This window comes from Podarcis filfolensis (genome assembly GCF_964270895.1).
Source record: "Podarcis filfolensis genome assembly, chromosome: 9".
In the NCBI taxonomy this organism is placed as follows: domain Eukaryota; kingdom Metazoa; phylum Chordata; class Lepidosauria; order Squamata; family Lacertidae; genus Podarcis; species Podarcis filfolensis.
In genome coordinates, this window is record NC_139610.1 from 31,577,800 (window position 1) to 31,649,888 (window position 72,089).

The 72,089-nt window shown below is 41.2% G+C and overlaps 2 protein-coding genes across 3 annotated transcripts; one reads left to right on the forward strand and one right to left on the reverse strand.

Annotated features, from left to right (window-relative positions):
- Positions 1–16,605: 16,605 nt before the first annotated feature.
- On the reverse strand, positions 16,606–27,163 carry CEP44 (centrosomal protein 44). The gene is made up of 11 exons (XM_083572122.1): positions 27,097–27,163; positions 26,170–26,313; positions 25,334–25,481; positions 23,897–24,043; positions 23,148–23,300; positions 21,856–22,002; positions 20,884–21,096; positions 19,516–19,591; positions 17,803–17,927; positions 17,549–17,586; positions 16,606–16,808 (listed from the first exon to the last, which is right to left on the reverse strand). Exons 2-11 carry the CDS (start codon positions 26,256–26,258, stop codon positions 16,760–16,762), a joined length of 1,185 nt encoding a protein of 394 aa, XP_083428248.1. The 5' UTR covers positions 26,259–26,313; positions 27,097–27,163; the 3' UTR covers positions 16,606–16,759.
- Positions 27,164–27,460: 297 nt separating this feature from the next.
- On the forward strand, positions 27,461–44,012 carry FBXO8 (F-box protein 8). 2 transcript variants are annotated; one of them, XM_083572124.1, is made up of 6 exons: positions 27,461–27,731; positions 34,364–34,700; positions 36,469–36,595; positions 38,464–38,582; positions 40,840–41,036; positions 41,826–44,012. In XM_083572124.1, the coding sequence occupies exons 2-6, from the start codon at positions 34,372–34,374 to the stop codon at positions 42,011–42,013; spliced, it is 960 nt and encodes a 319-aa protein (XP_083428250.1). In that variant the 5' UTR covers positions 27,461–27,731; positions 34,364–34,371; the 3' UTR covers positions 42,014–44,012. The 2 variants fall into 2 exon arrangements, with proteins under 2 accessions (XP_083428250.1, XP_083428251.1); XM_083572125.1 differs by lacking the exon at positions 27,461–27,731 and adding an exon at positions 30,552–30,685.
- Positions 44,013–72,089: the final 28,077 nt, after the last annotated feature.

A 72,089-nucleotide genomic window follows, 5' to 3' on the forward strand; every position in this document is an offset into this window, starting at 1 on the left:
TTGTGCTGACTGGGGCTAATGGGAGTTGTAGTCCAAAACCTGGAGGTCAACTGTTTGTGAAAGCCCACCATACTTCTTCATGTGGGTTCCGTTCTCTCTCAGGCTGTGAAGCAAAGCTGATACTGCTCACCGTTCTCAGGGTGTCTTCTTCTGCCACTGGACAGTGTGGGCAACAGAGCTTCCCAGAAACAGAAGCACCTTCTGAAATTGAAAGCGGAAGGGAGAGAGAGAGAGAGAAGAAAGAGGAAAAATGGAATGCTGAAAATGGCAGTTCTCACATCACGAGGAGAAACATGCTCCTACAGTAGAAAAGGTCACACATCTCACCATAAGATATAATACAATTTTTAAAAAAATATATTACACAGCAATGCAAAGTTCTCCTGTCATGAATTTAAGTGAGTACCACATTCTCCTGTCATGAGAAGAACGCGTTCCTACAGTGGAAAAGGTCATGCATCTTGCCACAAGAGTTTGGGGGCGGGGGCAGGCTGTATGCCTGAGTTCCTTCCAATTCCTGGATCCAACAGGGAATCAATTGATGGAACAGCCAGGCAAGTTTCTTGGTAATGCCCTTCCCCCTAAGCTTGGGTCCTAAAGGTAACAAAAGAAGTGGCTTTGTGCCAGAAAGCAAAAGGATGGGGCCCCCTCCCTCACCTGGCTTTTAGAAAGACAAAGGCCAGAGTCAAGGTGTATGAGCTAGAAGCTGGAAGCAGGCTAGGAAGCTGAGAGACAGAACCATGCCTGATTTCTGCTGAGATCCAAGGCTGTGGCTACAGAAAAGGCAAGACCTTTGTCAGGTGTTAATGCTGTGAACCCCTCCATCATAGGCTCAGGTTGTATATATGTGTAAATAAACCATCTATCATAAAGACACCACAGTCTCCCTCATACCGAGGAAACAGAACCCCAGCTAAGCACCTGAAACACCTGGAATCTCACACTGCTCAGAGATTGGGGTGGTGTGCAACAATATTATGCCACTTTTGATATTGTACAGAAGTATGAAGAAGTAACTGTGATTTACACTACCTGTCCATTTGGGATTTGGGGTCTCAACTCTCCAATAGACATAAGAGAATGGAGGCATGTCAAGTGGCATCTTCATCCTGCTCATACAGAGGTGGTTAATATTTAATCTTTTTCTCTTTGTCCATCAGGACAGTAATCAATCGAGTCAAGGAAGGTTTTCAGGCAAGCACTTTAGTTAGATGACCCTCTGAAGTAGCCTTCCTCAACCTTGGGTCCCCAGATGTTGTTGGACTACAACTCCCATCATCCCTAGCTAGCAGGACCAGTGGTCCAGGATGATGGGAGCTGTAGTCCAACAACACCTGAGGATTCAGGGTTGAAAAAGGCTGCTCTGGAGAATTCATTGTTGTGGGTGTGAAGGAATCCTCCCTCAGGAGAGCAGGCAGGCTGATGCATAGCTGTCAACCTTCCCTTTTTTTGCGGGAAATTCCCTTATTCCAGTGCCGTTTCCCGCTGCTATCCTGGATTGTTAGATATCCTGTAGACTGTCCCCGGGACAGGTGAGGCTGCTGATCCCTTATTTTCAAATCTGAAAGTTGACAGCTATGGGCTGATGTTTCTATCATCTGCCTTGTGAATGAACTGTTAATGGTAAATGATAGAGTAGAAAACGATGAGGATGAACTTTGTAACCATAGGAAACTGCCTCACACCAGGTCAGACAAATTCATCCACCAAGCTCAGTAATGTCTGCAACATTTGACAGCAGCTCTTTAGGGTTTCAGATAGGAATCTCTTACAGCCCTACCTGAAGATGGGGGGAAATGGGACCTTCTGTGTGCAAGGAGAATGTTCTGTCACTGAGCGACATCCCTACCCCTTTAACTCTGTAAAATATTTCTATGTCCATTTGACTGGATATGCTTAAAATGGCTTTTTCAGCTGCTTTCACATTCACCTGGGTTTGCTCTAGCGTAAGTTTACCCTATCCGCCCATTAAAACAAATCAGTTTGGGTTTAAGTACACCCATCCTGTGAAATAGTCTTCAGGGAGCATAAGCAAAGCCTCTGGTGATGAAATGTATGGAGATTTTTATTGCGACATTATCACATTATTGCCCACAGCAGAAAAAGTACTCAACTCTCACAGACATTAGAATGCTGCGAGGGAGCCATTTTGGAATTGTTCCAATTTTGAAAGCATCTCGGTCAAATATGAGACCATAGAGATTATTGGGAGGGGGGGACTGGGGGAGAGATATTAACATTGAGGCAAAGCTTGATTTACTTGAGAGAGATGACAGTGATGGCTGTTTAGAGACGCTCTTGCCAAGGAGGTGATGACTAAAAGGGGAGAAAACATAAAATTGAACATTGTTTTCCCTGCTGCATGGCAAAGTCTGCTTATCATCAGTAGAGGAAACAGAACCCAGGTTGCACTGTTTTCCAGAGAATGATAAAGATGCGACTGAGGTCATAAAATAAAATTAAAATGGTATATTACAATACACACACATGTTAATAGCAGGAAAGCTTTATGGACTTTAGTAAGGTTGTGTGCATATATATGTATACACACACAAATGAATGTGAAAAGCAGACATTCTAAGATTGGTAAACATTGTCAAAAAGCTCCTAAGTATCCCCCACACACATAGTTTAACCCTACGCCATGAAGAAGCAGAACCACATCCCAAATGCTAAAACAGGTGTACTGATCAGAATCATACATGCAAAAACAAAGGTGATTTATAGAAGTGCTAGACCTGGATTAATAAGAGTTTATTTCGCTACATTTGTGGCTATCTGATTCAGAGAAAGAACCTGGTCTTTTAGAAAACAAGATATGTTTATTTTATAAAAATTTCAGCATTATTATTTTTTAAACACTGTTGTTATAAAGGTAAAGGGACCCCTGAACAGTAGGTCCAGTCATGGCCAACTCGGGTTGCGGTGCTCATCTCACTTTATTGGCCAAGGGAGCCAGCGTACAGCTTCGGGTCATGTGGCCAGCATGGCTAAGCCGCTTCTTGCGAACCAGAGCAGCACACGGAAACGCCGTTTACCTTCCTGCCGGAGCAGTCCCTATTTATCTACTTGCACTTTGACGTGCTTTGGAACTGCTAGGTTGGCAGGAGCAGGGACCGAGCAACGGGAGCTCAACCTGTTGCAGGGATTCGAATCGCCGACCTTTTGATCAGCAAGTCCTAGGCTCTGTGGTTTAACCCACAGTGCCACCCGTGTCTCTCGTCTGTTGTTATAAAGTGTAGTAATTAATAAAATAGTAGACTTTTTATAGCTGGCCATAGATTTATCTAGTAAAAGGCTCACAAATGATTTAACTGTGTCATGGTTTTTCATTCACTAGGGTCACAGTCACCCCATTCATTTAAAGCGCTATGATACCACTTAAAACAGTGGTGGCTTCTCCCAAAGAATTATGGGAGCTGCAGTTTGCTAAGGGTGCTAAGAGCGACAGGAGACCTCTATTCCCCTTTCAGAGCTACAGTTGGGAGAAGGTGTGAGCACGCTGTGGAAATAACAGAGAGAGCAAATTGGCAAATGTGCTCAGGCAAGAGTCACACACAACAGGAGGCTTTGAAGATGCAGCTCAAAAGAGCAAGCGACTCTGGAATACATTAAGAAAAGGTTAATCATTAATCCTGCACTATGTGTGTTGATGGCACCCTATAAATTATACATATCTTGAAGCTCCCACAAGATGGTCCTCAGGTAATGGATTATCTCCTAGAGCAAACATCAGATTCTAAACTTGGCCATTTCATCGAGAAGTTAAGTCTCCTTGTAGAATATTAAAATCCAAACTTGCTGCAGTTAGTAGTACCCAGACTTTTTATAAAGTGTTTCTTATCATTCAAGAACTCACATTTTGTGCTTCAGTTCTTAACGCAGATGTAAAATTCCTGGTACCATCTGATAAGCAGAGAGGCAAAGTAACGAGGGTCTGTGATCCTTTGGGGGAAATGAGGCGCAGTGTAGTCTACAGTGTCTTTGGAATGATTTAGTTACACCAGAAACTTTCAAAGGAGAGAGATTTCACAGCATTCACATCTCAGAAGCAGCCTGTCCTCCACAGCAGCCCAGCATTGGATTCCCATACATCTCTGTCCTCTCCCAGCCTGCCAGCTTCAGCCAGCCTGCCAGTATGGTCCTGGCCTTGCACAGCAGCTCATTGAGTTCTCTCCATTGTCCCCCAACCTCTAAATTTCAACAGGATACGTTTTTCCTGTGTGACATCACCCCTCCCGGAACCTTCTCCCCCAACTCAGCTATTTACCCAGAGCTCAGGCAGAGGGTCAATGACTGGCCATTGCCTGGTAAGTTCAGGTTACCAGATTTTTTTCAAAGAATTCAGGGACACTTAAAAAAAGGAGGGGGAATTATTTTTTAAAAAAATATTTTTAAAATATTAAGAATTAATATCTTTTCTTCTGTGGTCTCCTTGGTCACGTAGCCTTCCTCTGGGCCCTGGCCTGTTCTCCTGGAGCGTTAGCTACCATGGAGTAGGCTCAGGTCAGGCCTGGGCTCAGCCATGTGTCCTTGCCCTCCAGATGCTCTCCTTCGTCTCCTCCTTAGCGGCGGTGTCAGCAGCGGCACGGCAAGGTCGGGGCTACCCTATTTTTTTCTCCTTCCTCTTTCTCTCTCTTCCTTCTCCTTCTCCTTCTCCTCTCCTCCTTCTTCCTGCGTTAGCTCCAGGGTTTTTACTGGCCCCAGAGCGCCGCTGGGCAGTCGTCCAGGTGGCTGGGCGCTCTCACTCCTGGCTCGATTTGGGTCATGGGGGGGTCAGCGGTTCCCCCAGTTGATGCACCGGGCATCCCCGGTTCCCCCTCAGCAGTGGCAGCGGCAGTCTCAGGAGCCCAGAGCCAGCCTAGTAGCACAGTTGGCTCTGGCTGGCTTCAGGAGCTGCTCGCTGTCGTGGCGCCCGCCATTTTGCCTTGCTGGAAGTCCCAATATGATGTGTCTTGTGCCGTTGAACCAATCACGCAACATTCTTTTCCTACTAATAAATCTACAACACTTAAAATACAAATCTAGGGACATTAAATGAAATCCGGGGACATTAAATGAAATCTGGGGATATTCTGGGGACGGATTTTGTCTGGGGACAGATTTGTAAATCCAGGGACTGTCCCCAGGAAACAGAGACGTCTGGTAACCATATGTAAGTACACCTTGATAGCCCTTCTCCCCAGGGATTTCCTGGTTTAGCCTGCATTTTACATCTAAAAATCTTCGCTTTAATACTCCAAATATTGTCTAAATGCTACCATTTATTAATTTCTAATATCCTCTAACTCTACCAGCCCTTACACCCCCAAACATTGTTACCTGAGATCTGTAACAATATGATCTGCATGGAACAACGACAATAAAGATATTGTATATCGCAAAAGCTCCCCCACTGCCCAGAATAAGGATGTGATGATGGAGAAAGTTTCACCTGCTGTAATATTATAAATATTTTATATTAGTAGGGGCAACTACCCTCCTCACTTCTTCCACCAGCCCCACATACCCGCTGTTTGCCAACTCCCTGTCTCTTTACAACTGGCCAACCCCAACTTTACACCTAGCTCCCCAAAAAACTTCCCTCCTTTACAGTTTGCCCCCCAAAGCCACTCCACCCTCTTGGCCAACCCCCCTCCCCTTGGCTTTACACTTTGCTCCCCCTCCCTTTACACTTCACTGTGGCAGGAGGGGAACCCTCCAAGAACTGAAACACATTTTCAGTTAAAATGCAGACATTCTCCTTCCTATTTCCTATAGCAATTTGGGGGTGGGGTGGATGAAGGAGAGGAATAAGCCCCAGAGGAGGAGGCAGGACAGGGCTCAACCTCTTTCAATTGCAAATGCATTGTAGGTCTTTTATATATATATAATTTATCCTAATTTGTAAAGAGAAGCTGAGAAATCTTTCTGCAATACAGATTCATTAATAATTGTCATTCTGTCTGCACTGTATGTTCTTTGCCAGAGCTCAGATAATTTTTCACTTTATAAATGGAGAGCATCAGTGCTGTCACATTACCCGGAGCTGTGAGTCATTTGCATATAAACTATAAGCAGCTTTCAGTATTATATGCACAATTTTGGTTCCCCCTGGATTTAACTTCTGTAGCAGAACAAACAGGAGAAAACACTTAGTACTTCATAGACAAATCACACTGGATTGATTTAGATCAGTCAGAGTTTAAAGGAAGAGTTATTAATCTTCAAAGTTTTCAAAATATTTTACCCTTCCTGTCTAAATTGACTCTCGGCTTGTTCGCAACGTAAGAATAATGCAACATAATACTGGAGATTCAGCTGTGCATATTTAGACAGCATTTGGATGGGTGAGAACAGAAGCTGCTCACCCAAATTAATGGGCATTGCCATTCAAATGATGTGTGTGTGCCGCATCTTGTGATCAATTAAGCAGGGCGGGGCATACCTGCTCCCTCAATACTTTGTTGAAGTTGGCACCCCAGTTACAGGTCTTCTCTTTTCCTCTGGAGTTCCTTGTCCTGTGTCTAATAACCTTTGGATGGGTGGTACCTTAGACCCAAATTGGCCCTGCTATTTGATATGCTGCAAAGGCATAAAACTCTTATGTGCAAAGGACGCATAGACAGACACCTTGATCTGGGTCAGACTATTTGTCCAGCTTTGAAGACAAAAAACACACACTGATGCAACACTGCATTCTAGATTCCCAGACTTCTAGCTCTATTGCTGCCTTTCTCTCTTTCTCTCTCTCACACTTATCAGTCCACTTACTTTAGCTCTGTGGGGGGGGGGAGAAGGGCGTGTTACCATCCTCAAGTTCTGATAGGTATCTAATTCCTTACTATCTCCTAACCAAGAGCTCCCACGGCAGAAATGTAATCAACTAACCACTCTAGACTACTGTTAACCAGCAGTCTGCCTAATAGAAGAATGACAGGCCAAAATTCATAACACCAAGGTGTAAAGAAGACCTGTAACAGTAAGGAAAAATGTCTTTGCTGAACCATATCCTGCCCAACTTTAGTTTAGTATCATCTGGTCAAGGCAAATTGCATTGCCTCTTTGAGAGCCAGCCCCAAAGATTGCAATATACAGAATCTGGGTGGCATTAAATGCTAATCCTATCCAGAGTAAATCCATTGAAGTTGATGGGCATGACCAATTTAGGTTTGTTAATTTCAGTGTGTTTACTCTGAGTAGGGCTTGTTGAATACCACTGAAATGCCTTCCTGGACATGTATGCCCTCACCAAAATGTCACTCATAGTTGCATTTAATCTACCACATGACTTTGTCATGCAATGAATGTTTAGACCACCACTGTCATGGAAATATAGTCATATTTGTAATGCTTATTTAAGCATTTGCTGAAGCATTAATTTCAAAATTGACCCCAACACTGCAAACAGTTCAAATCGGCAGTTCATATCTCTGCGATGAGGTGAGCTCCAGTTGCTCTATCCCAGCTCCTGCCAACCTAACAGTTCGAAAGCACAGCAGTGCAAGTAGATAAATAGGTACCGCCGTAGCAGGAAGGTAAATGGCATTTCCTTGTACTCTGGTTTCCATCACGGTGTTCCATTGCACCAGAAGCAGTTTAGTCATACTGGCCACATGACCTGGAAAGCTGTCTGTGGACAAACGCCGGCTCCCTTGGCCTGAAAGTGAGATGAGTGTCGCAACCCCATAGCCACCTTTGACTGAACTTAACCACCCAGAAGTAATTTACCTTTTACCTTTACGTAAACATTTATTTCAGAATTGACCCCAACACTGCAAACAAATGGGAGGGATACCATGGAAATCAATCAATGAGCACTTATGTTACAAAGAAGAATGCGCATACTTGGACTGCTTGTACAATGCGCATACTTGGACTGCTTCAGTTTACAGGTTTTCTTGGTTGTCACAGGCCAAAAGTCACACATTAAGTCTGGTGCTACAACAGAAGAAATCAATAAATGTGTGCATAGTAGGATACCTGTTGATGGGAACAGGATTAGAAGAAAATCTTTCCATTATTCAGAGTGAAATACACACAATGAAAGAATGAAAAATAAATTTGATTATTTTTAGTTGGAACCATTATTGAAATAAATGTAAATAGCATACTAAAAATGAATAAAGCATACCAAAGGATGACTTCATGTTTATTTTTCTCCAAAAGTGAGTGCAAGCCTAATGTAATCACTATTTTTTTTATTTTAAAAATGTTAATGAATCATTAAGGCATTTCTGACATTTTATTTTAAGCCTTTTTTGTTGAAGTTTTGTTCAGCAATACATTAACTCTTACACTAACAAGTGCTAATGTAGATCCTGCCTTCTCTCTAAAGAGCTATAAAACTCCAGAGCTTTCAGGATTTAAGCACAGTTATAAATCTCAAAGCCAGGTGTTTCTATATCATTTTCTGTAATCTGCAAATGATACTAGACTTTCTCAGCTCAAGCCAAATATGACTGTTGCACATGTTAGTATTAAATGTAACCCGCTTAAGAATGAATATGTAAAGCAAAACAAAAGGCACACTGACAGATTTCACCTTTGGGGAAAGAATGTCAAATGCCCTTGAAAATCAGATTTGAAAAGCCAGCCGTGGAAAGGTATGCAAGAGTGATAAATGAAAGGTAAAACACCACAAACTAAGCTGGACAAAATACAGTAGGGACCTGATTGCCTACTTCAAGTAGCATTCCTCTTAATTTATGACCTACCAAACATCTTCCAAGTTATGTCAGCATTGACGATAGTTTGAGCTGGGTTGGGTTGCTTTTTAAGTTTCAAGCTACCTCTCACATTGTGAATGTAAACTGTGAGGGTTGTTTTTGTTTTTAAAAAAGAACTGCTTCTGAAAAGCAAGCAGGGAAACTGCAAAAAGCTGCCAAGAGGCCAAAACTCATTCATTCCTCCTGCAAGCCCTGTATTCAGTTTTCATATGGTTCCACGCATTTCTCTGCTGCCATAGGAAAACCTTCCCTCATTACTCTGACTGATTACTTCAATTACCAACCGAGCAAGGCCTAATGTTCTAGGCTTCATTCCCAGGAATGCAAAAGGTTCAATGATATGCTTCAGATCCATCCAATTAGGAGGGAAATTAACGCTAAATGCTCCAAGAACACACGTGCAGTGCCAGCTTCTAAGTATTTGGCCAAATAATCTCCACGTACTATCTGCACACCTCTATGTTTTCAATGACTATAGCTTTGTTTACTTTGTATATTTATTCCAGAATAAGTGCTGATGATTAATGGAGCTTTCCACTGGAAAGGGCGAAGAATTTAAGTTGTGTGGATGGCAATAGGCCAACGACTGGGACAGAAATGAGAAGAAACATTACAATTAGCACACTAAGGCCACTACGATTTATACACAGGCTTAACTTTCCCAGCACAAAGAATTCTGTTGAAATAATTAGCTAAAAAGTATTTTACTGTGACAGGGTTGCAAAGATTAGAAGTCTGTGTTGGCGTAAGTTGGACAGCATGCTCTATGCTACACAGAGGAGCAATTTGTTGTCCTCATTGTTGATTTTATTGTCTGGTATTATTACTTGATTTAGAGCATTTGTAGCCCATGCTTCAGACAAAGTGCCTCCAGAGCATCTTGCATATGATCAATTAAAACAAGACACTCCTTGCCTTTAGGCTTAGCTTACTGTCTTTAAAGGGGGGGGAAGGACAGGGAGGGAAGATGAAAATAAAAATCTACATTCAGATACCCATTTCTGAACAGCAAAGCTGATGGAATGAGCCCTGCTTCCTCTCTCTCCCACTGAGGCCGTCTCATGGAACGGCTGCTCCCTGGAGACAGCTGAGGGAAGAGGAGGTTTGATGGAGTCACAGCGGAGCCAATATTTGTACCAGTTACTTTGGAGCAACTACGTTATACAGGCAACTCACAACTTATGCACATTTAGCTTTACATGCTTGGCAAAAAAAGGGGGGGAGGAGGTGGGCATTCAAGAAAAAAGAATCTGGCAATCCCACCTGCTATTGAACCCAATGTGTTTTGGTCATTCACGATTTTGGCTTCATGTGCTATCCCCAGAACGTAACCCCCATGTAAGTTGAGAGTCACTTGTACTCAAAATAAGACAAACCAGTGTGGTGTAGTAGTTAGAGTACTGGACTAGGGTCGAGGAGATCCCGGTTCAAATCCTATCCAGCCATGAAGCTCTGTGGATTAACTTGGGCTAGTCATGAGTCAGCCTAACCAACCTCACAAGGTTGTAATGAGACTAAAATGTAGCACCGTGTATGCTACCTTGAATACACTTGGATGAACAGGTTGAACTGCATTAAATAACTAAAATATGGGAGGACAGAGTTTTTTAAAATAAAAATAAAATCTGGAAGAATCCATTTCAAAATCTGGGGAGAACTATTGATTTGAGAATGGTTATATTAAAATCCTAGGTCCCTTCTATTCATTGGCTAGGACTCCCAAAATTGCTGGGGTGTTTATGTAAAATAGAAGCTGAAATTTGGTACCATAGCAAGTTACTAGAAAATTCAGTTAAAAGTTCACTTTCAAAACACAGGACACAAATGGAGCTTCCTGACATCCTGTTTCTTGAGCAGTTGTTTGGATACGTTTGACTCTGCTGCATTAAAAAAAGTGTTCTCTCACACTTTCCAGTTTCCATTTCACATTTTCCTTGTCGCAAATCTTTCAGGGAAGCAGGGTTGTTACACAAGAGCTCCACATCAATCATAACTCTGCAACTTGATTGAACTTCACCTGAAAACAGTGAGTCTGGAAGCACCCAGGGTCTGCCACAAAGCAGCATCTTGCCTACACGGTTCAATTTATGGGGAGGGGCAACCAAAAAGGCCAACAAGCATCTGTTCTAGAATGTCCCCCATAATCATTTCCAGTTTCCAGCAGTTACTTGGCACTCCTGCAGGGCCAGGAGCTGTTTGACCCAAAAGGGTCATCAAAAAAGAAAGAATATTTGTAAACAACTGTTGTATGTGAATCAACAGGTTTTAATGTGAACTGATGAGATGACATATTAGAACTTTGGCTCTAGTAGTTTACTCAGGAACATTCAGTAAATTACACATCCAGCGTGGGGAAACTTGTGTCTGCAACATGGATAGCATTTGTGTAGCCCAGCCCACTGAATGCTTAAGGGCACCATGCATCTTGTCTTATCTGACATCAGGCATCACACAAATGCTGCAACACAACCCTACTTTTGCTTTCCTGGGAGCTCCAGTTCACAAGAGCCCTGTTCAATGCACAAAGACAGCTGTTTGCATATAGTGCTGTCACACCCTCCCAGGTTTGACCAATAATGAAGGGAAAGCCTTGCTAACACAGCACCTTTATGTTTATTCTAGTGCTTCAGAATCTGGTTAGAGCATAGATTCATGTGGCCATGCATTTTCATTAGGAACAGCTTCCTTTTCATAAAGAAAAAGAAAAAGGCCACGTTTTCCCTTTGATAAATTACTTAAATCAACTAACTGCACTGACTAATTTATTAATGCTTTCAGACTCACCACAAGTATATAAACACACATTTAAAAACTGACTGACATGAATATACTTATTGTGTAAAGCTACATTATTTTCAAGGCATGAGCACTTCACCGCGAGAGTATTTATTTCTTGGCACTTCCTCTCCCTCTCCCCAGCCTGATTTATAAGGTTCTGTAGTTAATTTGATGTTAACATACTGCCTTACAGCTATGCTGGTATTCTTCTTCAGGAATACATTTTCCAGATTGTCACTTTAGTCATAAAGTACGATCAGAATATTTCACCTCCAAGTGCTGAAAGTCTAAAGGGAAACTTTTGGTGCCTCCATATTTATTGAGAAAATTCTCTCACCGGTCTTGTATTTTCTGCTTTAAACCCAGAACTGTATTTCAGTAGACTCACTTAAGTGATACCAGTTACTTGACATTTATTCCCACCCCACTGTGAGTGCTATAAAATGATCACTAGAGTGTCAACATTCTTTCCAATATTTTAGACCATAGCTATGCAAGGTACTAGGGACGCGGGTGGCACTGTGGGTAAAACCTCAGTCCCTAGAACTTGCCGATCATATGGTCAGCGGTTCGAATCCCCATGGCGGGGTGAGCTCCCGTCTTTCGGTCCCAGCTCCTGCCCACCTAGCAGTTCGAAAGCACCCCTAAGTGCAAGTAGATAAATAGGTACTGCTTTATAGTGGGAAGGTAAACGCCGTTTCCGTGTGCGGCGCTGGTGCTGGCACGCCAGCTGCAGCTTCATCACGCTGGCCACGTGACCCAGAAGTGTCTTCGGACGGCGTCGGCTCACGGCCTCTAGAGCGAGATGAGCATGCAACCCTAGAGTCGGACACGACTGGCCCGTACGGGCAGGGGTACCTTTACCTTTACCTTATGCAAGGTACTAAAATATAAAGTTAAATATTGGTGAATGAATTCCAATTTTATTTAATTATCTAAATTCCTATTTTATTTTATTAATTTTATTTCAGGGGTTGGGATGATTTGAATTCAAACTCACTCAGGGACGTTAGGTACACTCTGGAGCAGCACCAATGCCGTTGCGTGGGAGATCAATACAGATCAAAATGAGATCAATACAGATGAAACTGGACTGATGAAAGACCTTTTTCATTGTATCCTTATTGAATTCACAACATTCCCTTCAGTTGTTTACTCTGAGCTTGGCAGGACAGTACAGGTAGAGTTCTGTATGCAGCTGCCTCATCGATTACTATTCTTTATTGATATACCAATGAAGGACAAAATAGGCTTCTATTACTCAAACTGTAATAGGAACTGTGGCTTACTGCCATGAAAAAACAAAAAAAGAGAAATGACCCATTGATTTCCTCATATGCAGTTCATTCTTACGCACTGTGCTAAATCAGCTCATTGACAGTACACCCTCCAATGTGGTTTATCAAGAATCTATTTTTCTCAGTCAAATACTAGAATTTCCTGAGTTATTTTTTCCCTTAGGAACTCCTTAGATCAGGGAAGCTTTTAATGTTTGGTGTTTTAATTTGTTGGAAGCCACACATAGCGGCTGGGATACCCCGGTCAGATGGTTGGCATTATTATTATTATTATTATTATTATTATTATTATTATTATTATTCCCAACTATATGCCATGATGGCTGAGGCTGTTGGGAGTCCAACAACTTCTGAAGGGCCACAAGTTCCCCATCTCTGCCCTAGATGCTAAGAACACTTTTGCTTAGAAAGTTTAAATGCAATACAATCCTATGCATGTCAGTTCAGAGCTGAAGAGGTCAAAGGGCTGTGCCAGGCATCCCCAAACTCGGTCCTCCCAATGTTTCGGGACTACAACTCACATCATCCCTAGCTAACAGGACCAGTGGTCAGGGATGATGGGAATTGTAGTCTCAAAACATCTGGAGGGCCGAGTTTGCCTATGCCTGGGCTGTGCTATATGAGACAGGCAAGTTATGAGAAAGAACTGAAAGAGTTGCTGGCAGATTACTTTGGTGACCCAACATTACTAAAATTGCATTTGGATGAGAGACAAAAATTATTTTCAGACACCACATTTAAAAGGTTTGGGAACTACTGCTATTCCACAACAAAAATTATAGGAATTTTTCTTGTACCACAAGGTGGTGCCAAAAATCTACTAGATCTCACAGGTTTTCAATAAGATGCTCTTTTCCAGAAGAAATTAGTTATAGCTAAAAGATCGTTTACTTTTCAAGAACCCCCCCCCCTTTCATTGCAGCCTATCACATTCCCTCCTCAAGATACCTGAAAAATATGGGACTCTGCAGAGTGAAATTTAACCTGTTATTATTGAGAAGATGCAGCTGGGAGTAGAAAAAATAACTGTCTTCCTTAAGTCCCACCCTGCATCCTGTGCAGTCCAGAAGCACTTTCTGCTTGCACACCATTCATTTTTTAAAAAGAGAGTAGCCCACAGGTTCATTCAAAAAACAAACAAACAGCAAATCACCACCAGATTAAAACCAGTTTAGTGGCATGCTGATATGAAAAGGTCTTTACTGTGAGTACATGGCATAAGATACTTATCAGCAGGCAAGCCATAATTGTTAACACAATTGAGAAAGTACCTCTCTCCAGGTACTCTGCCTAACCTCAACAGGGGGACTCAATGGGGGTTTCCAAATAAACCTATTAGGTAGGCTTGTGTGGGAAGCAATTATCTGTCAGATACCCATGCATGAATATTGCTTAGGGTTCTTTGTATCCAAGGCCATACAGCAGCTGTTGCAAAAAGGGTATTCTATACAAACATGTACAATTTTAGGAATTATTTACATGTATAAATTTGTTTTTAATTTCTTTTTTTGCTTTTAACTTGTTTTCAAATTTTAAGTTGTTATTATTTGGCTTTATGTTTTCATATTGTTGGAATATAACTGTGATATATTTCCATGATACAGGGGCACAGAAATATTTGAAAGAAATCAAAAGTTCTACTTTAAATAAGCACAAAATGTTTACTCATAGGATTCTTATTAGTGAAAATGCTGTGGGGGGTGGGGGGGTGGAAGAAAAAAGTAAGTGTCCTTAATGCAACAAGTTTCCAAATATATTTTTAGAGGCAAAAGGACTCAGAACTAAAGAATACCATTTTAATATATTAATATTAATAACAATATGAACAGGTGACTTTTACTGTCAGTCACTTGAGTGGATGTCAACTCAGTTCATGACAACTGTTTATAAAGTGCATGGTTGTCGCATATAGCACAATGAGAACCAAACTAGAGACTTTTTAAAATGAAAATTCCCCAGGATGCAGTTTCCTTGAGCACTGGGAAGCCTATTTAAAAATGAGAAGAGAAGCTAACCACATTGCTTATGCAAATGAACATAAAATAGCCTCAAGGCCTAAGCTTCTTGCAGTTTCCCTGCATGCAACCTTTCTGCTCCAGATTACCCACAAATGTCTGCCCTTCAAAACACACATTTTGAACTGCGTAGGAGTGTGTGCATGTAAGACAGAAATCCAGAGCAAAGACACCTTTGGACAGATAGTGTTAAGCAACACTTCCCTAATGGTGGGGTGACAGCCCACTTAGTTACTTTTTTGCGAAGGCTAGAGGGGAAATGATTTAGCTAAAATAGGAGCAATTCAGATACCTGGCTAGTTAATTTCCAGTAAACATCCCCTACCTTTTTCTCCTCCAAGCAATGCTCCACTCTTTCTCCAGTCCAAATTCCTGGGACCCAAAGCAGCTTCCCTTTAACTAAATAAGAGAATCATTTGGGCTTATGCTTTTCAAAGGTAGTTCATCCCAAACTCACATTCCATGAAATACAGGTCCAGGCAAACCAAGTATTCATTTTTTTAAAAAAGGGGTGAAATGTTAAAAGATGCAACTGTCTTCATGCCACTTCATGTTGTGCACAGTTCTAATCCCACACAATAGGCAAAGGTGGCAAATGGAAAAGGTGTGTAGTACAGATAGAAAAGATACTGAAGACAATCCAGCTTTAGTTATTGACATCTTCCTTATGAAAAACACTGAAACATCTAAAACCTTAAAAATGCAAGGTACTGGGGCAATATTGGCCCAATAGAGAATGAATAACTGGAGGTAGAAAGATTACCTCCCTAGCATAGTTTAGTAATTTTTATATTAGGATTTTTTTTAAGTTTATGGAATGGAAATCTGCTACACCAGTTGAGACATTTTCATTTAAATTTAATTCAAATCTGCTTTTTAAATTCCTTTCCCAGCTAATTTGGTGTAGCTCACATATGCTTTGGAGAAAGACAAGAAAGCTTATGAAATTAGCCATGCTTTACAACAAAAGAGAAAAACTGTTTTCTCATCATCCGCTAGCCACCCCATTAAAAACCTGTGATGTCGAATGCTGTTGCAATATCACTGCGAGATCTTATCATAGGAAGTGGTGGAATTAAGGTTAATACTTTCTGATTAAATAGGTCCCTGTGCGGGACAGAAAAGTATGTGGCAATTCTGAGATCCAAATATCTCCAGTTCCTTCCTGTCCCCCACCATCTACTTTTCACCCAAGTACATCATATTTATGTCTGCTTTACATGATCTTTCCTCTTCAAAGAGACATTTTATATGGCTTCAAAATCATAAAACTGTTGTGTATCTGTGTATACTGACTGGATGGCCTCCAGCTGTGCCAAGTCTTAAAATGTGTCAGGTAATACAGCACTCAAACGCTCAACACATTTCCCAGTCCAAGCCTGTAGACCTACTTACATATTTTAGTGTTTCAGATCCAAATGGCCTTCACTTTGTCAGTCTTAATGGATGCTACAAAGTGTTGGTGTTTTCTGACCAAGCATGAAAATGTATATTTTTTCGAAAAGGCTTTAGAAAGTACACGTTTACAATATGGTGTACTTGGAGTTTTCGTTAAGGCTTCTACAGCTTCACAGATGGAAGGCATGCAATTCTCTTGGGTGCAATATGAAAGTCCCAGCTGGAGCATTTCCAACAGGATGTAAACCATGGTCCTTTAGCTGCCCTTTCAAAAACATATTACTTAGGCCAGTGCTAGCAAATGTCAACACGAAAACAGAGTGCAAGTACTGGAACAACTCTGCCACATGCACAGAGGGTTTTTTGTGCAGAAAGTAATTAAGTGCAGTTAGGTGAAAATTGCATCAGTGACAAAGATATTACAAAATATTTATTTTCATAAAAATAAATAGCTTTAAATAATTTGAGTTACAAAATATCACAAAGAGATTCAGATAGCTCTAAAAATTTAAAGGCATACATAATTGCTTGCAGATATCTGGCTGTGTAGGACAGAATGTTCTCAAGAGGTGTTTCTTGAGGTCTTCAACAACTCTGAAGTTTCTTCAATCCTGAAGATATTATACAAAGAGGTTAGATACGCCAAACAAAATTGTCTGCTTGCAGAATGGTAACATTGAATAAGCACCAACTGCTTTTCCCAACTATATTGAAGCGGGGGGTGGGGGAGGGAATCAGACTAAAAGACAATATGGAAATATGGATTATAGAAAACACACATTCCAAAATATCAAACACATATTCTTAATTTTCCAACTTAACTCAAAATTTTGCACATCTTATTTCTCAGTAGGGAATTATTTTAGAACAATACAAGTTGGGGTGGGTGTTAAAAATGAAACCTGTTGAAATAGAATTATACTGAAAGAAAAAATAAACAAACAATAATGTAAAGTTTCACAATCAGGCATTACTACATCAAAGTACAATGCTCTTGGGTGCGAAAATGATCATGGTTTTCATTTTGTTTTTAAAAAGGAGAAACTCCTTCAATAAAACATTACCGGGGGGGGGGAGGGGAATCTAATCACTAATAAACATATTTAGCACTCTAATCTCTAGCAGCCACCAGTAAATTCACTTAAAGTTGTATTTCAGAAACAAAAATAGTGACTCATCCCACAAACATGGAACTGTAGCTCGATTTATTATCCAGTACAGCCTTAAGGAAATGCCACACCTGATGCAAAGGCCTTTGAGGTTTGGAAAACACATGTACTTTCTAGATATGTTTTAAGCCAAAACAATTCCCTGCAGAGAAATAAATTTGTCTTCCCCCCCTATTACTTACATTTTGCTTATTCTCTCCATTCTTTGTACTGTTGTCTCCTGCAATTTCAAAACAGGCTAAATTAATTCTTTGAAGTCCGCATTTTTCTAAGTTTAAAGGCATGAACAGAGTAACTTTATACAAGCACTTAATTTTATCAAAAGTGCTTTGAAAAAGTTTGCTATTACCCACCCCCCAAATAATAATAAAAATCAACCAACATCTACAAGCTCTTCCAAAGCAAATCAGCTAGCATTTGCTGGTTTTTAAAGTACCTTTGAAACCTCTGACAGACCATGATTATTAACGGCCGTGGCTTTGGGAGATGGGTCTGCAGATAACTGTGAACTGTATCCAGACGACTGATGAAGAGTCTCTGGCAGCTCCGCCTTCTCCCTATCTGCAAAGAAATATTCATTTTAAACATCACCTTTGCCTTTTTGCTCTCTCACATCAGGTCAGCCATCACACAGTTTGATTTACAGAATATATTGACAAAGGAAATGGAGGGAGATGAATTTGCAAAGCTCCAAGGTCTTTCTCTCACGTTATTTCACAACCATATATTGCAATTATAACATAGAAACTACCTGCGACGATTACCCAGGTATGCCATGATTCCTAGCAATGTAAGCTGTTGCAGATGCCATTACTCAAAAAGGTCATTACTTGAGAATAAACTATTTCCTGAGAGCTAATGCTTATCTGGGGGGGGGGGGGGGGACCAAAAGTTTAACAACAACTCCACAAGCAACACAAATGGCATCAGGGTTCTTCCAAGCCCTTCTTAAATGCCGCACTGTTCAAGTCAGTAAGATCTTGGCATTAACCTAAAGTGTTTTTATAGGCCAACCAAAACCTCTATGCAGTGAGAAAACATCACATTGTATAAAATATCCTGTTGGCAGATCTCAGAACCAACAGAGAACAGCTGTACTTTATCATACAATAAATCAGTTCCAACTTACAGAGACGATAATGAGTTGATTGACAAGTATTCATACAGCAAACCAACCATATAGTTAATATACATTTTAGATAAAACGAGAATGGATGTGGAAAATTTTCTGTCTGTTCTGCAGTTCTAAGGCATGGTGAAGTTTTAAATGTGTCTCTTGCAATTATGGTCTATAATTTTTCAAAACAAGATGTTTTCCAAAACAGTTTACAGAAACATAAACATACAAATAAACTATAATACAATTTTAAGACAAGTCTAAAAATGTGCATTTCAAAACACTACAAAATATTATTAAAACTAGCATGAACATGACCGTACAAAATAAAACATAAAACAATCACAACCCAAATCTAGCCATTTAAAAGGATCATTAAAAAGATAGGCCTTAAAGGTTCATTTAAAGGTCCTGAGGGATGGAGCCTGCCTAACTTCAAGCAGAATTTAGTTTCTTAGTTGGAGGCCCAATGTTGTACATGTACAAAGAGAAGACAAGGCAACATTCCCAAAAGTGACTATCCACTTTGGTCTGGATTCCAAACTGGGCATCTCTCTGAGGGCTACTTTTGACAGTGGGAAGATCTGCCTACCTGTCAATCACCTGATATCATAGGACATCAGGTGGCTCTATGTCCACCAAAAAACACCAGGGCTTGCATTTGGTGTTATTTAAATTTGGTGCAGAATATAAGCCCCACTGGGACTGGTTCCATTTGGAATCTTCCAGTTGGGTTAGGTTTTGGAATTGGGCCCAAATTTAAATAGCGTAGAATGCAAGCCCTGCTGCAATGGAACAATCAGGATTTGTTCCAGACAGCAGGTGACATGTGAGTGTGGTTGGCCAAAAAAGGGCTGCATGGGCCAAACTGGTGGCCTTAATTTGACTCGCAGGCCAGAGGTTTCCAAGCCCTGCTCAGCAGAAAATGAAATTTAAATAGACTGCATTTCAGTTTGCAAGAACACATTTAAACTGACAATATCACTACGTAGTTTTAAAAGTGGACTGGAGAAGGCTACATCAAATACTCACCAGGAGAAACTGGAGTCATATTTCTGCTAGAGGTATTTTCTTCGCTCATGTTATTAAAATCTGCAGATAAATCAGCCTGAAATTATAAGACATTTCCCCCTTTATAACAGTGCCCTTCAGCAAAATAGCTAGCATTTCCTAGATCTGGTTAATGATCTCCTTCAATACCTTTCAGTGAATGGGTTACAATACACTCCCTAAAACAACAGTATCAGCAGCATAGAGACAACATCCCTTTTCAGACACTACCGTTTAATCAGGAAGATACCATGGGTTCATGTATGCCAGTTCTATCCCTTGTTTCCTCCAATCACAATCATCCAAATTTGGCAAACTATGGTCTAAACTAAGCCACCAATGTTTCTTGCACATCACATTGGGCTGAATCCAACGCTGAACTTATGATGATGCAATGGCCTTTCATGTCTACCAACAGAACTCCCTCTCCCTCTCCTGTCCCTTCCAGCACTCCCTTGCAGCCTCAAAATCAGCTCTAAAGGACTGGGGACCATTCAGGAGGGAGATGAGAGAGGAAACAGGCGTCCCATTGCATCAGTGGAACTAGCTCAATTGGTAGAGCATGAGACTCTTCATCTAAGCATCATGGGTTCGAGCCCCATATTAGGCAAAATATTCCTGCACTGCAGAGGGTTGGACTATGATTCTATACATGGGACACGGGTGGCGCTGTGGGTTAAACAACAGAACCTAGGACTTGCCGATCAGAAGGTTGGCGGTTCGAATCCCCACAACGGCGTGAGCTCCCGTTGCTCTGTCCCAGCTCCTGCCAACCTAGCAGTTTGAAAGCATGTCAAAATGCAAGTAGATAAATAGGTACCGCTCCGGCGGAAAGGTAAATGGTGTTTCCATGCGCTGCTCTGGTTCGCCAGAAGCGGCTTAGTCATGCTGGCCACATGACCCGGAAGCTGTACGCCGGCTCTCTCGGCCAATAAAGCGAGATGAGCACCACAACCCCAGAGTTGGTCACGACTGGACCTAATGGTCAGTGGTCCCTTTACCTTTTTATGATTCTATACACACAGTATACATTGAATGAAGCAAGTTTATTTCTTGCTAAAGTAACCAACAGTTATTCTCTAATTATATCTCACAATTGGAAATTTATGCCCTACACAACTGACATTCAACAGAATAAAATTCAAGGGGCTGGAGGTAAGAATAAATAAAAAATAAATACAGTAAAATAAGTTAAGTTGGCTCATAAGAAAAAAAGCCACAGTTGAGCAACAGCTTTACTAAAAGCTACCCAAAGGATACACAGCTGGTAAGCTAAAACAAAACATTATCATTATTTAGGAGCTCAAAGTGGCAAATACATCAACATAGCTGTAGGTGGTAAAAACATACCTTTTTGGACTGCAGTAACAGTTGTGTTTCAAGTAGTAACACCCGGCTCAGTAAATTATTCCACTCCTTTTCATCTATAACAACCTTTCCCTGTAGTTTATCTTCTAACGCCTGTAACTTTTCTTCTACCCAGTCCAGTTTATTAAGCTTCTCCTGCAGTTCATCAAGTTGGCTCTTTAATTCTTGCATTTCATTAGTAGTTTCCTCCAAGACCTGTAAATAATATTTTATTCATCCAAAGTTTTAGATAATCTTACTCATTAGCCCCCTTTGTGCCTTAATTCTCTCTGACAAGAGGCAGTGACGGCCACCAACCTGAACTGCTTTAAAGAGGACTGAGGGTTAAAGAAATGAATGGAAGATAGCCATCATGGCTAGTGGCCATGGATAGTCTTTATGTTCCACCTCCACTGCAAGCGGCTTTATGCCTCTGATACCATTTGTCAGGAATCACAGGTGACGGGAGTGCTATTGCTCCCAGGTTGTGCTTGCAAGCTTACCACAGGTATCTTTCTAGGCACTGTCAGACTGGAGTGCTAAGACTAGACAGGCTTTTGGCCTTATTCACAGGCTCTTATGTTCTTAAAGGGTGGGTACAGCCACACTTTGGGCACTGCTGTTATGATGAATGCCTCAAGGGGCTAATGGCAGCATTATGTAGATTGTTTTCCCACTAGCTGCTTTTGCTATTTAATCATGTGTCAAATTTATTACTATTTTCTGTACCATTGGAACAATCTTTCCTCTTCTCCCCCCCCCTCTGTTCTAGGGGTTCTTTCAACCCCCCACCAGAGCAGATTTGGGGGTGCACAGGGGGAGGAAAGCCCTGATGTGCTAGCGGGACTCTTGCTGGCTCCCACTAGCACACCTCTTTAGCTGAATCCAGCCCATAACAATGCACAAGATATATTAGCTGAAAATTTTTCATTATTTCAACCGGCAGGTGAGTAAAGAAAATTTAAATGGTCCTACCTGTTCACGTACACTGAATGGATCATCAGCAATACAGGCAACTTCTTCCTGCTCCTCCTGCTCCTCTTCCTCCTCCAGTGCTTCATTGATGATGTCTTGAGGGAGTCTTGCACTCAGCATACTTTTACGATGTTCTATTTGAGGATTCTTTGCCATGTAAAAGACCCCACACACAAAGTGATGCAGAGAGTATTAATAAATACCATATAAGTCAACAGCAGAACACCTTTTAATTGAACCTGGCTATAAAACACATGTGTGTGCGGGATAAAATACTTGAGGCATAAAATACAAATTTTGAAAAGATAAAAACAAAATAAAAAAACCATTCCCAGTATTGTACAGACAAGGAATCTCTAAAGGCCGCAAACTCATATTGGTTCAGCCCTATTTTTAATAAGTCGTGAGAACCAGGAACTGAATTTCTAATATAACTTCTGCAAACTGTTTTAGAGGACTGTTTTAAAGAGGACTGTTTTAGAAACCCTCCATCAATGGTATTTGATGCCTTATTAATATACAAATAGCATCTGATATATGTCGTAAATGTGGATTAAACAAAACAGATCACATACACATTTTCTGGAATTGTTCACAAACAGAAATATTCTGGAAATCCATTCAGACTAATATCTGTGATATGTTAGAATACCCTTGGACACTAAAGCATTTCGGCTTGGTTATCTAAAAGAGTTTATTTTAGAAAGTGATCAAGAAATAATGTTCAACTTTATTACTGCTGCTAAGATTATAATAGCTAAAAATATCTGAATGGATTGAAAAACTTTGGTCCATAGTAGCTATGATTATGCTAACTTATGATAAAAGACTAAAAATTGGGTTTTTTCGTAATGTTTTGGAACAAGTTCAATGATAATATCCAAGTTTATGCTGCTTTCAACCTGCTGCAATGATATTTCTTTATGTTGTTTGAATTTTGTTTCATAAATTTCTTTTTTTTAAGTATCTTCCTACAGACACACCAAATTACTGAGGAATCCTCTCCAGTCAAACTGCTTCAGGAGCAGAGGACCAGGATTCATAACTCCATATTCCATATTCCGATTACCTGAAAGGTAATCTTACAGTGCCAGGATGACAAGCCTAGAAGGCAGTGGTACAAAGAATCAGCCAGATATCTGAACACAGTTCAGTTACTGGTGAGCATTTTTCAGACAACTTGCTCAGTAAAAAAGCTATTGTTGCTGGAAACATATCTACAGTCTCAGTTTTTTGTCTAAAATAATTGTGTATTTTAATTCTTCTTCTAAAATAATTTTGAGTGCTCTTGCCTGCTGAAAATCCATAGTAGAGATTGTTGCAGAATCTGGAAGAGTAGGAAAAAGATTTGTAGCACAGAATGTTGCAGAATCAGGCACACTAGGACTGTTTGCTTGTAGCTGAGGTCTAACTGGATGCGTTCTCTTTCTTGTTTGGGATTTGATCTATAAAAACACACAGAAGTCCCATCCAAATAGTTAATGATGAATATATTTTCTTGTTTTTACAATATGAAGTATGTTCTAACAAAACAATTTGTTGACATAAATATGCAAGTATATGAGCTCTAAGGGAAAGATATAAACACATACACTGTATCCTCTCAAGAGTGATTTTTGAAGAGCAAATTGTAGCAATCAAATCCAAACATAATATTACACAACTTTGCAAGAAGTTATAACTGAAATTAAGTCAAAGTATGGCACTATGTCATTTTAACTGTCTATACACTGATGTGCAGGAAGAAGAAAAAATTAGGGGGGAAATGAGAATTATCTGATTTTCCCAATACCCATAGACAACAGAAAAGGGGAGTGGCGTCCACACCCAAACCAGAGCCAGTTCAGTAAGACACCCTGAGAGCCATTCATAAATTTTGTTAATTAAAATAATAAACTGATAAATGGAGCAAACACAAAGTTTTCACACATCCAAGAAACTGTAATAACAAAAATGTGCTGGTTATTTTACTTAGACCTTAAAAGATATTAAAATTTTTATTTCTCAGAAGTATGAACTAAATTAATAACTTGATCCATACCTTATTCATATTACTTAATTCTTTATGCCTTTTATAGACTGAATTAATAATGTCACAAACAATCTGTATTTTTCTCTCTGCAAAGCCATATTGGAGGAACTGCTGTTTTGATAGGACTGGCTTATACTGAAATTGATCTCGGAGAACCTGCAAGGAACAGAGAAAAAAGAAATTGCTTTCACAGTCACTATAACTGTGGTTACAGGTAAGTAGCCGTGTTGGTCTGCCATAGTCGAAACAAAATAATAATAAAATTCCTTCCAGTAGCACCTTAGAGACCAACTAAGTTTGTTATTGGTATGAACTTTCCTGTGCATGCACACTTCTTCAGATACGGGTTAACTGTGGGTTGCAACTAGTGCATGAAAACCCAGGAAGTGCTTTTTTGCATTCCTGTAATTTCTAGCCCTGTTCAGCAGTTGAAACCATATCAAAAAAGTAAGAGAGACCACTGTGCTTTTTTTTTTTACTTCTGTTCATCAGGATTCCTATTAGATACCTAGGTGTACTTAAGTCTATACTTTTTTATTTTGACAAGAGTTTAGAGATATAATTTATCCCAATTTCCCTATGCCAGTTTGGCTTGTAATACACAGGTCTGTGGATAACTTTTACTGTTGATATATTGCATTTAATGGTAGTGAGACACCTAGTTAATTTATGATAAGCAGGAGTAAGTAATTTTAAAAATACAGTGAGTCGTGCTCTATTATGCATCAGCTTATGTACAGATCACTCGTTACATTATCTGGCAAGTGTAATGAGCACCAGCCTTCCTTCGACTCTTGGACATACAGAGGAGGACAGATTCCTGCCTGCTCCCCAGCTCAAAGGCTGAGAGTAAGGCCAAGAAGTCATTTGCTACTGCATTGTGAAGTGTGTTGCTGCAGCACTTCCACCAAACTCTCAATGTCTGATGCTAGAAGAAGCTTCTTTAGTAGAGTTAAGCCAGGGTTGGGGGATTGTTCCTGCATAGTGTGAGATCACTTAAAATAGTAGGGACAAGGTCCTGGTAACAGGTTTTAGCTTAGCTAGTAAGATCAGCCCTAAAACCATAGATCCTTGAACTCGCGTGTGAACAAGCCCCATCTTATCTCTCACTTAATATATCATACAAGCTAGAACACTGCCTATAAAACGTCACAACATAATACATGCTGAGATCATACAGTCATGTGAGTGCTATAACAATTTAAACCTGTTTGTAGCCTCCATAATGCCACACAACTTTTTCAGAAGACCTTTACACCATGAATGTTGCTTTAATGTTCTACTCTTGGACGTTTTAACTTACGTTTTAAAGTAGATTTTCCTTTTTTTATTTTTGTACGGGGCTTTGAGACATGTGGTGAAAGTAAAGTTTAAAACAAACTTTTACTTTTCCCTTATTCTCAACAAGTGGTAGTGTCACAGAGGACACTTGAACTATATAAATACCTTATAAACAGCATCAATAAAACGCAAGTCATTCTTTGCCATGAGTTTCACATCTGATTCCACTAGAAGTTCTGCAATATACGTTGAGAAGGATGTGAAGCAATAGCTGATGATGGGCAAAAATGCAGATGGATCCCCCTTTGCCAACCTGTAATAGAGAGAAAAGCTAGACAGTAAGAGAATATTGTATTCCACAATGTACTCACATTTTGGGTGCTTTCAAATTTCCAAGCGTATCTCAAGTCCTTTTTCTTGTTAACTGCAACCAACATTTTGTAAGAAAGTTTCTACTTTATAAGCATCTTTGCTTTCCATTTAAAGACACAGGAAGGGGAGACAGGGTAACATATAAAAAAGGGTCCCTTCAGACCACTGTTTTCTGCAAGTCTGTTCTGCATTTGTGGTGAATTTAAACTGCAGCATCCACACATCATTCAACTTTATTAGATTTTCTGCAGTGATGATACAATATCCTGATACAATTATGAGCCCATAAATGCATCATGAATGCACAATTAAAAGAATGCCTGGAATGACCCTTTCCCTTTCCACATCCAACATCAGACTATATGGATTAATATGCTGCAGGTTTTAGCTGTCTACCAGTGTTCATCTATTATCCAAACAGGAATACAGTACAAGCAAAATTATTGCCGCCTCTTTAACAAGTCAGTTTATTATACTGTATATATTTTTTTTAACTGGTCCACAGTCCAAGCAGAAGCAACATTAAAATAACATGATTCTGATATGAGAACTGTAGATACCTTTCCCAGCAAATCATGTTTGATAGAACCAATGAATATTATAAAAAATAAAGATATACCTGCACTTACCCAGCATAATCAACATCTCTGGGATAATTTAAAAGTCGAAGTCCTTGCTCTATTTTACGCAAGTTTCCTTTTAAATCTCCTGTGGCCATGCTATCACGTTACAATTCTTATTTCGTTCAGATCATAGGAAGTGCTCAGTACAGACTAGAACACAGAATAGTTGCATTTTAGAATTCAAATGTTTTGGTTAGTCATATTATACACTCACATTATAGAACAAGCTCAAAGCAAAATTGGACTCAAGCTTTGTTGTATGAAAACAACTATCCACTTTCAACCTTGCACATGGGAAGGACACATTTTATCTTAAGTGGCATTTTTAGGTTCGCAAAAACAAAACAAAGAAGAATTGTTGTGCAAATACCACACTTTCACTCTGGAAACACAGGCTACAACTGTACACCCATTAAACCCAGTAGGACTAGCTTCTGGAGCATAAAATAGGATTGCACTGGGAAGGTTACAGCCCTGCGCACACTTATTCTGCTTGCAATCCAACCCCCCTTAACTGGAAGTAAGCCTCATTGAATTCTATAGGACTACTTCCGAGCAGACATGGTTAGGAGTCTGCTTCCCACTGAGCTCATTTCCACAAAAATCAGGTGTAGGATCAGACTGCAATTCCCCCTATTTTTTCTCTTTTTTTACACAGACTGCAATCCTACACACAATTAATTTAGTTGCTGTTTAGCAAACACCTACTGAACCCGACAAGGCTTATTTCTGCAGCTGACACGTCGCTATTGCCATTAATAAACAGGAATGTCAACGGCGCCTTATAACGAACAGGTATGACAGGTTCCTCATAGTCAAAAACAGACTCGGGACAACAAGAAAAAGGAAGAGGGAAAGAGAAGCACAGGGATAGAGGAGAAGTATAGGCGGTTATTTCGGTTACGCGTGCATAAGGTTGCAGAGTCAGCTTACCGGCTCCGGCCCAACTTTGGCCTGAAGGATGGTCGGAGCCCCGCCCACCTCCTCGCGCCGCCCCCGCCCTTTCTTTCTTCCTTCCCTCCCCCTGTTGGCGGCAGTTTGAGCGCTCCCGCGGGAACTCGAGGCAGCCTTTCGCTCCGCTCCGGCAGATTCCTCACACCTCCCCCGCTCTGAGGCTGCTAGCCCTATTGGCCGGCCCCAAGAATTTCTTCTCAGACAGCGCTGTGTCCTGCAAGGGGGAGGGAAAGCGCCAATCTTTCGCAATAAATAAATAAATAATAATGTATGTTTTATTTCCGACCCCCGTGGAACCGAATCTACCGCTGCGAACCCCGCGTCGGTCTCTCTGGGCCAGGAGGGGCCGACGTCGCTTCCGGTAACAACATATGCGGCGGCGGCGGCGGCGGCAGCTGCAGCAGCAGGAACAACAACAACCGTTTAGACGCTCTGGGGTGTGTGTGGAAGAGGTGACGACTCATGTTTTTGCGTAGGGACCCGGAAGCCCGTTTCCTCCGCCGGCTGCACGAGGCCGCCTGACGGCGGTCCCTCCCCTCCGCTGCTTATAAGGCTCGCGCACCCGATTTGAACACGGCTCGTCGCGGCGGCGGTTGGGACTGGAGCTAGCACAGGTAAGGGGAGCCTTGAGCGCGACACCCGGGGAGGGGGGAGTGGCGCTCCGTCCAGTTTCGGCCTCGGCGGGGGGCGCAGCTGCCATCTGAGGCTAATCGGGGAGTGGGGAGCGTCTCTCATCCACCCCCGGCTTGGGATGCGGTTGGGCAGCATCTCTCTTAGAGCGGCTTTTCATGGCTGGGAAGTTGCCCCAGCTGCCTGTGTCCTTCATAGGGTTAAGTTCCTCCACGCATCCCTTCCTTGCACAAGCTCTGGCTCTTCACATCAGAGTGTCACACGCCTGAAATCGCCATGGGAATAGTTCAGATGTGGTGTAATCTCTCCCCACCCCCCAGCCGGCAGCCCTTCCGGTACATGTGCATGGAGGAAATTAATAATATATTTTTTTAAAAAAACCCACCAAACCTGTTTAATAATTTGGGTATTTAGGAACCGAGGAAAGTGATTGCATAACAGGTAACTTCTGGTTAAGTTAACTTGGGCTACAGTCCTATTGCATACTTAGGTTGGAATAAGTCTCGCTGGATTCAGTAGCAGTTTCTCAATAAACATTAATGCAGTTTTGCCATTGGATATGTGCCTCTTGCCAAAGCTGTCTTCCTTCCTGCAGTTCTACTTATTTTAAATTTTTGCAGTTCACCTTGAAATTATCTATAAAGGGAAGTTTATAGATGATCTGACTAGTGTTTCTCTCCATATAAGCTTGTGCATGCCAAAACAAGGAAAATCCTAATTGGAGAGATGTTTGCCATTTCTGCTTTAAATCTAGGTCTCCAAATCACCAGTACATTGAATTGTTGGCCTAGCCTATGGCATGCCACTTTTCTTTGCCTCTACCTCTTTGGCTTTAGGACTGACCCTGTGCTTAGGCTGAATGAGACAATTGCTTGAGGCAGCAAATACCATTATTGGTGTGGTGGTGTCCCTGTTTAGTCTTCCTCAGCCCTTTGACACTTCCCTGTAAGAGATCACTGCTGCTGGTGCCACAAAGGCTTTCATGCGCCCCTTAAACTTTGGCTCAACTTCTGAGTATGGTATGGACAGCACCATCTTGAACTTTGCCTTAGACAGCAATATGTCTTGGGCAGGTTCTGCTATGGTGCCCTGTTATGGTGAGGGTTTAGAGAGGATGCAACTCAGTGGTGCAGCACATGTTTTGCGTGCCTAAAGTCCTCAATTTAAGTCCTGGCATTGCTGCATTTAACTTTTTAGGTGTTGAAGATGGATTGCTATTTTGCCAGTCAGAATGGTCAGAGATACCAATGTCTTGAAGCAAGGTTTTGTTTCATTGCAAAGGCAATGATTCTGTTGTTACTTCTGGATTTTATAGATAGAACCCTACATTACACACGTTACTTGAATGTTGGTTTTCTTTCCTTACACATTTGTGGAGGGTGAGCATGGCATGTTACCGGCACTTGTTTGGTGTGGATAATGTGAACTACCTGCCCTGTTTGGGCATGGATTAATTATAATAATCTAATATTCATACTTTCTGTATGCAACATTGATCTTGCATCAGATGGGATTATAGTCACATTTGTCCATGGAGGGGAGTGTGACTTTTGGTCCTGTTCTTTCATCACTTTCTCTGCTCACGTCTGTGACATCTGTGGTGCAGTTGAACTGATGTCCGGTCAATGTCTCCTGTGTATGTGTGGTGCTGGAGCTGTGCAGTTCCATCAGTGCAAGCTGGCAGCTAATGAGTTGTACTTGACAGGAGAACTTAAGACACTCTCCTCTCCAGCTCCCACAGAATTTGACAGTGGATAGAATGTGGCACTATATGTGCTTTGTTGTAATTTAGATCTGTAGCCTGCTTAATATGCATAGTTTTGCATAAAATTAGGTGTTCATTATTTATGCTTTGTGGATTTCACCTTCTGTGGTAGCTATCATCAGTTTGAAGTCTGGTGATTAGGCACCTGTTCATGTTTTTACCTTGAGAAATGTAATTTGGGCTTTGGTCGGATATTGTTCAGTTAGTTATATAGTTTTAGCATTTATTTAGCTGCTTCTCAGATTTACTCAGGGTGAGATACCGAAATTAAGCATTTTAAAAATTAGCTAAGCTAAACATCAATAAAATCAGAATCGGATACACCATTAAGATATTACAAATACAGTAGATAGGTTTTAATGCATAGAAAGAGTAGCAGCATAAAAATGTATGTTATAGATAAGGATTAAAATCTTCCTTAGCGAAGCTGAATTTATTGTGGTATGTATTCTTGCATTTCAGGCTGAAGAGATAAAACAGATTGACATATATAACTACTAGCCAACCAATGACTGCTGTGAAACAAAGAGCTTAAGGCTCTCTGTAGCTTTTCAGTGCTAACCTAGGAGTAAACTCTTAATGTGCTCAGTGGAGGTTACTTCTGAACAGACATACATAGGATTGCAGTGTTGGTGAAGCAAATTTTGAAATGTCCTCTGCTGAAGTTACCTACTGTGTACAGGTTGTGTCTGAAAGGTGTTCCTGCTTTCCCTATGCAAACTTCAGAATAATCCATAATGTTGGTATTAGAGATGGGCAGAGGAATCATGTGGAGATGAGGTGCGGCAGAGAGTCCATGGCAGAGGAACTGCTGCTTCTTATGCCCTGCTGGCTAGGGTGAAAGTTGGTGGGGCAGGGCAATTAAAAGAAATTCTGCCGTGATCAAGGGTTTTCTTTTCTTTTGCTGCAATTGCCTGTTTGGGAAAAGGAAATAACTAGGGTTGGCATAGGTTTGTGGCAAGTTTGAGGGAATGGAAGAACTTTAGATCTTATGGATCCAAGCCCCCACCCTCATATTTCCCCTTTTCATCCCCCACTGATAGGAAGGGTGTGGTGGTGAAGAAGCCTCTGGCAGTAGAAAACATCCTTCTCTGACTCTCTCCAGCCATGGAGGGGAAGGCTATGGCATTCTGCAGCCCATTGGCTGCCCACCCTGGCAGCTGAAGGGGAAAGGTGATACTGGCTTTATTAATGTGGGGGGGAAGTGCTGAAAGACAAATTGCACAAAAGCATGTGCTTTTCGTTATTTACATCATGCTCTTTTTTGCTATATGTTTCTTCCAAAGGGCATTGTTCATTACAGGATATGAGGTTTTATCCTAGATGTTCCAGTAGTCAGCTTCTGGAATGTCCATCTCAGGATTATTGCTAAAAATAATTGCTTTGTAGGAAAAAAGCAGAGATAAATCCTTGGAAAAGCCACAGAGAGCCTTAAGCTCTTGGTTTCACAGAAGTCATTGGTTGGCTAGTAGTTATATATGTCAATCTGGTTTATCTCTTCAGCCTGTTCAGTTAGTACTTAGTATAAAGGAGAGCACAACCTATTTTTTATAAATATTGTTGACAGGTTTCAGTAGTTACAAATATGGTTTTATTAGAGCCTCTCTTGTAAAATGCTCCCATGTTGTGTATGAAATCTTAATTTTCAGTTAATTTTTAATCGGTTACCCATTTTACAGTCTGATTCTAATGCATTTCCACTGAGTGTGTCTCCTAGATAAGTATGCACAGTTTGCAGTCTTATACCATTTGTTGCCCTTGCAAACAGTATATATGGCAATATAGGCTCTTTTCAGTTTGGATAGCTGCTTTACAGTTTGGATTTCACCAAAGCCTAGCCTCTAAACACTTCACCAAAGCAATGCAACATCTTTATTTAAGCAGGCTTGTATTAATAGGGGAAGTGTTTGTGGTATTTAAGTTTTGTATGTTTTTGCTTCTTATTGCCTATGTTCTTATTGTCCATCTAAGAACAAGTTAATTTATAAATAAAAATGAATTTTTACTGTATTCTTCAAAGATGAGAAGCATGTTATAAAATTGTACTGAACACTACTGATTGTTGGAATGCAAAACAACTGGCATAATTATTTGTTCTGAAAAGCGGAAGCTTTTGTTCCGCTCATAGTCATTACAAGTGTATCTGTTGTTCCTAGACTACAGTACACAGCTTGTGATCTGCTGCAGATCAGAACACTGTGTTACAAAAAAAAGTTAAAATGCTTATTTGAGTTATCAGTTGTAAAAAGCATGATTAATAATAATTAATATTACCATCAGTTGAAATAGTTTATTTCTTCAATACCATTCAATGCTTATTTAATGCCAGTCACGTGCTGTGCACTATACTGAAGTGATAGTTTTGGATGTAATGACGTTGCATAGGGAATAGGAGACGACACCCCCACCCCAAGTGCCTTATCCCTGGAAGCCCTCCCTGAATTAAGTTTTGCCTAATTTTGAATTTTTTATATTTAGGGTTAAATGATGTATACCGTGCTCTGCTGTTAGCAATGAGCTGCAATGAACATTTCATCTATAAAGCCCAAATGATTTAGGATCTGTGTACCTTTAAATGTCTTTGCTGCTGCAGATTGGACATGTTTATGCAAATTACTAGAGCAGTGTTGAGATTCTGGGCTATGTTTCTTCCATCGTGAGTTCGCATTTATGGCCTAATTCAGGAGACCTTTGATTTGTTGACCTTCTAAGAATTGTGCAAGACTCATGGTTGTTGTTGTTTTAATCTGCCTTTGCTCATTTGTATGTATGATTATGTATGGACAAGATAAGGCTCTCAGCCTTATCAAGCCTTCACAATCTCCTCACTCAGCAGCCTACACTACTGTTACTGAATTGTTTGGTGTGGGGATTGGTCCAGATTTGTAGCTTGTGAACCATCTTCTGATTACTCCTGTGATAAGTTGTTGGGATTCTTACCTTTTCTTTGTTGATCTCTTTTAAAACATGTAAATAAAGTTCATATAATTGTTCTACATTAAGTGATTTGACAAGTTCTATATTGTCACAATATGCATTCTTTCTCTAAAAGTTGCTTTTATTCTGTTCATGCGCCTATGTGCAAGTCAAGAACGGATAACTACTTTTGAGTTTGGGGATTGACCTTGGAAAGCCTGTTCTGCCTGCACAAGCCCCACTAAAATTAGCAGGTTTTATGATGAGAAACTATGGGCTTATACAGCTTTCCTTCAGCTTTTTAGTAAATACAAGCTAATACTGAAAAACGTAATGTAGGTGCCTAATTTACAAGGTGACTGAACTAGACTTCAGGGAGGATGTTTTTAATTGCAGTCTAAAACATATGTTGGACATATTTAGGATACAGTCCTTTGCACAACTCTAAGCTGCTGTTATATTCTATTGAAATCAACAGGATTTAAGTATTCCATCTGTATACACAATGCAGCCTTGCATGTATTGCCATGACTCCTTTCCCAGTGCAGTTTGTTTATCTAGGCAATGTCATTGCTCCCTTAATGCTAGAGAGAAGTGAAAGAATTTCCAAGTCCTAAAGAGCTGTCCTGAAGTTGCCTTCAAAGCTAGAACTTGAAAAATATTATTTGGCAAATAAATGTGGAGAACACTTGCCAGAATTCAGTCCCCCCCTCCCCAAAGTAGAAATTCCTTTCACACACATACATAGGGAAGGGGCTGGTCTTTCAATGAGCTGTCTCTTGCAGCTTTTAAGAGGTGCTGCTCTGCCTGACCTACTTCCCAAAAATGTTGGATTTTTCATCTAGCCCATAAAAGGAGGTGGCAAAGGGTATAAATATGGATATAAGGGTAAAGGGACCCCTGACCATTAGGTCCAGTTGTGGCCGACTCTAGGGTTGTGGCGCTCATCTCGCTTTATTGGCTGAGGGAGCTGGCGTACAGCTTCCGGGTTACATGGCCAGCATAACTAAGCCACTTCTGGCGAACCAGAGCAGTGCACAAAAATGGCGTTTACCTTCCTGCCGGAGCGGTACCTATTTATCTACTTGCACTTTGACGTGCTTTTGAACTGCTAGGTTGGCAGGAGCTGGGACCAAGCAACGGGAGCTCACTCCGTTGCGGGGATTCGAACTGCCGACCTTCTGATCAGCAAGTCCTAGGCTCTGTGGTTTAATCCACAGCGCCACCTGCACCCCAAATATGGATATAGATAGTCATAATAAAGTGGACTTCATTAAGCCTGAGCAGAAAAAATAGCTCTTGGAATATAAAGTCTTCCATCAAATAGCTTTAATCATGCTTTTCCAGTTTTCTCAAACACCTGATCAGTTGCTTAAAAGCATGTGTGCTTTGTTTTAACACAATAAAATAAAACGAAATCTAGTTATATTTATATACTAGGGACAAAAAGTTTTTAAACACCACAGTCTCATAAGATACTTGGAAAAGAGATATTTCCTGTAAAACCACAGTGAAAGTGTTCCTGGTGTCTGCAGACTCATCTGAATGCTTTCTAGTACAGTTATAAGACTTCTGTTGGTGGTGGTTGTTTGCACTGAAATTTTAATGGTTTTCTGAAGTGTCAAAGTAAAGATACCAGTTTGATTTTTTAAAAGCCAGTAGTTAGGATGAATGAAAGTTGTAGTCCAAAACATCTGGAGGGCACCAGGTTGGAGAAGGCTGTCATGGGTTATGTTTGTCATGCCTTTCATTGTTTTGTAATCCTTTGGGTGAAAATCACTTTAATGCTGTGCACTGTTTAAGCATAATTGCATGTAGAACCATAGACTTTATTTGCTTGTTCTTACAAATATGACTATGAAACTGTTGCTTCTGTTGGTTAATGAACTAATCTGGGTGTATCCTTGTGTTCCTCCCCCCCTTTACAACCTGCAGGCTTGCAGATGGGTCAGGGGCTGTGGAGAGTGGCCAGGAACCAGCAGCTGCAACACCAGGGATACGCAGGACAAAGCTATCTATCCAGAGAGCATGGTAGAAGGATAGCTGCTAATAACGTTTCAAACGCAAACCATCGGAAACATGCCCAGGGAGGCATTGACATTTACCATCTGTTGAAAACTCGGAAGTCAAAAGAACAAGAAGGGTTTATCAACCTGGAAATGTTGCCTCCTGAACTTAGCTTTACCATTTTGTCATACCTGAATGCAACAGACCTCTGTCTGGCTTCATGTGTTTGGCAGGATCTTGCTAATGATGAGCTTCTTTGGCAAGGGTAAGTTAATGAGAGGTCATGAGCACAGGTTACAACAGTCAATTTAGATCCAGGATTTCTTGTCCAAACCACTTGCTTCTTTAAACAAAACATCAAAAATGAAAAACTACTGTGTAATTGTAATTGTAGCTAATTAACTAGGCTTTTGGAGCCTCCAAATTGCAACTTAAATCCGATAAGGAGAGTACAGAGTGATAGAACTTCAGGAGCAATTAACTTAAGTTTTCAAAGGTGATGGTACTTCAGAAAAAGAGTGTGCTCTCAGGTCATGCAGAGGAATTTCAGAAATGGTAAGCGTTCTTGCACGTGCTTCTTACTCTTGTGGAAACCGTAATGGCTCTATTAAAAAACTAGGTACATGATGGTCTAAAGCAGGCATAGGCAAACTCGGCCCTCCAGATGTTTTTGGGACTACAACTCCCATAATCCCTAGCTAACAGGACCAGTGGTCAGGGATGATGGGAATTGTAGTCTCAAAACATCTGGAGGGCCTATGCCTGGTCTAAAGACTCTAAAGTGAAACTACATGTTTGGTGAGAACATGAAACATAACACTGAACTCATTGTGGCTGCTTCTAGAACTATTCTTCAGCATAGCTATCAGAAGTATCATTCAGTTGCTCATGAAAATTCAGTTCCTACCCTGGTCTACATATGGCTTGCTGAATTTGATAGTGCAAATATTCTCGAGATCAGCACTTTGGGCTACAAGGATGTCTTAAATGGAAAGGGCCTGTTTTTGTGTAATGGCACCAGTCAGTAATGTTTCTGGAAGCAGAAAGTTATCCTTCTCTTCGTAATGCTCAAAACAACTGCTTGCCTGGCTACAACTTGACTAACGGTCACAAAAAATGGAGAGTGGAGAAAATGAGTTTTGTGTGTGCCACTTCCCAATATGTGGGTGTGCATTAATAAGATTTTGTACAGAGCAAAGTTAAAAAGCCCTTGGAAGGGTAAAAGGAATGTGTTGACCCATGCAGTTGGAAATAGGTCTTGAATTTCTTCATGATAGTTATTTTTTTCATAAAAATAAATTTAATAGTTCAATTGCACCCTAAAGCACCAAGTTCCAGATATAGTTAGATGTTCTTTACTTATTATATACTGTCTAAAGGATAGGCAGTACTGGGTTGTAATCCTGCATGAAGCACACAACCACACACTGGATGACATTCCTTCTCTATGAATTGATAAATTATCTGAAAGTAAAGCTTCTCTCTCCTAATGCCTGGTAGGTTTATTATTTTTTTAAGATTCAAGCTTGGGTCAACTGATGTTTACATTTACTTACCCGGTTAGTCTCTGAAATATTAATGAGACGTTTAGGATGAGAAGGCAAGTACTGGATAGCACCATTCATTAAGCTCCTCATGCTACAGAGGCTTACATGTACTTACAGTTATCTGTTTGAGTATTTCTGTGTGGAAATTTAGACATGTACATATGTTTGGAAGATACTGATACTACTTGCGTTGGCAATGATGCAGTACAAAAAAATAAGTCAGTTTTTCAGTAGTTGTGCAAATCCTAGGTATTTAATTGGTTCACTCATGTTCATAAAACATAATGAAAAGTATGTTTTAGACTATTTAGAAAACTCCTATTAAAGTCTGTGTACTAAGTTATATAACTGAAACATTAAGTGGTACTTTTCAAGTACTACTGTAATATCTGGTGGGCTCTTAGAATCCTGAAATCTTGGACCTGAAAATGAATTAGAGCATAACCTTCTATTTCCATATTGAACATGCTTCTTCCCTTTTTGTAGATTGTGCAAATCCACTTGGGGTCACTGTTCCATATACAATAAACGTCTGCCTCTGGGATTTTCATTTAGAAAATTGTATATGCAGTTGGATGAAGGCAGCCTCACCTTTAATGCCAATCCAGAAGAGGTGAGTTGATGTTGATGACAATAGTAAGTGATGGTGATAGTTCTGGTGTTCTTGTTGGTTTCTAAACTGCTGGGCAGATCTAAAGTTAGTGGAGCATAGAAGTGCCCACTAGATGTACAATTGAAAAATAATAATAATCATTAATTAGAAGCATACTTTTTGGTATGTACATTTTGTTGAAATCCATTTGTACTTGCTTAAAGCAAATGTTTTAGGATTAAGGTTTAACAGAAAGTACATTATTTTTACTTCACCTTTGACTTCAGGTTTATGAATAAATGTCTCATTTGTGGAAAAAATGAGAAAATAAATATATGCAGTTGTGGCACAAAACGCTAACACAATCCAGTGTAGTAAAGTTGTTCATTAATTGGAACTTCAGCTTTGTTATGGAATTAAGAAACAAAGAAAGCTTGACTCATAATGCTTGTTTTACTTTAACAAAGGACGGAGTTGTCTCTGATCACTTTGTAATGCTGAAACAAACCTTAAATTTAAAGTAACGGGTTTGATAACTGAGAGCTTTGCTTAGCAGGTGGGTTAGAAATACTCCAAATAAATACTGTTATGTGTTACATTTATGCATCCTGTGTGTGTTTAGAGCCCTTAATTTTTTGATCATGTTCATTTTCTAATTTTCTGTTTGCTTTTTCTGTCTTGTAAAACTATTTTGTTGAAATAAAGAAATGTTAGGTAATCACCCCCTTGAGCCAACTTAGGTGGGCGGACCACCAACCTGTCAGTCCTAATTATGACATCAGGTGATTGACAAATGAGGGTTTCCCATCCACTTGTCAAAGCTGACCTATGGGCTTGGGAGTGATAAAGATCTGGCCTGCTGGGCCCAAAAGGTTCCTCAGACTTGCACTATAGGACCATCAGCTCATCTGTTCTTGTCAGTAGCAAACTAGTTATGGCTTCCTTGCTGCTTTTAGCAAGGACAAACACTGATGAAGGAGCACAAGCTGCTGTTGGGAGTAGGTGCAGTTTCCAGTGGGAGAATACCAGAAGTGCCTTGTGCAAGTGTTATGTTTCATCATATATTTTATAATTTTCATTAAACCTGTTTGAGCAGTCTTCCTCATGTGGATAGTGTTTCGACTGCAGGCATAGGCAAACTCGGCCCTCCAGATGTTTTGGGACTACAACTCCCATCATCCCTGACCACTGGTCCTGTTAGCTAGGAATGATGGGAGTTGTACTCCCAAAACATCTGGAGGGCTGAGTTTGCCTATGCCTGGTTTAGAGCAAGAATAGTCTAGAAAATGTAATCAATATTTCTGTAATTTGATTATAAGAACTAGACAAATAACATACTTTATGGCACAAGCTGGTCTGTGAGTTTCCTGAAATATATTTCTTAACATTTATAATATGTTATGTGGTTTCAAGACATGTGCAAGCTAAACATGCCTGCATTTTAACATCTTATAACTTCTTATAAGTTCAAAACCATGCATTCATTTGAATGTGATCTTGTACACAGCAGGACATGAAAATGACTGTTTTAAAGTAAAATGAATGCTGAATAATAAAGGCTGACTAAATTTTCAGCATGATACCCAGGTAGGAAATGAAGTACGGTTCCACAGCAGTCTTAAATTTCAACCTAGTATGACACACACAATCAAAAGAGAGAAAAGGTGGATGTTGAAGGAAGTATGTTTCCTGCTGCTTTACTACATATAAAATCTCATTCATAACTACACTAATGCATGTTTTATTTGCATATGAATTGGATGGCATATATTGAAATGTAGTTCTGAAGATAGAATTTCTTCATCATTATTAGGATTTGTTCCATTCCAAATTCCCCTATTGAGCACAAAAACCTAATATTGCATATATAAAACATCTCTTTGTCCCAGGGAGTCAACTACTTCATGTCCAATGGAATACTGGATGATTCACCAAAGGAAATAGCTAAGTTTATCTTCTGTACAAGAACACTAAATTGGAAGAAACTCAGAATCTATCTTGATGAAAGGTAACTTTATTATAAACTGGGAAGTATTGTATTCCCTTTTATTTAGTAGACTTGTATTTTCATTTGAAACATTGGAAGAATGGGGCATTAGTTAATAATAAAATACATAGCAATTTAGTAACTGCAAAGTTGAGGATCTTTTTTTATTCTTTTTTTGGCACTTTACCAATGAAATTTACCCAGTAGTGGAAAAATGTGTTGATGGCAAGTTTCTTGCAATAGAAATCTAGCATTAATTGGAATGATGCTCCTCTGCTCTTCATCAGACACTTCAAATTCTGGAAAGGAAAGTAATCCCTCAGTTAAAATCTTATTCAGGTTGCATCTGACACCCACTTGCCCCAGTTATAGAATCGTTTCTTTTGCCATGTCAGGTTCAAACTACTAAGCACTAATTGCTATAGTGCATGAGCAAATTCAGATGTTCTTGATATTATTTTAAAAACATACTATCCATATAAGGTATTGAGGATTTCCTAGGAATAATTATTTGTTTACATGCTCAAGACTATCTCTGGGTTGCTGCCCTGGGACAGCTATCTAGCTTGCAGAAGGAATTCCAGAGCTGTTTTCTTGACTTTGGTTTTTATCGGCTCACTATGTATGTCTGGAATTGTGGTCTCCGCTGATGATTAATATTATTATTATTATTAACAACAACAACAGTCAAAGTTGTGATTCAGTTTATAACATATCTTGGGAGAAAAAGTGAGAGCCCCTCACCTCTATCCAGTCCATGAAAGTCCATGTATTCTACAAAATATTTACGCCATAATAAATCTATTCCTGTTAAGGTACCACAACCACTGTTCATCTATCCTGGGAGTTTTCTTTTGAACTGAAGCAAAGGGTAAAGTAATGAAAGGCTAAAAAGAGCCAAGCAGATGTAGGAGTAGGGAAATGGAACATGTAAATAGGCCCTTAGAAACACAAAAAGCGAAGTGTACAACAGAAAACCCCAAAAAATGTTCCATATACAAAAACCCATAGACAAATGTCAGAAAGGATATCAAAGTGATCTGAGGATGAAATGAATTTTAGAGTTTTAGAGACAATCATTTTGGTAAAAACTTGGGCTGTAATTGGAGGTTGTAACTAACGTATAGCAGAGGTGCCTGTTGTGACCTGCTTCCTGTATACTTCTTCCATCATGTGTTCTCTTCCTTTTATCTGACATTCTCTGTTGTAAATGTGTTCATATGAAATGTATTATTGTTTTATATTATCTGTAGTTGGCTTTGTTTATTTGTCAGTTGATGGCTCAGGTGTTTGAAATATTAAGGTTTCAGTTCTGTACATACATGCCTGGGAAGTAAGCTCATTGGAAATTGCCTACGTAGGATTAGGTTGTAAATTGTATTGGAAATATTTTTTAAATGTTCATGTAATCTTGATTGGCACTTACACAGCTGTTGCAACCTGAAAAGTTTCAGGAAGTCTCCAGGATATATAGTCTCATTGACAATACCATGCAGATTCTTAAGGCTGGGTGCATTAAGAGCTGAACACCTGTGTATGATCCACTCAAAGAGCCATCTTGTGATTGAAATCAGCAGCCTCAGAACTGTTACTTATTTTTCTAGCTCTAGTAGCTATCAGTGAACCAGTCTTACAGACTACTGTACTACATGCATATATGATATATGACCTTCATCAGATGTTTCTGTGGCATATCTGATTGCATTGCAGTGCATTGTTTCAATATTTTAAAAGAACTGTTAGTCTTATTGCCATATCTTTCTCTAGAGGGAGGTTTTTTTTCCATTATTTGCATATCTTAATAAGTTATGATGTCTGGGGTTTTTTACAGTATGTTGTTGATACACACATACTTCCAATGCAATATATTTTTGCCGTTCTATATCCACAGAAAGAAAATAACTATACATATTGCAACTCCCTTTAACGTGCTATACCAATGGACAGGAATCGTAATACTTAGGTGTGATTTGTACTATAAAGAACACCAATCGTGCTAAATATATGTTAGGTTGAACTGCATACTGTTTGTTCTGGTTTGTAGATCTTCCCTTATTAAGTCTTGATGAAATGAAGGATTTAGAACGGAAAAGTAACCCTCTCCCCAAAGTCTTTATGGTTACAGTTCTATACACACCTGGGGGTAGGTTCCATTGAATTCACTGGGACTTGCATCTGAGTAGACTTGCATAGGTTTCACTGATAAGTTTCAAAAATGTTTTTTGCATAATTGTCACTTGTCTTAAAAGGCTTTTCTTTTTCCTTTTTTTTAAATTAGGCGAGATGTTTTAGATGACCTTGTGACACTACACAACTTCAGAAATCAGTTCTTGCCAAATGCACTAAGAGAGTTTTTCAAGCACATTCATGCCCCTGAGGAGCGTGGTGAATATCTTGAGACTCTTATTACAAAGTTCTCACACAGATTTTGTGCTTGTAACCCTGATTTGATGAGAGAACTTGGCCTTAGCCCAGGTAAGAAGAAATGGCCTGCAGTTTAGATGGTGTGGAATGTTGTTTTGTAGTATCAATCAAGTCCTGACAAATATGCAAATGTTTCTTTTTAGGTCTTGCGTGATTTAAGAGCTCTGAATCTGCATATCCTTATGGCTTAGTGATGTGTTAATGGAGTTTATTTCCCAGTAAATATATTTACTGTAACCCAACACAGGCTTATGTTCCTTTTAAGGTCAGATTGGTTTTAGTGTGATTTGAGCACCAGTAACAACACAAGTGGATTGTTCAGGTTAGATGGACACCTCTAGTAAGCATTGTGTACAGCATTCCAGGTATAGTCCTATTCTCTGTGCTCCATTCCTTTACCTGTGATTGTTTCTTCTTTAACTCAAGAATATTGATGCATCATAGTTGAAGCTTGTTAGAGCAAGAGATAGGACTATTTTGGAATTGGAAGCCCAGTTATAGAACACCTTCTCCAGGAAGATACATGTAACAAAAAAAACACCAACCCACCAGACAAAGCCCCCCCTTTTTTCCACCCAGCCCTTTAAAAACACTTATGATAATAAAAAACGTTTTCCGTATTCTTAGTTGATCCAGACAGTCATGCTTAGAGTAGATTGATTTATTTTATTCCATAAAATTTAATTATGTTGACTGTTTTAAAAATACAAACCCCAAGCAAAACATTGGCAGGGCCATGCCCTAAAAATATTTGTTTAAAAAATTGTTGTTGTAAAAAGTTGTGTTTTCTTAAAATGTTATCTGTTCAAAGTCATGACTTTTTCTTCCCTTCCCCTTTAGATGCTGTCTATGTACTGTGCTACTCTTTGATTCTGCTTTCCATTGATCTTACTAGTCCTCATGTGAAAAATAAAATGTCAAAGAGAGAATTTATCCGAAATACACGCCGCGCTGCTCAGAACATTAGTGAAGATTTCGTTGGGCACCTTTATGACAATATCTACCTTATAGGCCATGTGGCTGCCTAAAAAGCACAATTTGCTAGGACTTAGAATTTATAGTTTAAAAGGAATTGGATCTCCAATGAGATTTGGGTTTTGTTTGTTTTGTTGGTAGATATGGGGGTTATATTAGTGCTGGTCATTCTAACCTCCGTCTGCAATCAAAAATGTACAAGAACAACATTTTTTTAGCAATTTACCATGAGAACTGAATAATTTTGGATTTTTAAAAAATTTTGCTTACAGTTTGCACAAAAATTACCATTAGTTTGACATGTTACAATTTCTGAATGTTAAACTGACATTATGATTTTAAACTGACAAGATGGTGGACTTATGCAGTAGATTTGCTTGAACACTTTAACCAGTTCTTTTGTTTATTTTTTAAATACCATGTAATGTGTACATATTTAAAGAGATTTATAACCATAATTATTTTATTGTAAAATATTTTAACTAAAAAATTTCCTGTCTCTCTCTAGACTAGACTATGTCTTTTCGTATTTATTTCTTTACTTTGTGAGACTGCTCTGGTTCATTTTGCTGTTGCCTTTGTTTAATAGCATTTGGTGAGCACACTCTTCAAAAGCTAATTTAAAGACACAAAGCATTTTCGATTCTAAACTGCCATTTACAGCCACCAGCCTAGCATAATTGGGTAGTAGCTGGCTATCTTTGTGCCTCAGTGTTTAGTGCCTTAAAACATGGGACATTTTTTGTAGCTATGGCTCCTCAGGGTTGGTTGCCTTCATAGCGGCTGCCCAGAAATAGTAATAATAAAAAAATTAACACTGAAAATCATGGAGGTTATGCAAGAACAGTTGCCTTACAGCTGATTCATTTCACTTCCACTTAAGCAAGACATTCTTGGTGAATTTGACCTAGAATTAGAGGCTGGGATCCTTTGCACAAGCCTAAGGCATTTCTGTTTGCATACGGTCCCTCTTACCCAATTTCCACCAATTCCTCCTGTTCAAGTCCTGACCCAACTATTCAGAAAGATCGATGATGCTCAGGAATTCTTGAGGTGGGAGAAATGAGAAAACCGCATTGTATGTGTGAAGTTCCACTTATGCAATGTTAACAATTAAATCTCTCTCCTGCCTGGAGTATCCCAAGTGTGCCTTGCATATGGAAAATTCTCCTTTCTCAGTTACTTTCTGCTGCTACCTACTACAGTACCTGTGAATAGGTTGTGAGAATTATCTGGACGGTATTGTTCACCAACAGCAGCACAAGCAGTACTTGAGCTGGCACAGGTGAAACACAATAATCTTAACTCACAAGTGGGAAAACGTCCATTTCCCCCTCAGTTATAGCTGATGTCCATTTTTCCGTAGAATAGCCCACCCAAGAACTATATATGCTCATGGAGTTTCACAGTATGAAAACTCGGGTTCCTGATTATGATAATGAAATGTTAAAGAGGATATTTAAAAGCTATGGAAATTAAGCAGCTTGCGTTCCTTTCATTTCTGCACAAATACCTGAACCTGCTTTTTTTTCCTTTGACCAATCCCAGTGTGTGGAAATAGGCTATTTTCTTTTTTGGGTGAGGGAGGATAAGGTTTTTATAAAAAAATTCATAGGGATAGTAGTTAAACCCTCTCCATCCCTTAATATAGGCATAACTAAAGCCAGCTTTGATATGGAATATAACTCATGCTATAATGTAGACAAACATTAGCCACAGGAAAAGTTTGAGTCCCAATATAAAAACTTACCCAGGGCCTCAAAATTTCCACAGAAAACCCAGACATCCAAAAGCAAAGAAATGTGTTCTATGTGTAAATTTCAGTTCCATGTTTTGTAGATGTTCAGTATATCAGTTTCATTCAGTTTTATTTTATATACGAGAAGAATCTTGTAAAGCTGCTGTTCCTTGTTTTCAGGGCTAATCTGTATCTTTTGCAAAGCAAGTTAAACCCATCCTACATTTGGGAGGATACATTTAATATATCTTTAAACATGCAATAAGTTAAAACATTTCTCAAAGCTTCAAATAAAGGACAAATTTGAAGAAGAATCTACTGACTAAAAGGTCCTCGAGTGACAAAGGCTGCGTGTGTATGTTTTGAAAAGATTTAAAACACCACTTGAAGTAATGTGGTGTTGACAGTGCTTGATAATGCTATTTAATTCATTATAATTGATTTTTCCCAATTACTAGGATTCATGATTTATGTGAACTACTCATTTGTAGTTTTAGCTTGACAAACCTGAAACTGGTATTACTTTTCAGCCAATATAAGTGCATAGCTACACCATTTAGAAGAAACTCAAAATTACACTACAGATTTTTTTAAAAGGAAAAAGGGGGGGGGAGGCAGGCATGCTTCCTAGTGAATTGCAAATGAAGACATGAAATGCAGGTTGAGGAATATGTTGCCCCCTTTTATGGTTATTTTAAATAAATATCTCACTCAATAAGCTTAGAGTTGATTACCAGCTTTTCTTTTTTTTTTACTGCTTTTAGAAAATCGTCTCCTCTAATCTCCAAAGCATTGTTAAAATGAACAAAGGACAGACTTGAAGGATTTCCTGTTTCCCTCGCCATGCATGTTTTGGCTTCATTTTCATTTAAAGTGTAATAAGATACAAACTTCACAATCTGCATGCAAATCTGTCCCACTGTGCTAAAAGGCTTTTAATATTACTATAGTGCAGTCCTAAGGATGGCTATGCAGATGTAAGTATAAAGTTCAATGGGATGTTAGCCTTAACTAGATTATTATTAAACTGATGAATAAGAGTCCTTCAAATAGCATGCATGTTTAGGTATAAATCTAAGCTTGCACTTTAACTATTTTGATGGTGCTGTTTTTTTTAGGAACTCTTGTTAAGGGTTTGCCTGCAATGCACGTTTGTGATCAAATACCGTATTTTTCGCACCATAGGACGCACTTTTTCCCTCCTAAAAAGCAAGGGAAAATGTGTGTGCGTCCTATGGAGCGAATGCAGGCTTTCGCTGAAGCCTGGAAAGTGAGAGGGGTGGGTGCGCACCGACCCCTCTCGCTCTCCAGGCTTCAGGAAGCTATCCGCTAGCCGTGGGAGACCCAGCTCTCCCACGGCTAGCGGAGCGCTGCATTAATCCCGAAGCTTGCGGCGTGCGGAGCTCAGCGCGCCCCAAGCTTCTGGGTGCCGGCAAGGTCTCCGCTAGCCGTCTAGACCTTGCCGGCACCCAGAAGCTTGGGGCGCGCTGAGCTCCGCAGCCCCAAGCTTCGGGATTAGCGCTCCGCTAGCTGTGTCTAGGCTGCGGATAGCAGCCTGCCTCCCGGAGCGTCGGGCGCCCTGAAAGCAGAGCGCCCAGCGCTTCGGGAACTCATCCGCAGCCTAGGCAACCCTGCGGGAGATCCCGCAGGGATGTCTAGGCTGCGGATAGCAGCCTGCTTCCCGGAGCGTCGGGCGCCCTGAAAGCAGAGCGCCCGGCGCTTCGGGAACACATCCGCAGGGTGGGGAGCCCTGCAGGAGTTCCCTGCAAGGCTCCCCAAGCTGCGGATAGCAGCCTGCCGCCCGGCGGGTGGGGCGCCCTGAATCAGAGCGCCCCTCGCGCCGGGCAGACATCCGCAGGGTGGGGAGCCCTGCAGGAGTTCCCTGCAAGGCTCCCCAAGCTGCGGATAGCAGCCTGCCACCCGGCGGGCGGGGCGCCCTGAATCAGAGCGCCCCTCGCGCCGGGCAGACATCCGCAGGGTGGGGAGCCCTGCAGGAGTTCCCCGCAAGGCTCTCCAAGCTGCGGATAGCAGCCTGCCGCCCGGCGGGTGGAGCGCCCTGAATCAGAGCGCCCCTCGCGCCCGGCAGACATCCGCAGGGTGGGGAGCCCTGCAGGAGTTCCCTGCAAGGCTCCCCAAGCTGCGGATAGCAGCCTGCCGCCCGGCGGGTGGGGCGCCCTGAATCAGAGCGCCCCTCGCGCCGGGCAGACATCCGCAGGGTGGGGAGCCCTGCAGGAGTTCCCTGCAAGGCTCTCCAAGCTGCGGATAGCAGCCTGCCGCCCGGCGGGTGGGGCGCCCTGAAGCAGAGCGCCCCTCGCGCCAGGCAGACATCAGCCAGCCCCACAAGCTCGGGGGACAGCAGGGAGGCGCAGCGCCACTATCCCGCTGTTCCTCGACCTGGTTCGGTTTCCCTGACCTGCTTTTGGGGGGGGGGAAATAAAGGGAATTTTTTTCCCCTTTATTTCCCCCCCAAAAAACTAGGTGCGCCCTATGGTCCGGTGCGTCCAATCGTGCGAAAAATACGGTAGTCACCCAACTATTCTGTGGCTCTGTGAGCCACATTTTCAACACAGTTTGGTTGTGAAATTGGACTTTTAATTTTACAATGAAATTGAAATCATTTTCACCCTTAGTCAGAAGACAGACATAGGGTTAACTAAGAGCTGCAACTTCATTGACATTTAAAACAAGCGATTGGCAGTGGTGTTCCAGCTGTGCAGAACTGAAATCTGCAGATCCTTCCAATATCTATGAAAAGGAAGGAACCCATTGGCCACACCTTAATTAATCAGTATGGCAGCTTTAGCTGTATGCTCCACACAAGTTTCCAGAGGGTTGCCTACCCTGCCCCATGAGGTTCAAAGCCCTCATGGGCAAATCTTGGAATACAGGCAACTCCCATTTTACATGGGGGTTACATTCTGAGGCACCACACACATCTGTGAAATCGCATATATTTGAAACAGCATTGGAAAAGCCTGCAAACACTCTATCCCGCCCCTTTTTGTGATATTAATGGGTCACTTCCGGGTTTGGGTTGATGCGTGTGTGCACGGTCGCACACATATTGAACACATATAAATGGGGAGTTGCCTGTAATCTATCACCATAAAGGTGACTTGGGGAATTCCCTGATAACTCATCTGCTCTTAGAGTAAGTTAAAGAGAGAGAAAGAACCAGACCCATTTCCCACAGTGTGGCACCTCCCCAGGTTGCTTGGTTGGTTGGTTTTTAAAAAACTTAGTTGGCCGTGAAACAATCAACCTGACCTATACTGCCGCCTTAAGGGTGGGTGTGAGAATGTCCAAAGAATGTCAGCAAGTAGCAAGGCTGGTTTATCTTATGCCGTGCCAGCTTGTTTAAAGCTGCTACCTTTGTTTGCATGCTGGAATGTTGTCTTGCCTCCATCCGCTGTGTTCAATGACACCGCCAACCCAATTATTGTTTGGGGCATGCTGGAACAGGGTGCACACACGTGGGACAGAAACTGGCATTCTAGTGTCTGTCCATGGTGCTATGTTCACTTTGCCCTCAGCTTTTCATAGAATGGAGACATAGTGATCAGATTGATTTCAGCTGTAGATTTCTTCCTCCTCTGCAGCCAAGGAGTCTCTTCATAAATAAGCTGGAAGCCCTATACTGCTGGAAGAAGAGAAATGAAAAAGGCTGTAACAGTGATTTTAACCCCCCTGATCTGTTGCAATCCCTCTGGCTTCTGCTAGCCATTTTTGGCTTCCAAAACAAGATGAACCAGCTCTCTTTCAGTTGGCTATTGCTCCATTTTTTACCAGAGACAGCCAACCAAGTAACTGCCTGCAAGTTCAACCACAGTATTTTTTTTTAAAAAATCAACACTTCCTCTTCACCATGTTTATATAGAATGAGAGCATATGGAGTGTGTTCTGACAGTGAAACCTCTTTCCATAGGAGGCTCAGCAAAATCTGAATGCACGGCTGTCCCTACCATTAGGCAGAGTGAGGCAATCACCTCAGGTGGCAAATGTTTCTTTGTGTGCAACATGGCTATCCTTCAACTTCCACAACTAGCTTGTTGTCCTTGGATGCAATGGAGAACAACATTTGCTGCCAGCATATCTAGTCAGTTTCTGTATGTGGACTAGAGGGAGCAAGGAGTACCATTTTGCCCTGCACTGCAGGTACCATAACAGACCAAAGTCCAGCCCTGTCAATACGAGGCCATTTTTCAGAAAACAAATCCCAGTACCCAAATTCAGTGGGTCTGGTTTGATAAAACTTAACTAGATACAACTCTTGAATCCAGCTGCAATGAGTCCCTTTCAGAAATAATACTTTACAGTTTGTCATGTTTTCATATTTTATATTGTGTGCTTGAGGGGGTAAAGCACACTGAGAATCTAATTTGTGAGGAAATGGAGAAGAGTTCTAGTGGGCCGGAAAATTCAGCCCATCACTAAGTCAGGTTAGAAACTGTTATTTCCTCTCTGTATGTGTCCTTCAAAATCTGTTTATTTGGAGAGCTACAAGGCTGGGATATTGGGTCTTTTTCCGAAGGCATTTTCATTTGTAAAAGTTAGCCTCCTTCTTGGCAACGAGGAGGAATGTTGTATTTAATTTAAAATGATTAATGAGATTTTGTCAGACTCCTGCCCTCTACCGCCACTGCAGTATGTCAGAACAACAACCTGGGAAAACGGACGCCACTCTGTCGCCCCAAACAGCTTTCCAGGAAAAATTAAAGCTGAGTAGCCAGCACCAGGTACTTGTCAATGGTGTTGTCTTTTGGTTGCTTGACAGTTAAATGCCAAGTTAAGATACTTACCTGTTTGGGACAGAGGGACCTACATTAGTTACTTAAGTAGGTCTCTCTCTTTTATGCTAGAGATCAATATTCAGTTTCTGTTGTTTTCTAAAAAATAATGTGTGATGCTGGAATTAAATTGCATGTCTGTTTTCCACCAACCCACCCAATAAGCAAACATATGACAGTCTTGTTGGATTTTGAGAGAGATAAGACTCTCCCTGCTCACAGATTAGAATAGCGGACAAGAAAGCAAGAAATAACCTGATTTTGAGGTGAGCCTCATACGGATCCTTTGCAGCAGAACTGTGAATGTGATCCGATTGTAAGATATAATATAAATCAGCATGAGACCCTGCAGATGATTGCTTCTGTGTCGTCATCCAGAGAGTGGCACTCCAAAGGGACTGAGGAAACAGGTAACTAAAGACTTAGCTGCCATCTCACTCTGTTATTCCTGGGAGAAAGCCCCACTGAGCTCCATTTGGCTTACTTGAGTAAACTTGTAGAGGAGGGGTAGGCAACCTAAGGCCCGGGGGCTGGATGCGGCCCATTCGCCTTATCAATCCTACTTGCGGACGGTCCGGGAATTAGCATGTTTTTACATGAGTAAAATGTGTCCTTTTATTTAAAATGCATCTCTGGGTTATTTTGGGGGCCGGCCTGGTGTTTTTCCATGAGTAGAATGTTCTTTTATTTAAAATGCATCTCTGGGTTATTTTTGGAGCATAGAAATTCATTCATCCCCCCCAAAAAAAATATAGTCTGGTCCACCACATGGTCTGAGGGACGGTGGACTGGCCCCCGACTGAAAAAGGTTGCTGACCCCTGTTGTAGAGGATTACACTATTAAGCTAGGTGCATCTACATATGTATGTACTGATTTAACTACCAGTGTATGTGTTTGTCCTCTTAGTGGTGCAGCTATAGAACAGCTAGCACATTTGCAAAGCTAAGCAGGATGGTTTCAAATTGGATGGGGGACTATGTGTTGAGATTTCTGCATTGCAGGGGGTTGGACCAGATGACCCTCGGGACCCTTCCAACTGCAACTCTATTCTTCTCCAAAGTAAGCCTCACTAACGACAATGGGACTTCATCACAAGTGGGTATAGGATTACAGGCAAAGAATAATAAAACACAGCCTTTATCCATCTAGAATATTTTCAGTTTTGCACTTCAAAAATAATTACATTTTGAATCCTTTTACTGACTGTTAATTATGCAGCTACAATTGTACCCAGTAGCTTAGCGACCGCTGACCCTGTTGAGAAAGACATAACTATAGAAACAATATCGTAAGTTTGTCAAATTAAGACAAGAAAACCTAAGCTTAAGTCCATGCTCAAACAGAAATTCCGCCTTTGGCCTTAGTTAAACTGGAGTCATTCTGGATGCATGAAGAAGAGCATTTTTGATGTGTTTCATCTCAGGTTGGCGTTCTCCGTTCTTTTCATCCTCTTTGTTACACAGGTAACAAAGAACCTTCTTCCTTGAATTGTGTTGTTCCTTCCCTCCCCTGAATTTGTGTGCATGCACCTATTTACTTCCCAAAATGCTTTGCCACAATGATGGAAAATGAGCGATTCTGGTATAGAGCTAGCATAAAAGGGCTTTACTTGTTGAATTTATTCATGTTAGGCAGTTGTGAAAGACACACACACACACACCTAAATCTCTGTTTTCTGTGACATTTTATAAAGTCTGCATATCTGCCAAGGTTAGCCAGAGGGTGGTGATTAAACTATCTGTCCTAGGGTTTTTTCTGGCTTTCTGGCCCCCTCTTTCTCTGTCTTACTCTTTCTCTTGTCATTTGACTTCTTGCAAGGTATTTGGAGATATTACAGCAAATCTTTCCCCCTGACGTCTCCAATCAAGGGGAAAGGTCTGTCTGCTTCCCCTTTGCAGAGCGCCTGCTGGTTATCTGTTGTAGCATCAAGGGCATGAGCAGCTGCTATAAAGCAGGGTTAAGCAAAGCAGCCTCCAGGGATTGCAACTCTGCCCTGGGAAAAATTAATCATCCTGTCCTTGCTTAGACTCTGAGCCTGGGAAGGGCCTTTCCAGTTAAGAAACTCACTGGTGAAGAGGTCCATTTCATTTTTTAGCTGCAGTCTAAAAGTGCCCAGTGTGATCCTAAGATTCTGATCCTAAGCACAATTAGGAATTATTCACACAACCCATCACATACTTTGTAGCCACAAGAAGTCTGAGCTGGGTGCATTGGCTCCCAGACTCTGGCATACATGAACCAGTCTGCACACAGGTGGTAGATTAAGTGGATCCTGAAACAAAAGGTTGCATTATAGGGGGCTGTGTTAGAGAAGTTTAGAAAAAAGATTCCTACTCTCCAGTAGCAGGGTTAGCAGAATGGAAATTGCTCCAAGCACATTAAAACTGAGTTTGATTTGCATCTGCCCTCATCCACCTTTTAACAAACATTCCCCATGAAAATACTTAGGCTAGAATAAATCACACACTTTTAGCTTCACCAAATAAGTGAATATTTTACTCACTGAGTTTTCAGAAGTTACAGCAAACAAGTCTCCACCGGTTGGCAGTAAAACAAAGATGAAAAAAGGTTCCAAATGACTTATAAAAAGAAAAAGTACTTGGTTTCCTTTCAAAAAGGATTGTGCAATATTTGGGTTAGGAAAGGTACAGGCTTTAAAATATCTTTTTAGAGAGATTCTGTTCACTTTCAGGGAGCCATGGTAGTAGCATGGCTACTTTGCTTGTTCCAGGAAGCCCCTTGGGACCAGCTACTATCTCTCCCTCTTGTCCATGCATAGTGCCATCTTGACTAGATAAGGATCCACACTTAAAGAATGCATAAGATGCTAAGAGATTCCAGAACATGAAAGTGGTAGTAAGTGCATAAGTTCAGCTCACTTTTTATAGTGCCTTCAGTGTACATAGTGCTTCACAGAATAATATTTACAGAAGGTACCAGCCCAATGCATGCAATTATTACAAGCAATCACCAGGATCCCAAGTAATGGTGTATTATTCTAATCGGAGAGGTTTTACATTCCATGCCACAGTCAGATCATTAATACGTTTACTCCTTTCAAGTACAGGAATTGCAAAAAGGTGGTATAAACCTGAAGTCACATGACTGGGTTCAGTGGGACTTGTTCCTAAAAGGATGACACTGCAGCCTTAAATTAGTTTTTGTATTTCCATTGCCTTGTCATTCAGATATCAGGCATACATTGACTTGAATGTACATTGAACCACTTTCTATCCTAATTAACAAGTGAAGTATTTGTATTTAGTCCATAAAGTTTGGGATCCGAACCAAGGTCATAAACCCATTGATACAAAAATCCACTTCTGGTTTCCCACAAAACATTCTCTTTCAACAAGCTTGCTTTTTTGTGGGGGAGGGGAGTAGTTGTTAAAGTTAGAAACCCATGGTGATCTACTGCAAATCACACAAATATCTATCAGTAGGTCTTGATCTACCTTCTACCTCACTTCTAGTGTAGAAGATGACATTGTGTAAAGTTCAGTTGTTTTTTAAAGTGATAGTTGTGATAAGAAAAGTTGCACCTTGTGAAATTCCTTCTTCTTTGCATAGATACAAGAACTGTTTTGCCACTGATCATGCAATTTCTAGGAATGGCAGTTTGCCATTTCTGATGGTGGGAACTGTTTCAAAGCACTTCACATCCATTGTCTCAGTTTATGAGAACTACTTTTGAAAAAGAAACAATTACCAGTTATTCAGCCCTTTTGTGTTGCTGATTTTATGTGTTACTTAATATTATGATATAGGCAATAATGATCTGATTAACATTTATTTACAATAATCTCCCTGTTATGAGAAGGGTATAACGCAGCCTTAAAGCCACCCTTAGATTGCCACAGATTAGCAATCATTCATTATATATATATATATATATATATATATATATATATATATATATACACACACACACACACACACACACACACATGCTGCTATATTATTTTTTAAAAAACAGTTTACAGTGATTTCCACAAACACACCCAACATCAAATTTAAAATTAGAAATCATCAACTTAACTGTTACAGAAAGGTGTCCTCCTAATTGTCTGCATAAGCCTGGCAGCAAAGAAAAGTTTTCAGCAGGCGTTTAAAGGTTAAAACAGAAGGCGCCTGTTGAATCTCTATTGACAGAGCATTCCATATAAATCTTTGCCTCTGACATACACGTTCTGTTGCATCAGGCAGGGTTTGCTAAACAGAGTACTTTGGTACTCAAGGTGTTAACCACACAACAGTGCAGAGTGAAGTGCTGTAGCAGAGGCACATTTATGTGTGGCCTTGTGAAAAAGTGAATGCTTGTCCTCTTATTGCATTGTCTGAGAAACTGGGACAAACAGTGTTCTGTTTAAGAATTGCCCTACTGGCTCAGAGCAAGTTCTCCCTAGTCCAGAATTCTGCCTCCATCAGTGGCCAGATCACAATAATAATAAAAAAATCATCCTCATGCTTGGTATTTGGTTATGCTCTCCATAACCCTGAGAATTCCATTTAGTGATCAGGTTTCCATTTGTAATGGCTGCTAATCTCTAAAGACTGGATGTCGTCAGAGCAGATCATCGTCACAATCTCGGAATACCAAATTCCATGGAACAAGATTACCCATTCCCATCAGGAATCATGCTGATAATGCTGTTTTTTCTGGCTATGCCATATTAATTCAGCATCTGTAGTGAGAAATAATCCTAGGGTTCCTGTTACGTCCGAGTTGAGTAGAACCGGATTTGCTGACCAAAATTTGATTCTATTCAGTTTGGATTTAATCAGAACGGTGGGTCTCATTAAAGCTATGTTACATTAGCAAAACATTGCTAGAAAGGCAGTATTATCATAATGACTGGCCACGTTGTAGCTCTTTTATGCCTCAGAATGACATTTTGTGGCGAGATCTTCTCCATGGCCCTCCCTGTCTCCAGTGGCAGAATTTGGGGTCTCAAATTCCAGCAGCGCCCTCTGTGACACCAAAATTAGCACCCCTGCTTCTTCTGCTCCAGTCTATAGAATAGTTCTTGCATCCCCAGCAGCACCCCTGAGGCTCCCCACCTGGTGTGACTGAACTGATCATGCCCCCCGTAAATCCACCTCTGCTGTCTCCTTATTTGTGTTAACGAGATAATATTCCATGCATCTCATGAAGTGGGCTCTAGCCTATGACTCTGCAAAAGCTCACACTGTGATATACCCACAAATCTTTAAGGTACCATTAAACCCTTTGCTGTTCCTGCTACTACAGGCTTCCCATGGAGGAAAGGGCTATTGATGGCTACTAGCTATTTTGGCTTTGCTCTTCCTCCATAGTTGGAGGAAGCAGTGCTTCTGAATACCAGTTGCTAGAAACCATAGGAGGGGAGAGGGCTTTTGTGCTTGAATTGTGCTGTTGGCATTCCCATAGGCATCTGACTACTTGCCACTGTGAGAACAGGATGCTGGACCAGATGAGCCATTAGCTTGATCCATCAGGCTCTTCTTATGTTCTTACTAAAACAGGCTGGTGCTGGAAGAGACTCTTGAGAGTCCCATGGACTGCAAGAAGATCAAACCTATCCATTCTTAAGGAAATCAGCCCTGAGTGCTCACTGGAAGGACAGATCCTGAAGCTGAGACTCCAATACTTTGGCCACATCATGAGAAGAGAAGACTCCCTGGAAAAGACCCTGATGTTGGGAAAGATGGAGGGCACAAGGAGAAGGGGACGACAGAGGACGAGATGGTTGGACAGTGTTCTCGAAACTACCAGCATGAGTTTGACCAAACTGCAGGAGGCAGTGGAAGACAGGAGTGCCTGCCGTGCTCTGGTCCTTGGGGTCATGAAGAGTCGGACACAACTCAACAACAACAACAACAAAACAGGCTATCCAGTTCAAATTCTATGTCTTATTTGGGGAGGGAAGAATACTTTCTTTTCTTTTCACTAACCTACTGCCAATCAAATCCTTTGATTAATGTTGAATTCAGGAGGAGGGAAGAGTGGATCTTCTACCCATGCCATATGTATCTTTATCAAGCCTTCTGAATTTTGTTTTGTCAGGATGATGTCCTCATAGCAGTCAAAAACATATTTTCCACTCCCCTACCTGATCCATCCCTGTTTGTATGTGCAATTTAGGCTTTAGCCCTATACCCTTGTTTGGGAGTAAGCCCACTGAACTCAATGAAACTTACTTCTGAAGTAGCCATGTATAGGATTGTGCTGTCAGCTGGTTTGTGCCACATACTCTTACCGTACAGATGCCTCGGTATTAACTCAGATACAAATCCCATTTTGCTCACTGGTTGTTTTTCCCTAAGTAATTGTGTTCAAGTTGCATTGCAGTCAACTTGAAGTCATGGTACTCCAAAGCAAATAAACAAAAACCCTCCCCATACTTCTCTGCTCCTACACACAATATAATCAACACTGTAATGTAGATTGGAATCTGTTCTTGTACCTATTAACCCCCATTAAATAACGGAGAATGATCACTAGGAGGGAAGTTCTGATTCTGTTGTGGCTGAAACAAAGGCTGCTGTCTCTGATTTTAACTTCAGTTCATGTGTGCAGAACATGTTAGCTTTTATAGCATTTCAACCTCTTGAGTAAATGGATCTGTTTCAGTATTTCAAAACAAAACACCAGAAGATTAAATGCTCATTTCAGAGGGGGTATCCTGTCCAGGAATAATTCTACATTCTTAACTGCTTTGAAGTTGACTAAGGGTTTGGATTTCAAGAATTATTTTGGATTATAAGGATATAAATATTTACACATCCAGTTGGGGGAAGGGGAGTGAGGTTCTATTAATTTCCAGCTAGCCATATTTCAAATACGTAGTCAAGACCTTTTTCTCTCTCTTTCTCTGAAATGTTTCAATATCTTTGCAGACACACGAGGGTGGGGAAGCAGCAACATATTTACAGTCTTAGAGAAACAAGATAGCTGGAAGTCTTCTGAACAATTTGTTGCCAATTTTGGTTAAACGGATAGTACCCGGCAAATCTATTATCCGCGCAGGGCAGCCCTGTTGTATCTGCAGAAGCAGACTCTGCTAGGTTCAATGGGTCTCACTCCTAAGTAAGCATATATAGGATTGGTATCTCAGGCTACAATCATATGCCCACATTGCTAAGACTGGGAGTTAGACCCATATAGACTGTAGTGGGACTTACTTCCGAGTAAACATGCATACTGTAAAGTACTCTTCACCATTCCCGTCAAGACTTGCTCCTTGCTTACACACAAAAACCTGCAGCCCATCACTCAGACTTCAAACATATGTGAAACAGCTTGACTCCGTAGCCAAACTCCGGATAAAACTAACAGCTTGATTACGCAGGTTACTCGGGAGTAAGTCCTATAGAGTTCAATTGGAGTTAACAGGCACATAACTGGGCCTGCAGATTTCCTTAGGATCGGGCCTGGGATCTGCGATTTAATTTGATTTTAAATCGGTTCGAATCTAAAGGCATTTTTTAAACAATAAGGACTGCTTTGCACGAGAGATTGGTAACAGGGAGAGCTAGCTACTGTTGTTGGAAAGCGAACATACCCTTTTTGTTCCAGTTAGGGGTGGGGATAGTGGATTAAAAATAATAATAAACGGTCTATGGGGAAATCTCCCCCCCCCCCCAGTTTTTCCTCTCTTTCTGCATTGTTCTCTGAGACAAATAAACGATTACAGGAAGACACCCTTGAAAACAGAAAGGTCACGTTACGGCAATAGTCTGGGCAGCATAAATGTGAAGTCTGGAAAACGATTGACAGTTTGTGCGTGAGAGTGCAAAGTGCGTGCGAGCTTTTAGCAGTCTCAAAATAAAATTACACCCTCCCTTTGCAAACAAACAAACAAAAACTCTTCCAGTATCAAACCCACTTCCCCCAAAAATAAATCCCCCGTATATCCAAAAGTTAAAACGCAGGGTTTTTGTTTGTTTTCATCTGTTTTGATAACTCTTAGGTGAAAAGGCAGAGGGAAGAGCGAATTAGGTTTGCTTGGTAAATTCTTCTGTGCTTCGTCGTTCGTGTGAATGGAATAACCTACCACTCCCGGGATAAAATCCCGCAGTGATTGACACCCGTGTAAAGCATTCGAGTGGAAATTGACAAGAGTGAAACCCTGACGCGATTCTGTTAATTCCAATATTTCTTATTGGTTTGTGGACCGAGCTGAGAAAGAAGCCGGAATAACGTTGTGCAAGTTAGAGAAAAGGTAACTTTAGGTTGTCGGTCGAAAAAAAATCCTGGAGTAACTTCCGAGGTTTAATTCCATCTTCATCAGAGCTGATTTCTGAACAGGAGGCTACAGTTGCATTGTTTCTGCAGGGGGCATTATTTAATAATTCGTGTGTTTGGAATTTAGGCTCCTTACTTAGAAGTAAACGTCTTAAAACAAAATTGAATTTACTCTCGAGTAAATATACGTAGAATCCGGCCTGCAGACAAGTTCTCACCCACCCCCAATCTTAGGAAATTGAACAGAAGCTCCTCCTGCTCTTTCGAGTATTAGCGGGTCCCTCAGTTCATAAAAGAAGTAAGGCTACAATATTTTGGGAGTCGCTTCTGTTGAACTCGGTGAGGCGTTTTTCTGAGTAGACATGCATGCCATTGCGCTGCTAGTGATGCCCTTTAAGCATTAGAAAACCAAAAAACGGCCCCATTTCTCGCGGGCGAAAGATATTGCCTGACACATCAAGAGCTTTGCTCTTTTTTGTCTCACAACCTTGTACATGCTAGAGAGCTAAATCTGTCAATCTGCGACAGCAAGCACACAGTAAAAGGTCTTCCTATTTTAGATGGAGGTAGCAAAGGCTTTACCTAGTAAAACCACCTATGCAAAATTACCTGAGAGCAAATCCCATTGAACGCACCGGAATTTGACATTGAAGGTTTGCCACACTTCCCTGGGGGTAGATTCCCTTTGAACTCAGCAAGACTGAGTTGCGCTCCGTGTTAGTACTCCTGGGGTCGGGCTGTTAATTGTGGCATCAGCCTCCGCAGAGCTGCGCCTGCTGCTCGGCGGGTTGAGCATGAGACTCTTATTCTCAGGGTCGTGGTTCGAGCCCCACGTTGGGCAAAACGATTCCCGCATTGCAGGGGTTGGACTAGATAACCCTGGTGATCCCTTCCACCTCTACCATTCTATCAGCTGTAAAGCTTCGTTGGCAGGTGGATGAATTTGGACTCAAAACTTCAGCGGGAAAATCGGAAACGAGGGGGGCAAAAAGGTCTGTGACATTTCGGCTCAAAAGTGTACGAGATATGGCCAGTGACCATTCACAACAGCAGTTAACTGGGTTGTCGTTAATCTTTTGCTCTGCCAAATTTATCGTTGGTGTAGGGGGAGGGGGGCAGTCATAAATTGACACAGCTCACAGTCATATTCTTTCATTTAAAAAAACTTTTAATGCTGTTTATATTTCATACCCTAAGTCTATTTAATTAGTGTATTGATTGTTAAATTCCACATGGGCCGTTTTAATGTTTATGTAACAATTTTGGGTTTTGTATGCTGCCTGTTTAGCCGTAATAATAAACACTCATTCATTCATTCATTCATTCATCCCATGGAGACATTTAGGAAGAAAGCTAAGCTTGGTGTATTCAGCAGCCCACGCCAGTGGACCATTTGTGCGCAATTTAAGCACTCGCTCAGGCTCCAAACCGACCTCCTTACGTCAAAAACCGTTATTGGGCATTGCGTTTTATCCATCCCAATTCTAAACGCCTGAAGTGCAACCTTAGTGCCACCGTGTTCAGCGGAAAGGATCGCTGCCCAAAAGCTACGAGGACAACAGCGTTCTTTTTTTTTTACTTGAGCAGGGTCCCCCCCCCCCATTTATCCTGCCCCGCCTTCCGAAGCGCTCCGGGCGGTCTACATCTTTCTCTTTGCAACGGCCAAAACTCACAGCAGTAGTCTAGGCGGGGAGACTGGAATTACAAAGAAAGTCGTCACCACGTGCATTTTTGTTGCCGGGCAGGAATTCGAACCGGAATCTTCTCCTCGAAGACCAATACCCTAACCACTAGGCCACGATACTTAGATTCATTTTTGTAAGCAGCTTTGAGAGCGCCTTTAACTGGGAAGCGACTTGTCAGCGCGCAATGCAGCTGCAGACTGGCTCTGCCCCAGCCTCCTTTCCTGCGCTGTTACCTCTGGAGAGGCACCGCCTCGATGGAGCTATAATGGCTGGCATAGCGCCAATCGGTGGCCATCCAGCTCTCATCGCAGGTGGGGGCGAAAGGAAATGGACCGGCCTGGAGTTCTTAATCCAAACAAACAGGTCATTGGCTGGCAAAAGAGAGGCGGGAGGTCAAGAGAGTGTCAGCTTCGAACGTAGCCTTCCCTGGTCTCCAGGACGCAGCGGGGAGCTCGCGGGGAGTCTAGGTTTACTAAGCTCTCTTGGCTTTCAAGACCCTGCTGCGCAGGCAAGAGGGACAGGTTGCTATTCGTGGTTACATTAACAAGGCTAGAGCTTCGCCTTCCTTCGTGGCACAAAGAAACAGCCCTGCTTGTAAACGTCAGGGCGAACGAATGGATTCCTTTCCTCCCTGTCCACTTGCCAAAAGCTCCAAGATCAAACAAAAGTATGTTGGAGGGTAGGGAGATCAGCTCCCATTCCTTGACTGCCTCTCTTCTCCTTCCCTCTTCCTTCTAAGCCTTCGTCGACTGTAGGGGAGAAATTACGACATGATCTGTCCACCTTGGGGGTTTTGTGGCGTGGTAGTGGGAAACGACGGGGTGGAAGAAGAACGCTGACCGTCCCACTTAGTTTTATTTTATTGTGCTATGGGGAGAGTGGCTATGGATGTGTTGCCAAGATCAACACGGCAGCGCAAGCAGCTCCGGAGTCTGGCAATCATTCCTCCTTCTGAAGATCAAAACTCGAGCTCGTCAACAAGCGGCGGTCAGGTTTGGATCTGGCTGCCTCCATGACATCATGCCAGTTGCAACTCTGCGGAACCCGGATGCTTTCCTTGTTAGTCACTTAAAGCTGGGTTTATGTGAAGGCTGGTGTTGTAGCCGGGAGAGAGGGCTCTTTGCTGCTTTGGATTAGGGCAACCTCACGCGAGGGATCAGCCCAATATACATGTCAGGCAAAAGAAGGAAAAGACAAGCGGAACAAGCCCCCACCGCCTGCAAAACAAAAAACAAAAACTCTCTGAAGCTGTGGGCAATAATGGGCCCGAAAGCAGCTCTTTAACAAGCGCCAAGCAAGCCATTTCGTCGAGGGTAGAACTGATTCTGATTAAACGAGAGATTCTAGGATTCTTGACTGCACCAAGTTAAGGTTATTACTTTTCCCTCTCAAAAGAAGGGGGGGAGAGAGAGAGAGAGCCAGAACCTGGTTCAAGTTAGTTGTGACCTACAGTACTATCTTATACACATCTGTTGAGAAGTAAAGCCCATTGAGTTCAATAATTCTAACTGGGTATAGAATTGCAGCCCACCCAACTCAATGGTGCTTACACTCTTCGGATTGCACTGCAGGGCAATGAGGACCTGTATCCTTTACTGAGAGGAAGCCACGTTTGCTTTCCAAGGCATCAGGCTAGAAGCCGGCTGCAGAATGGATTGTTAGCTTGTTTCAATAGTATCTAGTCACAAATTCAAGTAACTTTAGCTTAAATTTAATCTGTTCTGCCCCCTTTTCTATGCCATAGTAGACAAAGAAAACAAGTGGTGCTTTTAAGCTTTTCCTTTGCTCCCAAAGGATTGAGATTTTAGACTTTCCGTGCTAAGCTAAGGTTACTAATCAGGCATATGGTTACTGATCAGGAATACAGTTGCTGATTGGTCACATATTTTAAACTGGTAGAGCTTTAATTTAATTTCTGAAAGGGAGGAGGCTGTGCCCAAAAGATACAGGTCATTAAAATGCTTTAGCAATGGAGTACTTTTCTGTATGGCCAAGGGTTTCAGTTGATAGGTAATTATTTTTCCCAGTTTCAGACAATATGTGGATTCTTAGTCCAAGCGACCCCTTTGAATGGACAGGTCAGTCTAGGTAACAGGTCGCAGCCTCCACAATCTTCACATTCCTTGAACCAGGGAAAGTTTCCTAATACCTTTGGGAAACAGCAGATATGTTGTGCTATTTCAAGTCAAAAATAACTCAACCACTGAATAATACCAGAACATCACCCACAGATACTAGCTGAGGCTGTAAGCAATATGTACTTGGAAAGAATCCTTGATTTTTTAATATTTTTTAATAAAATTAATAATAATTATGGATGTCCATTCTAAAAAAACAAAAACCAGTGCTTGGGGTTACAGGATAAAACACCTCCCTCTAAAAATCTACAGTATACTTACAAATGACATGCTTTGACATTGTATTACCATCATCATATCACTCTTTACCCATGTGTGTGAACATGGGATAACTCCTCTTTATCCTCACAGACTCATGAGGCATTGTGACTGACCCAGGGAATTTTATTATTATAAACATAATTATTTGCCTAGTATGGTAATACTTGGCATAGTGCCTTTGCAAATTATGAAAGTGCTCCGCATCTCTCTCTCTCTCTGATCCTTACACAACAGTCTTGTACTGTAGGCCAGTATCAATCTTTTCCTGCTGCAGATGGCTGGGGTGGGGGTTGAGGCTGAAAGATAGGAGTGTGCAAAGGCCACTTGAAAAGTTCATGGGTAAAAGAAAAACTCAGCCTGGGACTGTCCTGCTCACTGTTCCTGGATGAATAGTGCAATTTAATACTGTTTAGTGATGAGAAAGTCCCACTGAGCTTCTTGTGGTTTACTCTCAGGTAAGGTAGAATGTAGACTTAAACCTTATGATATGCTAGGGGACCATAGATTGTAAATGGGATCACTGATGATCTGTCCATTGTAACCATCCATTCTGATGTGACTCTTAATAGACAGTATAGAGATCTAGAGAGTTCTTTCAAAACATCTTTATATATTTGCTAGGCAACTGCAGTATAATGACTGCTTAGACATTTAATTGTAAATACTCTTTGAAAGCATTTGATAAAAAAACCCTAGCAGTCAACAGCATGGCTAATAATAATAATAACAATAACAATAATAATTTATTATTTATACACCGCCCATCTGGCTGGGTTTCCCCAGCCACTCTATTATAAGGATATCACTTTTCTGCAGAGCCATTGGAGGCTTGCTTGGTTCAAAAGGAAAGACTCACCCCCTTGCAGAGGACCTCCAAGTTTCCCCATGTTCAGCCTGACACCCTTCTGGCACTGTCTGGTTAGGCTGCAGGGTGAGCGGCCCTGCGTCCTGACACTGACATTTGATTTAAAGCTTGCTTCATCAGAAATAAAAATAAATAACAAACATGACCGCAGACTGACATGAGCTGCAGCTTAAAATGCTGTGCGTGGATGATAGAACCACAAAAGTAAATAAATCTTCGGTACCTAATTGAAAGGAAGAAGAAAGCTGTTTGTATAAATAGTGCTTCAGACGGAGGAAAAACAGAACCCAATGACACGAGACAACTGGCGGTCCGTAGGCACATGTGTAGCTATGGGATGTCTGGGCGGCGTATTGGAAAGCTGGCTTGGCCAGCTGGGATGGACTCGGCCTGTTCAAAGGGAAGGAACCAGCCCTGCTTTTCCTCACACATTGAAGCACTGTCATGAGAGAACCCACAACAACATTTCCGTCAGTGACTGAGGTACCATGAATAATTATCCCGATGCTGGCTTACGCTTTTCCAAATTTTGACATTTGAGGGTATGTTCAGACAGTACTGTTATGCCCGGGATTGATTTCCCAATGGTTGAGTGAGGTATCTGTGGGGAGGGGTCCTCTTTTGAGAAATACTCACTAGGGCAGGTATGGGGGATCTAGACAAATAGTGTATAGATCAGAAATGAGGAGCAATGTTCAGCTCTAGGTCACATTCTCTTCTGGGCAACTTTCTGGTGGGTGAGGACAGAGGCAAAAGTAGGAAGAGCAACATATGTTTTTTGCGCATACACAAACCTCTGTTTTTAGGAGTAATGCAACAAGGCTTGCAGTAAATTACCTGAAGCAGATGGGGATGAGGAACAGACAGAAAGGCAACCTATTATTTCAGTAACTATTTGTTGGCAATGTAGATCACTTCCACTCAGGCTTTACTACCTTCATCTTTTTCTCCAGGTTCAGTCAGTATCATTATGAGTTAGAATGTGTTAGTGTTAACTTCTTGGCTCCATCTTGCCCACATGCAAAGCTTGTACAGCGGTACTTCTGGTTGAGGATGGGATCCATTCCGGAGGTCTGGTCAGATCCCGAGGTTTCTGCAACCTGAGGACCGCTTCTGCGCATGCCGTGCGGTGAAACCCGGTAAAATACTTCTGGGTTTGCCGTGCGCGCATTCTGAAGTTTACGTAATGAAAGGGTTACGTAAACGGAGGTGTGATTGTACTAAGAATGGATTTGTCTGCGATGAATAATAAGCCTGAAGTTTTCTTTTATCTCTTCAACCAGCAGTCTGATGTTGGGCAGGGTAGATCACTTGGGGAAATGACTTTACTGATCAAATTGCAACCCAGCCAGAGGGTTTCCCACCTCTCATTTAGCCCAAGATCTGGTCCCAAAAATAGCCCTGGAAACACTTGCCCAACTTTTCCTTGAAAACATATAGAGAAAGAGATTCCATAACTTTCCTCAGAAGCCAGTTCCACTGCTTGACTGTTTTCCTAGTCAGGAAGTTGATCTGATTTTTAACGTTACCCTCAGTTCTTGTTCTGGCCTTGGTGGACAAGTTTGAACAGTAATTTCTTTTCTCAGAATATAAGTGCTAGTTTATAGGACACTGGGGTTCTTTGTGGAACTATATCATGGCACTCAGGACAATGAGTCCATTCACAGACATACACAGAGACATACCCAGGCAGTGCACTTTCAGTTTTCCTGCCACTGAGAGTTTAGCATCTTCTTTCTACTGCCAGGGAATATGGGATCCATGGACAATTTTAGGAGCTGAGCTGGATTTTAAAGGGTTCAAAGGTGATTTCAAAAAGTGCACTGCACTAGGTTATTTATTTAGTTATAATAATAACCCTATAGCTTCTCTGGTGTTGTGAATTAGGCAGCAAATACTTTGGAGGGTATTTACAGACACTCAGACACCAATTAGGCCTGTTGTGGAGCTCAAATGTCTTAACTGAACTCTGGCTCTTGCAGAAGCAATGTCTATGATATCTGGGAGCTCTCCTAGGTCCTGTAGTACAACTCGTCTTTTAGGGTAGATCCACACTAGACATTTAAAGCATATTCAACACACATTTAAAACACTTGACTTCTCCCAAAAAAACCTGGGAACTGTTGATGTTGACCCAGTGTGCAGCAGCTGTGGAAAGGACAAATTTCATGCTAGGGATAATTAGGAAAGGAACTGAAAATAAAACTCCCCGTATCATAATGCCATTCTCAGCCTTACCTGGGACCTTCTGCATGCAATGCAGATACCCTACATCTGAACTACAGTCACTGGTGATCTTTTTGATGCCAGGTGAGGGTCCTTCTCTTTTCTCAGACTTTTGAAATCAGTAAAATCTCAAATATTCAGCTTTTCTATAAAATTGATTTGAAATATTGTGGGTGCTACTTGAAACTTGTTACAGCTTGAAATGAATGTGTTCATTGAGCCATAAAAACCTCTGCTAAATAAAAACCTCCAAGTGGAAGGAGCATGCAATTTTTGTATTTTTTTTGGGGGGGGGTCTTTTCTTTCTTCTTCTTTTTCTGTCAGAGTGAGGAGATGAAGAAAAACATGGTTGTGTGTGAGAGAGATTAAGACTAATGTTGAGAAAGAAGGCAATCCTTACAGATTTCTTTTCAGCACCTGCTAAAAGCATTCTTTGTTAGTCAAGCCTACCTAAATGCTTAGAAAAGCTGGTGTGAATTTTAATCAGTTTTAGTACTTTAACTTCTTGTATGTTTTAATATATTGCAATACTCCCAATTTTATCATTTTGTAAACCATTTTGAGGTTTTTTACCATCAGGTGGTGTATAAATTTTATGAATTATTATTATTATTAGTAGTAGTAGATAGCTCAGTTAGGTAGAGCATGGTGCTGATGATGCCATGGTCACAGATTTGATCCCCATAAGGGACAGCTGCATATTCCTGCATTACAGGGGGTTGGACTAGATGATCCTCAGGGTCCCTTCCGACTCTGTGAATTCCAGAGTTTGCATGACCTCGGAGACCGATACACTGATGGCACTAAAATATTGCTCAATCTGCATCTATTGCATCAGTTTGTTTCCAAGTACAGTTCAAAGTGCTGGTTATTTCCTACAGGAGGCTATTTCTGCTAAAGCATATTTTTTCTAATCATTGCAATCTTACTTTATTGAACTGAATGGCATGTGGTATTTGATTGTGTGCATTGGCCTGGTCACAAAATCTGTCTGTAATGAGGTGTGTGGGATCCCACCAGTGTCTTGTGCCTGGAGCAAGCTGATGCGTAGAACTAACTCACCATGTGTATGTAGTACTGAAATGAGCCCCGACAGTGATTGTTATGAACTGGCCCACAATCTGGACTCTGCTATGCTATGTTTCAGTGGTCTAGCTGGATTTTGTGAGCAAATCAAAGACCATCATAGGGTTCTGGGTCTGCAGAGTGGTGCATAGCACTGACAACAGCTGTAGAAACAATTGGAGATCTTATGCCTGAAATGGAAGGCAGAATGCCAGATGGCAGCCAACCAGGCCAGGTTCAAATAAATACTGCAAAGGAACAAGAGACAATCCTTTAGGGAGATACATATTTCATTTTATTGTATCCCAAATCTACTCTTGGGCTCTCAGACTTCCACCCACAAACTTCTGCAGAATGGCTCTTAGCTATTTTGGAGCAGGAAAACTGATCCACTGAGCATTTGATGGGCTGCTTAGCCTCCTCTGTCATTTTTCTTGTCTCTCTTCATAATCCCTATGCATTCCAGAAACAGCCAGTAGAAAGGGAGAATTTCTGTTTGTTTAATTGCTTCCTGATAATTTGACAGCTACTACTTCAGTTTCATTGGTTAATCTATATTTAAGTAACCTTACTTGTCAAAGGCAGCATAATTGTTTGACTCTACTTACTTCCCAAGCTATATATCATCCCTATCAAAATTAAACAATTCCAACAGACCTTTCTAGGAGGCAATTCCTTTACATTTACTCCAGAGCAGCAGCACTGAGGTCAGTGGGACAATTTCAGGGCGAGAAGTTGAGTTCCATATGGTTGCTTTATCAATGATAAAGCACCCAGTATTAAATAGTGGGTTTAAAAAATAAAATAACCAAAGCCATCTTCCCCAATCAATGTTCAACTCTTGGCAAAATATCAATAAAAGGCAGGTTTCACTCTGCAGGCCATGAAAACAGAAGTGTGTTTCAGCAACTTTTCAGAATTCCCTTTTTATTTAATAAAAATCCACTTGTTCTTTGACATGCATATACTATTGATAATTCGTATAATTGCTATGTTTTCAATGGACAGATGTTTTACGCTTTTAAAACAGCAGCATTTGAAAAGGATGCCCATGTATGCACAGGTGGCAGCATCACACCTGAAAAGAAACCTCATTCAGTTGTGATGCTCCTATGGGATACTGAACACAGGGTTATGAATTGGTAACGCTACCTGGGAGACGTGGCCCTGGAAGTTGTGTGCGTAGGCATCACAATTTATTGAATTATCAATATTTGTACTTATCACCAAGTCAAACCATGGTTTTGTTGTGGGTAGCTCAGCAGCAGCAGAACTGGGTGAGGACTGAAGCAGCCACAATTTTCACTTTGTGTAACTACACAGTTGTTTGTTCACATGTAGCCATGGTTTGGCTGAGTGTTATGGGTGAACCGGGTCACCGAGTCTCATCACTGGTCCATTTAACACAGATATAAATAAAAGTTACTACTACTATTATTATTATTATTATTATTATTATTATTATTATTATTACAGCCCACACTAACTGGCAATGGCTATTCAGGATTTCAGACCGCGTTATCTCCCAACTCTGCCTGGATATGCCAGCCAAGGATTGAACCTGGCTGCTCCACCACTGAGCTACGGTCCTTTCTCAAATAAATATACTGTATCTGCAGCAATGATTAGGATTTTTCTCTTATGCACAGCAGATGGACAAAACTTAGCAGATTCCCCTGGCGGCATCTGACATACACTTGGAAAAGGAATTAACGTAAGTTTAAAAATGTAAAAATATCTGTCTAGACTAGAAGCAGTCAAGAACCTGGGACTGGACCTCCTCTTTGTGGAATTTTTAACTCAAGAAAAAAAAGTTTCAGGAAAATAATTTTTGGGGGTCAAAGAAGAGTCACAGGCCAAGTCACAATTCAAGGACCTCGGTTGCTGCACCACCCAGAATTGGAAAATAATTAAACTCTTTTTAATGAGAATGTTCAGCCCACATTTTCCTTTGTTTATGGCTGATCCTATTATTAGACACAGTGAGGCAGCCAGCTCAGGTGCTGGGGAGTGGCAGTGAGATGTCAGAGGATAGAGCTGTGTGCATCAATTGGTTTGTCCTGCATCCCATCAGCTTGCTTGCTGCACATAGTGATGGTGACCCATGCTGAAGGAAGATTCGATTGCCAGTCTCAACACAATCTCATATACAGTGTGTGTGCGCGCGCCGCATACTGTTATTTATTTTAAGGTACCAAAATGTCTTGTGCTGGCATTTTTATTGGGCTCTAGGAGGGTGGCATCTGATTGAGTCTGGGCTTCCTAGGGGGGGAAACACACCGCTCCTCCAGTCTCCTTTAAAGACAGTGTGGTGTAGTGGTTAAGAGGGGTAGTCTCGTAATCTGGGGAACCGGGTTCGCGTCTCCGCTCCTCCACATGCAGCTGCTGGGTGACCTTGGACCAGTCACACTTCTCTGAAGTCTCTCAGCCCCACTCACCTCACAGAGTGTTTGTTGTGGGGGAGGAAGAGAAAGGAGATTGTTAGCCGCTTTGAGACTCCTTAGGATAGTGATAAAGCGGGATATCAAATCCAAACTCTTCTTCTCTTCTTTTAAAACACTCAGTTACTAGTGTTACACACCACCCCAGTCTCCAGATGCCAAGAGAGACTCCAGTGGTTCCTGTGCTTTCCCAGGGTATGGTTTCCTTGGAAGGAAGGTCACCAGAGACTGTGGTATCTTTAGGATATATGACTTTTATTTACACATATGTACAACCTGAGCATAGGATGGAGGGGCTCACACAGCTTTAGCACCCCAGAAGATCTTGCTCATCCATTATCCACAACTTTAGATCTATCCCAGAGCAAAACAGGTTCCTGCCCCCTCCCCTCTCCAGCTGTCAGCATCCAGCCTTTCCGTTTCCAGCTCTTATACACACTCTACTCTGGCAATTGTTCTCTTAGGTACCAACCAGTTGGTGGCAGGGAAGGGCCACCCATTTGCTTCTATGGCACAGAACAACTTCTTTGCATATGCTAATAGTGGTGCTTAACTAGCTAGCCAAAGCCATTACCTAGACAAAGGAACTGGTTTGGCAAGCTTGCTCTTAGGCATTCTTATGCATAGGGTATCATCTAGGCCAGGCATCCCCAAACTCGGCCCTCCAGATGTTTTGGGACTACAGCTACCATCATCCCTAGCTAACAAGATCAGTGGTCAGGGATGATGGGAACTGTAGTCCCAAAACATCTGCAGGGCCGAGTTTGGGGATGCCTGATCTAGGCTGACCTCCCCTACCTCATGATGCTATGGTTCTCTATAGCTTTTTCTGAAGGATAGGTGGTTGTTCTGAAGCTGCAGACAGGGCTTTATGAATAATTAGATGACAATTTTTTAAAAAATGTTGAAGGTGCAGGTATTCCAGAAAAGGTATACTAAGAGGCCAGATCCCAAAGGAATAAATATAGGCAAATCCACTTTCTCCCCTATATTTTCATCATCATCATCATCATCATTGCTTTAGGTTACGAAAATCCTTCTCATTACCACATTTGGACAGTCAGATCTTTCTTATATTATTTTCTTTTCTCCATTTTTTCTTGACAACTTTCTTCTTCTTATCAGAATCATTTCCAGTGTAAAAGAATGATGGGAGATAAAGTTAGGTCTGAGTAGTGGATTGGAATAAAAATCTGAAGGAAAAAGCATTATATAGTGGAAAGGAATAAAGACCAGAGAAAGGCAAGAACTGTGTGTGTGTGTGTGTGTGTGTGTGTGTGAGAGAGAGAGAGAGAGAGAGAGAGAGAGAGAGAGAGAGAGAGGAAGAATGACCAGGGCAAAGCAGTTACCAAATCACTTTTCTGGGACAAATCTAATACTATGTTTTCATATGAGACACTGATAAAAATTACATCATGATCTTTGTGTTTAAGCATGCATGTTTTCTAGTAAGGTAAAGGTAATGCATTGCTGCCGTGCTAGGGAATCATAGCCTTAACTGAGCTACAACTCTACATACACCTACCTGGGAATAAGTCCCATTGAATTCTGAGTTGACATGTGACATGTGTATAGGATTTGTGGACTGCACTCTTTAATGCTGTATAGATGCCCCCTGCATTTAGAGCACATGGCTTTCCTCTAAGAATCCTGGGAACTGAGGTTTGCTATGAGTGCTGGACAGCTGTGGCCAAGATTCTTGCACTGCGGGGGTTGGGCTAATGACCCTCTGGTTCCCTTCCAACTCTATGATGCTATGATTCTAATTGCAGCTCTGTCAAGAGTAAACTATAGTTGCCAGGATTCTTTGGAGAAAGTTGTATGCTTTAAATGTATGGTGTACCTGAAATATGTACGTTACTACAATTTATTCTGAACTAAGTAATATAGAATAACCAATACCTAATGCTTCTGTGCTTTGGATAAGCAACATAGATTAGATATATTGAATAATGAGTAAAAATCCAAACAATTGTCCATCCTTAGTCACTTTCATTACATGTGCAAAAGAATGATTAGTGGATATGAAAACTATCCTGAAAGCAAGGCTATAATTCTGCACCTAATTACACCTAAATATGTCCCACTGAGCTCAAGCACACAGTCCCCAGTCTACTTAGTAACTGTTGATTTCAATGGCGCTCTGCAACATGAGAATTTGCAGCTTATGGTCAAGTGTTTTATTAGCTGCCCCTCAAAGCATGATTTTACAGGATTAGAGAGCAGTTATGTTAGCAATGGACAGATCTCATGCTTCCTGAAGTGAGCAAAGCTCCTGCAATGATTTATAAGCTACTTTTAAAGAGTTCATAGCATAAAAATTCACTTGCTCAGTTCAAAGAAATTCCACATGAAATTCCACCAGATTTCCTGCTTCAGTGTAAGGAGCAAAGTCAGTCCTTCAGTAATTCATGCTTATAGATCAACTACAGTCAACAGGCCTTGATTTAATCATACGGATGATGTCTCACACTAGATATGGGGCTGACCTTGAGAATTTCCTGCATTCCCAAACACTTCATAAGATGTTGGTGATGACATCAACAAGGACTACAACCATTGCTGATCTTCTACTCAAAACTGGAGCCACTTCTAATATTGCTCAACTGAAGGCAGCTGTCTTGAACAAAATGGGACATCTTTTGCATAAAAAAGGGCAAGCTGCCCTTATGATCCCATCCTCCCTGCTTCCTGCCAGGCCACTACAATCTTCCCACTATACCTGTTTCCAGATGTATGCATTTGATCCCAAAACATGTGTCTACCTTGCTCTGAGAACATTTTATCTTAGCTGTTTGGCACGAGGTACCATAGTGTCTTAGAATAGCTAGAAGGCAATACACTGAAAAGTGCCGTTTCTTGAGCATGTCTGCCCAGTAAATGGCAGGTACGACCTTCCTAGAAATGGAGAACATGTGTGGTGTCTAGATGGATCAATATAGCCACTGTAACTACTACAATTACTACAGCTACTACTTAGCTAGCAGCATGGAGCTATGTGTTCTTAATGGTTGTTCCTACTAGATAGAGCATTTCTCCTAGAGAAGGGATAGTGAACCTGTGGCCTTCCAGATAACATTGGACTCCAACTGACAGCAGCCCAGTCAGCGTGGCCAAAGGTCAGGGATGATGGGAATTGTAGTTCTCCTTCTTTCTCATAACACTACAAGCCACAGACATTCAATGAAGCTGAATGTTGGAAGATTCAGTACAGACAAAAGAAAGTACTTTATGGCACAGTGCATTGTTGCCTTAAGGAATTCGCTTCCACACAAGGCAGTGCTGGTAACCAATTTCATGATCAGGAGAATTCAAAGGAACACGGGGGAAATGATATATAGTCCAAGTCTGGCGTTGATTTGTTGGTTGCCCCTTCAAGACTATTTTGTCAGGAGGAGGGATTATCTAAATCAGAAGACTCCTTAGCCTGCTAAAGTCTAAACTCTAGTTTGTTCTAGTGTATCAACGCACAATGGTGAAAATTCAGTTTTTCGCTTACAGTGCATTTCCAAAATTCCCTGCATTTTGACTTTTGCGTTTCTTTCTACCTTTCGTATTCCTCCTGTCTTGGTTATATCTTGATTTTGCAAGGTTAGAATATCTAGCATTTTGCATGTGAGCTTTCCCCCTATTCAGTGCTCACCATGAACTCCTCCCTTGTTCTCTTAGAATGCCACCCTGAGAGATGCCAGAACTAAGTTGCAGTGAGTTCCTGCTGGGGGAAAAGTCCTGCCCCCCTATCTGGTGTTTGACTGTCTTCCTATAGCCAAGCCTGGTCTTCAAGACTCCACTTGCTATATAACATGATTCTCTTGTCTATAGGCTCTCCAATCTATCTCTGCAATAGTAACTAAGGGTATGGTCCAGGCAGCATGGGTTGAACAGGCTATGAAATGAGTAGCCACTGATCATTCCATTCTTCTGTACTTCTGCATCAACACCTCAAGCTGAACACCCCTTTTTAGTCTGTTTCAAGCCATTTTTGTGAATAAATATAACAGAATGTGAATATTGCTAATTCCCTGAAGCAAGCACACTCTCCTTGTCGCGAGGTAATAGGGTTTATTTCAAGAAGGTTGGTAGCATGCAATACTCTCCATTCAAGATCTTCATAAACACAAATGTTTGCCTGCATATGTGTAAGGACATAGAAACATACCTGATGACAATAATTGAGGCTCCAGGTGAACCTTTCTGGGGAGAACATTCTATAAATGGGTCGTCACCACTAAAAGACCTTGTCCCTACTAGTAACCACCTGCTCCACCATTAGGTAGGGGAACCCAGAGAAGGAACTCTGATAAAGATCTAATACTCCAGGAAGGATACATATGAGAGATGGTGATACTTCAGGTAGCCTGGTCTTAGGGTTTGAAGGTTAAACCCAGCACTTTGAACTGGGCTTGGAAACAGACTGGAGTCCTGTGATGGAGTACTGACATAATATCATCATATTTAGCAAATATTTAGTAACAATAGCAGAGTGTTTACAAAATGTGTGACCTATTAATAGGGCAACAGACACAAACAACCCATTGTGCTGAGAATGGCTTCTCTGCTTGCACTGATGTACTTGAAAATGACATATTAATTATTTGTCTATCCTCAACAAGAAGCCACAAAAGGCATCACAGTGATTTTGTTCAACATCAAAAAGAGAGTTATAAATATGGTATAAGATTAACACCCTCCATT

Excerpts from the sequence above, each read along its gene's own strand:
- CEP44 (XM_083572122.1), bottom strand. The coding sequence starts at position 26,258 with ATGGCCACAGGAGATTTAAAAGGAAACTTGCGTAAAATAGAGCAAGGA. Across the intron at positions 21,097-21,855 it reads CATTCAGTGTACGTGAACAG|GTCTTGGAGGAAACTACTAA; the intron begins GTAGGACCATTT and ends TATTATTTACAG. Across the intron at positions 17,928-19,515 it reads TATGACTCCAGTTTCTCCTG|ATAGGGAGAAGGCGGAGCTG; the intron begins GTGAGTATTTGA and ends ATTTCTTTGCAG.
- FBXO8 (XM_083572124.1), top strand. The coding sequence starts at position 34,372 with ATGGGTCAGGGGCTGTGGAGAGTGGCCAGGAACCAGCAGCTGCAACAC. Across the intron at positions 34,701-36,468 it reads GATGAGCTTCTTTGGCAAGG|ATTGTGCAAATCCACTTGGG; the intron begins GTAAGTTAATGA and ends CCCTTTTTGTAG. Across the intron at positions 41,037-41,825 it reads AGAACTTGGCCTTAGCCCAG|ATGCTGTCTATGTACTGTGC; the intron begins GTAAGAAGAAAT and ends CTTCCCCTTTAG.